General features: G+C 40.4%; 2 protein-coding genes and 3 long non-coding RNA genes across 17 annotated transcripts in view; 3 read left to right on the top strand and 2 right to left on the bottom strand.

The window, feature by feature from the left end:
• LOC123504073 (sodium channel protein 60E-like) overlaps positions 1 to 9,325 on the top strand; it is a 503,673-nt gene extending 494,348 nt beyond the window's left edge. For 11 of the 12 annotated variants that reach the window (XM_045254356.1, XM_045254344.1, XM_045254346.1 and 8 more), the window contains 2 exons: positions 6,831 to 7,002; positions 7,240 to 9,325. In XM_045254356.1, the coding sequence (XP_045110291.1) occupies positions 6,831 to 7,002; positions 7,240 to 7,485 (418 nt within the window). In that variant the 3' untranslated portion in view covers positions 7,486 to 9,325. Of the gene's footprint in view, positions 1 to 1,505; positions 1,611 to 6,830; positions 7,003 to 7,239 lie in introns of those variants that run through there. The other variant, XM_045254355.1, reaches the window with a different exon arrangement.
• A 6,089-nt stretch (positions 9,326 to 15,414) lies between these two features.
• Positions 15,415 to 20,476, top strand: LOC123504303 (potassium channel subfamily K member 15-like). Its single transcript, XM_045254722.1, has 8 exons — positions 15,415 to 15,602; positions 15,763 to 15,835; positions 16,181 to 16,290; positions 16,655 to 16,931; positions 17,079 to 17,235; positions 17,516 to 17,685; positions 19,409 to 19,611; positions 20,149 to 20,476. The coding sequence occupies exons 2-8, from the start codon at positions 15,805 to 15,807 to the stop codon at positions 20,332 to 20,334; spliced, it is 1,134 nt and encodes a 377-aa protein (XP_045110657.1). The 5' UTR covers positions 15,415 to 15,602; positions 15,763 to 15,804; the 3' UTR covers positions 20,335 to 20,476.
• Positions 20,477 to 21,299: 823 nt separating this feature from the next.
• Positions 21,300 to 26,662, top strand: LOC123504143. Its single transcript, XR_006674721.1, has 3 exons — positions 21,300 to 21,390; positions 24,194 to 24,324; positions 24,518 to 26,662. It is a non-coding gene; the product is annotated as an uncharacterized LOC123504143 (long non-coding RNA).
• Positions 26,663 to 27,659: 997 nt separating this feature from the next.
• LOC123504287 lies at positions 27,660 to 30,108 on the bottom strand. 2 transcript variants are annotated; one of them, XR_006674787.1, is made up of 2 exons: positions 29,997 to 30,108; positions 27,660 to 28,631 (listed from the first exon to the last, which is right to left on the bottom strand). It is a non-coding gene; the product is annotated as an uncharacterized LOC123504287 (long non-coding RNA). The 2 variants fall into 2 exon arrangements; XR_006674788.1 differs by having other exon boundaries at positions 27,660 to 28,628; positions 29,997 to 30,098.
• Positions 30,109 to 40,999: 10,891 nt separating this feature from the next.
• On the bottom strand, positions 41,000 to 56,297 carry LOC123504215. The gene is made up of 3 exons (XR_006674755.1): positions 56,078 to 56,297; positions 49,134 to 49,175; positions 41,000 to 41,244 (listed from the first exon to the last, which is right to left on the bottom strand). It is a non-coding gene; the product is annotated as an uncharacterized LOC123504215 (long non-coding RNA).
• Between the last annotated feature and the right edge of the window lie 7,172 nt (positions 56,298 to 63,469).

The raw sequence follows: 63,469 nt of genomic DNA on the forward strand, positions 1-63,469 counted from the left end.
ATTTTAATAAAATTTTCCTTCATTGAATGGCTTACCTTATGAAGTCATACAAAACTCAGTATAGTAATCCCTCAATAAACTGAAGTGATTGAAGGGAACAGTGGTCAGTTTAACCAGCAGCTTGGGCTGTTTAAGGTGTCATATATCCACTGCCTATGCTAAGTTATTAACTAATAATAATAACTCATATGGATGTCCACTGCCTTAAGACTTTGATCCTGTACTGTATTGCATATTATACTTTGTTTACCTAATGTAATATACTATATTACTTTACTGTACAAACTATAAAAATTTACTTTGAGAAAACTTTATGCATAGAGACAGCCAGGCACAAATTGAAGGGGTTGGCAGGATTTTAGGCAATTACTTTTTCTCTTGCACTAAAACAACCACCACATTCACCAAGTTTGTTTTTGTAAATACTATCTATTCAGCCACCCCTGCCTCTGCCTCTCACTACTGACCAGTTCACCTTTTAAGTCAAGAGTAGTTTAGATTAGAAATTCAGAATATTGAGGTTCCTTTTATCAAGGGATTACTGTATTTTTGTATTTGACTTTTGCTAAGCTCCACATATTGAAGGCATGAGACCACAGGAAGCAGAATAGCACAAATTCACAGCTGCATGATGTCATACTAAATAACATCAATGCCAAGCAAAGAACTGGTGCATGATATATATTCTCTCTCTCTCTCTCTCTCTCTCTCTCTCTCTCTCTCTCTCTCTCTCTCTCTCTCTCTCTCTCTCTCTCTCTCTCTCTCTCTCTCTCTCTCTCTCTCTCTCTCTGAGTACCAGATTGCCTGTTAAATCTGTCAGATATTCAACACACTCATCTTGCCTTCTAGAGCAGACATTTAATGTACATAAAAAGATGTTCACAGTACATATCTTTGCATTGGATGCTTTCTCTTCAGCAACAGCAGCAGCAGATAGTTGGCAGTCCTTTCTGTGTGTGTGTGTGTGTGTGTGTGTGTGTGTGTGTGTGTATGTACATGTGTGTGTGTCTATAACAGCATTTCAATTTGATGGGCAGTCCTTGTAACACAAAATATTGCTCAGAACTGTGTTGCACCTGCGTTGATGGTTGTACAGAAAGATTATTCTCTCCTTGTGTAGATTTTGGACCTAACTGATGGAACACTTATAGTCCAGGGCAAAAGTAAGACCTGAATAGAGTGCTGTGCACAGTTATCTCAGTTTTGGCCAGGGTGGTGCGAGTGGCCTTTCTAATGTGAGACATCTCATAAAAAACAAACTGAATATCCATTTCTACAATTGTTAGGAGTTTATATTCACATGTTCACCTGCAATTCTCAATCAACTCCAGAACAGTACTCCTTATGTATTGATTTACAAATATGAATTTGCTATACATGAAATGTGTTCTGTTCATCTGTTCTCTGTTATTGAAATCACTAATATTATTGAGGTGTATATTATTGAATTTTGTTTTTATATTTGAAGTGACAGACCAGACTATTACTATGATGGTAAATTACAGAAGGATGACAAGAAATGAGGATACAATACGCTCTTCTGGAGACACGCACGATGAGGCTGGCTTGCAGCTCCAGTACCTAGATTAATACCTGCCATCCTCCTCAGTGTAAAAGATTTTTTTTTCACATTTTACATTGATGTGGTGTTGCTGCTGTGTTACAAAATGTCCTTCACAGTAAAAAAATTAACACCTAATGTAGATATAAGTAGAAGTTGAAGCAATGCAACATTCAACTCAATGTTATTTGCTTTATATTCTAAATCACTAATGGACACAAGCTCAACTAAAACAGTGTACAGGAGTGATAGAAGAAGGATGCTGAAAATATCTAAGCCATCAAAATTGGCTTGCATGATAAAATTTATTCATATCTCTCTCTCTCTCTCTCTCTCTCTCTCTCTCTCTCTCTCTCTCTCTCTCTCTCTCTCTCTCTCTCTCTCTCTCTCTCTCTCTCTCTCTCTCTCTCTCTCTCTCTCTCTCTCTCTCAAAAACAAATAATAAACTTGGCATAAATCAGTATCCCTCCATTTGTAATTTTTAGTAAAGTATTATGCAATTTCAAGGTTATCTTAAATCATATGCTAAATGTGACACACACACACACACACACACACACACACACACACACACACACACACACACACACACACACACACACCATGGGCAGTTTGAGGCTCATATTGATAAGATGTTTGGAGAAACGTATAATTTGATAAAAAATATTGGATTAGCCTTCCATTATATGGATAAAGATATGATGAAGAAATTAATTAGTACGGTAATTAGACCAAGATTGGAATATGCTGGAGTGGTTTGGTCCCCTTATAAAAAGAAGCATATAAGGAAGTTGGAGAGATTGCAGAGAATGGCAACAAAAATGGTTCCGGAATTGGCAGAAATGACCTATGAGGAGAGATTAAAAGAAATGAATTTGCTTACCTTGGAACAAAGAAGAGAAAGAGGAGATTTAATACAGGTTTATAAACTGTTGAACGGACTGGATGAAGTGGATAATGAGCAAATGATGTTGAGAGAGGAAAACTTAAATAGAACTACGAGATCGCATAGTAAAAAGATAGCCAAGGGAATATGCTTGAAGGATGTGAAGAAATATAGTTTCCCACAAAGATGTGTGGAGGTGTGGAATGGTTTGAGTGAGGAGGTGGTGTCAGCGAGGAGTGTGCATAGTTTTAAAGGAAAGTTGGATGTGTGTAGATATGGAGACGGGGCCACACGAGTATGATACCCAGGCCCTGTAAAATTACAACTAGGTGAATACAACTAGGTGAATACACACACACACACACACATATGAAAGAGATTAAAGTAACCAAGCTTAAAATAAAAAAGTTGATGACGGAACTAGATGAGGAAAAGGCAATGGGACCAAATGAAGTCTCAGGCAGAATACTGAAAGAATGTAGGGAAGAACTAGCAAATGCTATATACAACATCATAAAATGCTCAATAGAAAATGGAACAGTGCCAGTGGAGTGGAAAAGAGCTGAGGTGGTTCCCATATATAAGAGCAGAAGGAAGGAAGAACCTTTAAATTACAGACCGGTATCACTAACTAGTGTAATATGCAAGATGTGTGAAAAAGTAATAAAGAAGCAATGGATTGAGCTTCTTGAAGACAATTTGGTTTTAGAAAAGGTCGGTCATGTGTAACAAATTTATTGAGTTTCTACTCTAGAATAGTTGATAAAGTACAAGAGAGAGAGGGATGGATTGACTGTATTTATTTAGATTTAAAAAAGGCGTTTGATAAAGTGCCACATGAAAGATTACTATGGAAGTTAGAGGAGAAGGGTGGCTTAAAAGGAAGCACATTGAGATGGATGAAAAATTACTTGAGGGGGAGAGAAATAAGGACAATAGTTAAAGATATGAAGTCCAAGTGGAGAACAGTAGACAGCGGAGTGCCACAGGGGTCAGTATTGGCACCAATACTTTTTCTCGTATATATAAACGACATGCCAGAGGGAGTGAACAGCTACATAAATCTGTTTGCGGACGATGCGAAACTGTGCAGAGTCATTAAACAAAAAGAGGATTGTGAAATACTACAGGAAGACTTAAACAAGATCTGGAAATGGAGTAAAAAATGGGAGATGGAATTCAATGTGGACAAAAGCCATGTCATGGAAATGGGAAAAAGTGAAAGACGACCAGTGGGAATCTATAAGATGGGAGATGGAGTAGAACTAGAAAAAGTAAAAAGGAAAAGGACTTGGGAGTGACAATGGAAGAAAACAATCAACCGGTAAGCCATATTGATAGAATTTTCAGAGAGACGTATAATTTGCTAAGGAATATTGGATTAGCATTTCACTATATGGACAAAGAAATGATGAAGAAATTGATAAGTACTAAAATAAGACCTAGATTGGAATATGCAGGAGTTGTGTGGACCCCCATAAAAGAAACACACAAGGAAATTGGAGAGACTACAAAAAATGGCTACAAGAATGGTTCCAGAATTTAAAGGGATGACATATGAGGAGAGACTAAAAGCTATGGATCTACCAACCCTGGAACAGAGAAGAGAGAGAGGGGATCTGATACAAATTTATAAATTGATTAACAGAATGGATCAAGTGGATAATGAGAAACTAATCCTTAGAGAAGAATATGACATTAGAAGCACAAGATCGCATAGTAAGAAACTGAGGAAGGGAAGATATCTGAGAGATGTTAAAAAATATAGTTTTCTGCAAAGATGTGTTGAGACTTGGAACAGTTTGAGTGAGGAAGTGGTGTCAGCAAAGAGTGTGCATTTTAAAGAAAAATTGGATAAGTGTAGATATAGAGACGGGGCCACACGAGCATAAAGCCCAGGTCCTGTAAAACTACAACTAGGTAAATACACACACACACACACACACACATAGCCAAGACTTTCTTCAAAGGGAGGTTGCCCAGACAAAACACTATATGTATATTGTTTAAGTCTTGAGACATGACTCAATGAAATTGCTTAATTTCTTGCGTTGGAGGATACTGAAAAGCCAGCTTTGGGAAATGTACGTATAAGAAACTTAAAACCTTGCCAGAAAATTTACATTAAAGTGGAATGAAACACATCCTTCCAAGAGAATATTTACTGAGCAACACACTTTGTGAATAATACCAAGCACCACCACTTTGATATTTACATTGTGAATACTCACTACCATGTACTTCCTATAAGTTGAGCCAGACTTTTTATACAACATAGTATGAGTACTATGTATGCTGTATTTTTACTTTTATCCACAAGAATGATAAGTATTTTCTAGCTTGAGGGATATGTTTCCTGTAAAACAAATATAATATTTAAAATATCTTGGATTCTTTGTTTTAAGGCACGTAACTTTTGTTTAGAAATGTTCGATACACAAGTAACATGATCTTCCTCATTCTATAAAGTGTAAGATGGTAAGTGTACTAAGTGGTCACTTCTTTTCTTATATTTTCTTTTATCCATTCATATTACAGAACTATACATAGAACATAATGGAGACTTGACATGAAACAACAACAAAATGAAAACCATTATCATGGCAAATGCCTATGATCAGTTGTCCTGCAATGCATTATCTAAGGTTTAGAAGAAAAAGTATAATGAACATGACAGCATAGTTTTACAATATACTTTTGCAAATCATTAGATTGTGTCATTTAAGAATTTGCTTATTCTTTCCTTTAATATATCCTAAGACATATCTTTTACTAAACCTACAGAGTAGTACATTAATTAAGTCAGTTTCTAAATATCTTAGCAGGGCTTAATCAATAAGAGTTAAAACTTATTTTTTAGTACAGTGTAAAAGAATAGTATTATTTTGCATATTGAGCTTATAATTATGCAATATGCATACCTATGCATATTAATATTTTTATTTTACTATGTCCTGTCTGCTTGCCACAGAGCAAATGTTATCTTTTCTAAATTTTTACCTAAACAGCACATATCTATCTTCCTCTTTTCATTCTATATCTTTGCTTACCATAGCTATGCAGTCACCATAAACAAAAGATGCTGTGAATGCTAGCTTTTGATTTGACACTTGGATGTATATACTATATACTATATTGCTTTATTATAAACTGACAGGTCACCAAGCTCCACATTATGGACCATGGTCTGTGTTTGAATGTTACACATGTTTTGTACTCACCAGTCAGCAATTGCTGTGACTGAACTTCATTTGTTCCACATATGTTGTCCTTCACTGTGCTTTTAATGTCAGAAGAATACTTCAGCCTCCATCTCACCTCAGTACCATATGGTGACACTTCCTCCCCTCCCCACCATGCACCTACTGTTCTAGCATAAATAGTATTCTTTATCTTGAGCACATTGCATTAAAATCACAGACTGCCTGTTTCCATATTTCTAAGCACAAATATATGCTGGAAAAAAATGTTAAAAAGTATATAAATTTTACTAGCAATCTGTCAGTTTTAGCAACCTAGTGGAAAACAACCTCACTAGTTAAATTATTACAGTTGACAATATACATATGAATATAGTTTGCACCATTTGTTTGATACTGTAGCTTCGAGACATTATTATAACATGTTTTAAAGATAAGAAGACACTTGTGTATACACACACAGACACACACACACACACACAAGACATAGTTGTGTATTCACAACTAGGTAAATACACACACACACACACACACACACACACACACACACACACACACACACACACACACACACACACACACACACACACAAGAAAAGGGTATCAGAACTGTAATTGACAATACTGGAACAAAGAAGGGAAAGAGGAGACTTGATAGTAATTTGCAGAATCCTGAAGACTATAGAGGTGCTCATTAGAGAAAACTTAATAAAGTGAGACATGTGAGATACAAGAGACATGGAAGGAAGATAAAAAGAAAATGATTACAGAAGGAATATGAAAATGAAGTTTTCCCCTTAGCGTATTAGATTATATAGAATGGAGTAGATAAGAAAATAGTGTATGCAGATCAAATGCCTGGATTCAACGCCATGTTAGGCACCATAAGGAACAAAGATGGACAACATTGAGCATAGCTTCCCTCCCACACATTATAAATAGGTGAATACACACACACACACACACACACACACACACACACACACACACACACACACACACACACACACACGAGCATAAAGCCCAGGCCCTGTAAAACTACAACTAGGTAAATACACACACACACACACACACACACACACACACACACACACACACACACACACACACACACACAAACTTGTATCATTTGATTTTATATTGATATTTCTTGAGGCAACTAATGTTTCACAATTATTCCACAGGCACAGGCGAGAGTTGGAAAAGAAGAATTTACTTTTAGAGGAGGCACAAACTCAAACCTCCTCCCCTGGTGGGTCATCAATCAAGTCAGGCTTCAGGAGGGTCTCAAACCTTCTTCAAGTTGTTCCAATGCCAATGAGTGTGCCTCGAAGGAGATCCGTCACAGTTCTCCAGGTGTGCATTCAATATCACAAAAATGTTATATGTTAAGTAGAGATCAGAAAAAAATGTTATTGAGACTTTTTCTCTTCTTTTCTTTTAGTATGGAAACACTAAAATTTTGTAATCCTCCTCCTTGTTTTCAGTAGTTAAGTGGTTAAGTTCACAGTTCTGCCAAGTTTCTCAAATAAAGAAACTGAATACTACAGAAGTCACTCTTGCCTAATATTAAGTGACACATGTTCATTACAGGTGGATGGAGGAGGATCTAGCTCACGCCGTGCTTCCCGTGCTTCAATAAATGAAACTTCAACATCTCCTCGTGGTTCTTTCTTCTTTCCCATCTCACGTCGTGCTTCACGAGCCTCTGCCACTTCTGCTACCTCAGGAGCCTCAAACCCATCTTTAGTGTCTGTACAGATCCACCAAGTAGGTGGTCATGACTCTCCCCATGCATCTCAAGGGTCTACAGAAGCCCTCAACACCGAAGCCAGCTGACGCAAGCCATCCCTGGGCCCTCCGTGATGCCCTGCCTCTGTGTTACATGTGCCCTTCAATACAAGCCACCACCTGTATAAGGACTGATGTTGGCAGCTAAAAATAATTGATAGTCTTCTAGTTGAAAGCTGATGACTATCAGTACAGTCTTTGCTTATACATAGTAATCAGGTTTGATTCCATGATCACTTGGTTACGAATGCCTGACTGGCCTTTACCAGTTTTTACCTATAAGCCTAACAGTGAGGCTTTTTGCGCTACGAGTACCCCAAGGAGAAGAAAAGAGCACTTTGGCTGCTCTGATTGTTACAACTTAGTATTTGCATAAGTTCCTGAAGCCTATTCCATGTTGAATATTGGCACATGTTGAAAGTAGGTAAGAAAGTGGGTTATTACCTTTGTCAGATATATTGGTATTGCTCATTTTATTGAATATGTCTAGTTATAGAAACCTAGTTTTATAAGCCAGTAAAAAGTGATATTACGTTATTTAAACTTCTTGAGACATAAACAAAAAAAATATCAAAGTGAACCATTTTTAGAGTCAAACATTATCAGTATACTACATACTCTGCAAAAAAATATTTCTTTAATAAAGTCATAAAAACTCCCATAAACAGTGTATGTGTCATTTGTCATGTCAATCAAATTTTGGTACTTTGGTAATTACAAAATGGAACTGAAGAAGATAAGTAAAGATGGCATTTCATGAAAAAACAGTAATATCTGTATCTGCTTAAGGTGTTAACTTCTTCCACTGTCAAGGCTTGCAAACTGATCTGAGAAGATTAGATACAGAGGATCATTTTTTAATACAAAGTTGCAATTTTATGATGTGCCATTCATTGTTTGTAGATACAAATTTTTACAAACAGATAATGCCATTGAACTAAGATGTTATTATATGATGTTTGTTTTGTCTTATAGAGTTTTCAATGACTTTTTTTTTTTTTTTTTTATATACTCTAATATGCAGTGATTTTCTTATAGAAAAACTTAGAGGCCCACTCAAATCAGAATCATTGTTTTACTGAAGTAACTTAAATTCCAGCTGGTGTGTTCATCAGTCTGCTTGTTTATCTGTCTTTTGAATAATTTTCTCAATTGTCATGTGCACCTTATTACACATGAATAAGTGCTACACAGATTATTGATTTCATTCCACTCCACACTAACAATTAAGAATGCATAAAATCAAAGTGTTCCTTTCCTGGCCGGGCTGCTTTCTTGATGTGGGGAATCCTTGAATTTTGCATGAATATGACCTAAAAATCACATGAAATTACTCATACAAATAAATTCTAAGTCTTGGAGCTTGTCACGTCAAAATACCATTGCTACAACAGTGAAGTCACATAAAATGTTGAGGAATAATTATGAATCTACTATAACTTCAAGAAAGATCCTATTCATACTCTGAAACTGTCATGTCTCATAATTTATCTCTTACAGTTTATTTTTCAGTGAAAAGTATATAATTTGAACCAAGGGTAGATACATTGCATCTTGTTAAAATGTTCACATTTCTGTGGTCTTGCAAATCAATTTTTGCCTTTATAATAGTTACTGTTAGATATTTGAGGCCTTAAGGGTACTCTGTGTGACCCTAATTGTTATTTTAAGTTGTTAAGATTTGCAGCATAGGATATTGTTTCTGTTTCCCAATCAACTGACTTGTTTTGCACATAACAAATGAACCTTTATTTAATTTTGAAATGAGACTAAACAATAATTTATAATCTACGAAATTGCACACACACACACACACACACACACACACACACACACACACACACACACACACACACACACCGCGTAGTGTAGTGGTTAGCATGCTCGACTCACAATCGAGAGGGCCGGGTTCGAGTCCCAGAAAGCAGCGAGACAAATGGGCAAGCCTCTTAATGTGTGGCCCCTGTTCACCTAGCAGTAAATAGGTACAGGATGTAACTCGAGGTGTTGTGACCTCGCTTTCCTGGTGTGTGGAGTGTGTTGTGGTCTCAGTCCTACCTAAAGATCATTCTATGAGCTCTGAGCTCGCTCCGTAATGGGGAAGACTGGCTGGGTGACCAGCAGGCAACCGAGGTGAATTACACACACACACACACACACACACACACACACACACACACACACACACACACACACACACACACACACACACACACATCAGAAAAACACAGAACAAAATACTACTTCACGAGGAGCTTTTAGGAAGGCAACTTTAAGAGTCATAAGTAGTTGCCTCTGATATGAAAGAGTACCAGTCATTGAAGTGCACAACTATATGACTTGTCTCATAATATTCTTTAGTTGCTGTAACAATTTTCCATTTGATAAGGAATGATAGAAAAATGTGATAAAGTTGGAGTGGATATTAATAGCTGTATTTTTATTTACAAGAACACATTTAATGATTTTTTCATATTTGTTTCACAAGAGCTAAAAGAAATGGTATAATATTTTCAAACAATTTAAGATATATTATACATTTAGGGAATGAAGTAAGTCACATGATGATGTGTACAAGTTATAAACCAATATTTGTTAGTAAATCATAGGTCTATAAGATTACACAATATTGAACAGATTAATCTTGGATGTAACTTAATTTTTTTTACACACTAGAATTCCAGTAAGATTGTGACCTGAGTGGGCTTTTAAAAATGTTAAAGTAAAATGATCTTGAAAAAGAGAGAAAAAATATTACTTAGCAATAAGAATACTGAGGAATGCACATTTCATGTCATTGGCAAAATGCATTACTTTGTCACTTAAATAAAGTAAGAAAAAACACAAAAAAAACTCTTTTTCAAGGTCCTGCAGTCATATACTTATAGGATTTATGGCATTTGCCTCATTATCCCTGCACATTGAGCATGGAACCATCGCGAAACAATATGCAAATAGAGTTATTTGTCAGTTTGTTAGCTTTGTTGTAGGGTGCCAAAAATTTGTTCATGCCATGTTATGAGTCAAGTTTCATGTACATTTAGTCAGTTTTATAACAGTTTTTCTTATATCTGAAGAAAGATGATTTTATCAATCAAGCCATGAAACTTGACACATGTGGTCTTTGTTAGTATGCATTCAGTTTCACATTGTAGTTGAAATGTGCCAAAAATGCACCAGCTTTTGAAAGACCACCTCAGAACTAGGAGTTATTTCTATATTATGTAATATCCTTGTATAATAATGATGTATATATTAACAGTTTTGTCTAATAAGTATAATTTGTTACTCTTGGCAAAGTGTAGCCAATTTGTACAGTGTTAGGAGACTGTCGGTTTTTCAAGGCAGTTCGTCTTTAATGTTCTTGTTATAATTACTTGTTATTTGCCCCTACAAATACCAATAATGTTACCTACTTTCATGGTGCATAATTCAACTAGTTATATTTCAGTTATATGTATGAATTTATATATTACTTGTACATGAAATATATAAAACTCCATTTAGAAATATGTTAGGTTCACTTATTTTCTTAAAGACCCCAGATATGTGCAATGAATAATGTTACATTTATTATTAAGTCATCATTTAAATATTTACTTTTTCTCTTTGTCAAAACTTATCCCACATGGAAAACTGATCATTTAATTACGGAGAATGACCTGCAGCAGAATTTTTAATTCATGCATAAGAACTACTTCAAATAAGATTATGTTATCTCATTAAATTAAGTAAATAATGTTGGCATGCCAGGTTGTTATAATCTTGGGTGATGCATTTCAGAGTTAGAGCAACATCTCAAAGTACTACGTATCAGAATATATATATATATATATATATATATATATATATATATATATATATATATATATATATATATATATATATATATATACTCCTTTTTCTTTTGTCTTTTTTGTCTTGTATGGTTTCAAGTTATTAACCTATACTGTAATGTCCAATACCGTGTTATTGTTCCTATGATAATTTGGACATGATGTTATTAAAAATCAAAGGGATTAGATATTTTGTAGACTTTAGTCTAACACGTTTTAGCCATGTGTGTGTGTGTGTGTGTGTGTGTGTGTGTGTGTGTGTGTGTGTGTGTGTGTGTGTGTGTGTGTGTGTGTGTGTGTGTGTGTGTGTATGCATATATATATATATATATATATATATATATATATATATATATATATATATATATATATATATATATATATATATATATATATATATTGTACTAATAATACTGTGATTTACAATTACGTCTTGTAAAATCATAAGCTCCATGTGACTACCAGGCCATGTTTATTATACAATATCCAACAAGTTTTAGGGTAATGTGGTCAGAAAGGAAACATCACCATTACTGCTTGGGAGCAGACAAGGTGATAGAATGGGGATTAGTGTTTTGTATCAAAACACTTACATTAGTAACAACAGAGATTAAATTTAGCGTAGAAACATTGTACATAATAGTTCATCTCCAGTCTCAGGTCACCATCATCTTATGATCATCATTCATACTCATCTCATATTAGTAAGAGTTTAGAGTATGTAGTGTTTTCTCCAAAGCCAGCTTGATTTATATTTTTTGAATTGCATATTTTTTTAAAGTTTTGTACATTATCAGTCAGTGGCATATGGGCATATGTTTTTGATTTGATGTTTCTAATTCTTGCAGTATTCGACTAAATACAGACATCACATAAGTAATGGCATACAAAAGGTTATTAAAATCTGCAGCATATCAAAAGTCACTATGTGAACATTAGAAAACTTGGGGAAGATGAAAACAGCAATGAAATATGCTTGTCTGTACGAGAGAAGTGTACTTTTTACTGCCTTACTACAGGTGACGTGTTGAAAGAAAATAAAGAAGCTCAATGTTTGATTGCTCCATTCCAACATGTTCACTTTTACTGCCTTCTTATATTTGCAAACCAGGTATTATCACTCTATATGTATGGGGCTAAAAGCTGAAACTTTCATTTCATACTCTTACTTTACAATAAAAATGGTCTCATGGTTTGAAGGTAGGTGCTAGTATGTGATTCATATGTAAGTTCAAAGTCTAATTGATCATTTGGATTTCAGTTATAGCAATGCATATAAACAATTCTTCTAATTTATTCTATATATATATATATATATATATATATATATATATATATATATATATATATATATATATATATATATATATATATATATATAATTTATTTTCACTAATGATCAGAAATTATTGTATATTTTGTTTCCATGGAATGAACATGATATGCTGAACAATATGTATTCCAGATATCAATGGACTATTGAGGCAGCTATAATCATATAATTATGTAGATCATTGTCTCAGTTTAGTATATCATGGTGCTGGATTTTTCTCAATATTAAACTCCTTGTTGTGTAGTAAAATTACAGAAGTCAACATCTTGATTTATTAATCAGTCTAACTATTATGTATAGATACTGGCAAAATGTTCAAATTCAGTTTCATACAAAAGATACATGATTTTATAGGATGTAAGGTACCTATCATGGACCACATTTTGTACAACCTCTTGGCAATAATGCCCTAGACCAGCTACTGTGCACCTTTTAGCAACAACACATGCAATCAAATGGTAGTTGCCGTGACGATAATACCAACAGTGATATCCTTTTCTGGTGACTCAGTAATTTCTGGTAAACTGATCTTTTCTTTCATAAATTTCCTAGCAAACTTGTTTAAACCAACTGTGTTACTTGTGCAGTGAATAAAACTATGATATAATTAAAGATAAATTTTCCAGATCATAGAATTGGTACTTGTGAGACATGATTTTAAAGAATACATATGTAAAACCTGACCTTTGCATGTGATAGATAGCCACATATCGCCTAGTGTACATGTAGAAGGAATAATACAGTGTTGGTGTTATGTGATACCTTGATAGTAATGCAGCAGTTTTAAAAACAATGTCAGATGGAAAATATTGATGGTGACTTCAGAAATGCATTAAATTTTATCAACACCACTGATGAAAAATATATAATGGAAAAAAAACATGAGAAAATAGTTATACAGGGCTGTACATGTGACCCTTTGCTTTTTAGCACAATCATATTTCTGTGATAACCTGTAGGAACCACTCTTATGTGGCTTCTCTCTTTAACTCACCTTGCTAGTTTATGGTGAGATTTCCTGGTTGTTCTTGTTCCATGATAAATTTATTTTTCCTTGAAAAATGTTGCTCCCAGTTAAGATCTGTCATCTCATGGACCCATTCAATCAAACTTCAGAGTGGTATAATATTAGTGTCAGGCTCAGTGATAGTTGTTATCCTTATTGATATCCTTACTGAATTTTGGCTGTTCTACTACTTATTATGAATTAGTTTTATATTATTTATGATTTACAGACTGATGAATTATTGCACAGCTGCTCCACTCTTGATAAGTAGGCATTATGTGAGTAGGCATGCAGTCACTTTTCAAGTATGTCTAATTATACAAGTAAATCACACTATTTAAAAGCAAACAATTACAATTAGTGACACATTTTTATTATTCATGTTTCATAATATTGTGAAATTTTCTGGAACTTTGTGATGAAGTATTCCTGACCAGTAACACAAAAATATCTCTATACATCTTTGAATCTCATCAATTCACTCATTTATATATCACACTGCCAGTAGTAGCTTGGCCATGTTGTATTTATTTTTTTATTTATTTATTTTTAATGCAAGAATATTTTGTTTAAAGCCCATTATAGATTTATATAAAAAGGAAAAAAAAAAAAAACAAGGAAGCAGCTGTGTTATTGGTTTTCATTATATCTTGTAATCAGCTTTGATAGGCATATGCATATAGTTAAGGAGTCTAAATATGTTGATTAATTACTGATATCTTGTATAATTTCCTATCCTCATGAATAAACCACCACTCTGCCTTAAACTTCACACATCAGACCACTTAATTATCATGCTCTTCACTTCACCAGCCTCCTCCTTGCCTTTTTACTGGTGACGTGAACTTGTCACCTCTTTAACCTTCCATATAGTGCTCTCATGTCTAGGTAGCATATAACAACTGTTTGTAAAGTAATATTGTTATAAAGAAAAGAATCACAATAAAAGTTATGATGTGTGCTGCATATTATAACTTCCTGGCTGTGTAAAATTACTACATACAATAGCAGAGAAAAACCAGATTACATGGGTGACATCACTGCAAGTAAGGAAGTTCACCCGTAGTATTGGTGGTGGCTGGGGGTAGGGGAGGGGGAGGTGACGCTTCTTACTTCATTTGGTAAATAAACAATGTATGTACAGAACAAAGTAAAACTATTCAGGGAGAGGTTTGTACAAATGAATCTGCCGTCTCTGTCTGTGATGATTCCATATTACGTGTGCTCTCAATTCTAATTTTAGCATAAGGTCATTTTATCAGTAGTTTGCGGTCTCCAAGCCTCCATGGAATTGCTCGCTGAACCTTACTTTGAAACGCTTCTTTGACGTATCTCCGCTACATGAAGACTAATTCAAGTTACACGGGCCGTAAGTCTGTTTTAATTATTCTAGTGACAAATTAACAAAAGCTCCCCACTACTAATAGGAGAAACACTATTAACACGATTGATTATCTCATTTGCCCTTGCCAGTGCAAGTAATAGTACAAGCCCGTGTGTACTGCCTTAACGGTGAACACTGATAAGACTGATTTAGCCACCCTTGTCTATCTGCTCATCCACTATAAGTTGATAAAGTTTCATAAGCCACCCAACACATCTTTTCATTTGCCCATCCAAAGGCAACACTTTCACATTACCAACATACTGACAGAGAATGCTACTGGAGTGTTCAGGCGGGTTTCCATGATTACAGAGATAGGTTAAGATTAGTGGAAAAAGTATGGCGGGATACTGTGGTGGTGATGAATGATACTAAGGACCCTACGCCCTACAACTCTCTGGGCTCCTTCCGTCTTGTATAAACACGCCGCGTCTCCCTTCGTCACTTTTGTAAACACCACATTCACACTCTCTCGTTCGCTCTCTCTCTCTCATTGCGGGCCACCATACTTGCGCGCGCATGTCACCTTGCGATATAGGGCTCAGATTTGTGTAAAAAGTATTTTGGTCTGTGCCAGCGGCTGGGAAGAGAAGAGAAGGTGGAAAGGTGGGATTGATGTATGGTTCTGAGGGAAAGCAACCATTGTAAAAGTAGATAGTGATTGTAGTGAGTGATATGATGGTGAGGATAGGAAAGTGATGGTGGTGATAGCGAAAATAGTGGTGATGGTGAATGTTGATTAACCAAGCTGGATAACTGTTTACAGAAGTGTATTAGAAGAGAGAAGGGAAGAAAGGACAGAAGGAAGATGGACGAAAGCCAGGATAAAAATGAAGCAGGTTTGTAATAAAGCTTTACGTCACTATTTGCAGTGGATATAGACAGGATCCGGGATGGTGTTTATGGCACAGTGAGCATGTGCGTGCGTGTGTGTTTGTGTGTGGTGTTGCTATATCGGTGATGCCCGGTATGGCACTTTTTCTGCTACTCCCCTCACCTCCCTCCCTTTCACCACCACCCTTTATGAAATCTCCCCTGAAATCATAGATAACACTGCGACAATCTTGTAAATATAAGAGAGGCGACGAAATGTTTTGAAGTTCATATGTGTAGCTATAATGGATATATACGGTCGACATGTAGTATACTGTAGCAGCTCAGTGTATCCTGCGTGTGTCGGGCAGGCGTGGTGGGACGGTGGCGACGCTTGGTGACGAGCGAGTGGGTGAACACGGTCAGGAGTCACGTGTCCCTGCTGGCGCTCCTCGTGGTGTACACTCTGCTGGGGAGTAAGGTGAGGGGCTGCTTCGGCCAGGCAAGTAAGGGACAGGATATAACAAGCTGCACGTAAATCACATCTTTGACATCTGCCTTTCTCTTATCTCCACTTCCAAGGGTCTCCCTTCTGTCCTATATCATTCCACTTTAGCATCCACCCCGAACGAAATAAAAGTGTCGGTCCTTAGGAAGAGGTCAAAAGGATCACCCTAAACTGTATGATAAGGAAAAAATTTAACGCAAACTGCAACCAGACAACCTAATGAAGACTTGAGTGTGCTGCAGTGCCTGCATTGCCCTATCCAAGCCGTGTGAGCCCTGACGAAGAAGTCTTGCAAGTGGTAACGAGTTGCTGTAATGTCTTTGTAACCTCGCTTCAGATTTTCCAAGTGCTGGAATCCTCGGCGGAGAAATCCAGACTAGATGAGGCCAAATTGAGACTGTCTGAGGCGCGGCACGGCTTCCTGGATAGCGTGGAGGGCATGGATGCGGTGCTGGGGAACGGGGAAAGAGAGAGGATATCTGGGTTGCTGAGGAAGTACGAGGAGGCAGCGGAGGATGCTCAGATGGGCGGAGCGTCACTTACCACGGACGCAAACCCCCGCTGGAATTTCCCTCAAGCTGTTTTCTTCAGCGCCACCGTTCTGACTACGATCGGTGAGTGGGTAGGTTCGCTTTACCTTGGGTGAGGTGACGTTAAGTTAGGTTTGGTTTCGTTACGGTAGCTGAGATGCTTCTACACCTTCTATGTATAACTAACTTCTTTCTTTCACTTATTTGTTACTTCTTTTTCTCCTCCTCCAGGTTATGGCAACATCGCCCCTGAGACAGCCTGGGGTAGGGTGTTCTGCATCGTGTTCGCTCTGGTGGGGATCCCTCTCACCCTGACAGTTCTCGCCAGTTTGGGCCGCCCCCTTGTCTCCCTCCTACCCGTTGCCTCCATCGAAAGACTCCTGCCCAAGTGAGTCTCTGTATTTTCCTTGAACACTCCTTGAGTTACAGTAGCAGCAGCATACCTTTAATATCTTTAAGTGCATTGAGTATATTTGAGTGTTGTTATTGTTGCTGTTGTTATGCTTATTTCTTTATTTCATTCGCGGTTGCGGAGTAGTGGCAGATTAACGAGATTTCTAGCGAGAGGTCCATAAGCATCCGGTTAATCGTCTGTGGACCTGGAAAAGAATTGTGGTGAAGAGAGAAACGTTTTGGAATGCGAGTCTTTTAATGTGCCTTTTCCACAGGGGTCGCATGAAGACAGCCGTGACGATACTAGCAACTCTGAGCCTGCTGGTGTCCTTCCTTGCCCTGGGCGGCCTGCTCTTTATGTGGCTGGACTCCCGCACCTTCATGGAGGCCTTTTACTTCTGCTTCATCACTACCACCACGATTGGCTTCGGGGACATCGTGCCTGGTAAGAGAGAGTGGAAAGACGCTCTACGTAAATGTAAAGAACCGTACTCTGAAGTACTTTACTTTTTTCCAAAGCCATTAGTCTAATTGAAGTTATATACGTGTTTTAAATGTTGTTTTTACTATTCTAGTGACAGATTAGAAAAATTTCTACATTATTAACACGAGCAAAACTCTTTTGAACCTGGCTAATCATCAGCAGACAGCAAAGCGATTCCGAATACTTGTCATACTAAGTGCTGAGTGTACAGAGAAGCGGTGGACATCTAACTACGACTATTTTCCAAGACCACAGAGATGATTAGCCGAGTTCTCAAAAGTGTTTCTTCTCTTCATTATGCCTATAGAACCATAAAAATACACCTACTATACATTTCAGCGGTGGACAAACGGTGTTTTTTGCAGATATCTCCTAAACGAATCGTTGGATGAGTATGATATTTCAACACACTACCTTGAACATCCGTTCGTAATTTATGGTTAACATACCACAGTGCTATATGTGTTATGTGAGGAGTTTACTGAGTGATATTACGCCTAATCCAGTCATCATATCAAAGGTGTTATACAGAATCGGACGAGTGTGGGGTACTCGTCTAACCCCTCCACCACCACCACCACCCTGAAGAACCCCCAGACCACTCCTTCTCTACCCCAGTATCGCATGACCCTCTTCCCGCTTCCTCTTCACCCTCTATTCACACCATCAGCCTTCCACCTTTGATTTTTTTCCCTATTGTAATTACATACGTATAGGTATAATAGTTACATACGTCAGTATGTACATACATATCCATTAATAATATTATTTAATACAATTGCTGGTATATGTGGACATGAAAACCAGAGTGGGTCAAACGACCGTGAAAGCAATAGCTAATTCCGCTGTTAATGGCCGTATAGCTGGATAATAAGCAACGTATCTAACAACAAAATAATAATATATATAAACTGGACCACTTTTTATGATCAATAGGTAGACAGTACGCAATAAGAGTATCAACTTTTCCTAACAGTAGAAGGTCCAGGTCACAGGTAATTCCAGCACATCATGTTCACATGGTTGACCATAACGACTGCAAACATGGCTCTTCTATATACTACACGTAAACGTGCTGTTGTACAGTAATTATCAACGTGAACCACTTCTTGCCTTCATGAAATTGTACCATACTCGTTAATAATCATATCTATACATACACACTTACAGAACATTATAATGTATAAATACAGTGGTGGGAGACGTAGGGAGGGACACAGGAGTGAGGGAGGCGAGGAGCTAGGGAGAGGAGAGGAGGGATAAAGAGGGCGAGAACTTCCGAGACGGGGAGACGTAGTAGTGGTTAGGAATGGTTTGGGTGGGTGTGTGGGGGACCACACTTTCATTCGAATGCGTCAACATGACTCGTCGGCTTTGTGTTATTTTTCACGAGTAAACTCCTCACATAACACATGTAGCACTGTGTAGTATGTTAACCATTAATTACGAACGGATGTTCAAGGTAGTGTGTTGAAATATCATACTCATCCAACGATTCGTTTAGGAGATATCTGCAAAAAACACCGTTTGTCCACGGCTGAAATGTATAGTAATAACGTTGTGAAATAACATTTTTTATTCCCAAAATAATTGAGACAGCCCTATTTCCGACAGCTTTGAAAAGTCTCATTTATTTCCATGAGCGTTGATTTTTTTTTTTTTTTTTTTTTTTTTTCCCTCACAGAATCGACAGAGACGGCGTTCATCATCTGCTGCTTAGTATACATCCTGGTGGGCCTGGTGCTCACCACCACCGTGATCGAGTTGGTGCAGCGCCAGTACGCTTCCTCCTGGGCTGAGATGAAGCAGCTCACGGCACGCCTGCACGCCCTCTCTGGTCCCCTCGCCTCGGCCATGCGTAAGCTGGCTGAGGGCGGCGCTGGCGAGGTGAATCTGTGGCTTTCTCTCTCTCTCTCTCTCTCTCTCTCTCTCTCTCTCTCTCTCTCTCTCTCTGGGACTGTTTTCCAAGGCCACACAATTCCTTAATCTGGTTCTCAGTATTTTATTTGCTAATATAGAAATTTTTGTCATTACCAAAAAAAAAAAAAAAAAAAGCTGTATAAACCCGTCACTAAGTGGAGCCTTTGACATGAAGTGAAGATAGACTTTAGCCCGTATTCTCAAACACTTCTGTGCTTCACCTCCACTATTTCAAAAGGCTTTATTTAAATTTACTTGAGTTTTAAGATGTTTTTACCGTTCTAGAGACAGAGTGACAAGATTGCTACGTTATTAACTGGAGAAACACTTTTGAAAACCCTCTAATCATTGTGGCCTTGGAAAATAGTCGTGATAAGAAAGCAAAGCATTTCTGAATAAGGACCAGAGATATGACGCAACAGTGTTTTAGGATACGTAATCTAGAGTCGTGTGTGTGTGTGTGAGGCTGAGAGGCGGTTTTTCACAGGTGGAGGTTTGTTACAGGTTGAGATGGACCCGGAGTTGGTGAGGGAGCTTCGGGACCTTAACGTGACTCTGGCGGAGGTGCAGCGGCGGGGATCAGCGTCAGGCACCCCACCCCCAGCCCAGGCAGACCCGTGGAAGGCGCTGCTGCTCACCACGCTCACCAAACGGCGTCTCAAGCTGGTCATGTACGAGAGTAATGTGTGATTATCGTACTTTGATCCGTATTCTCAAACACTTCTGTGCTTCACCTACACTATTTCAAGAAGATTTATTTAAATTTACACTGGTTTTTAAGGTGCTTTTTAGTGTTCTAGAGGTAGAGTGACAAGATTTCTACATTATTAACTGGAGAAACACTCTTGATAACACGGCTCTAAATTTACACAAGTTTTTTTAAGGTATTTTTACGGTTCTAGAGGCGGATTGACTAGATTTCTACATTATTAACTGGTGAAACACTCTTGATAACCGCGCTAATCAGCTCTATAGCCCCTTGAAAAATAATCGTGGTGAGAGAGCAAAGGGTTTCTGAATACTGACCTTCCTAGAGTGAGGAGTTGGCGTTATGTGAGACTCTCCTCCTGTGAGTCTGGCTCTTGCATCCTCCTATCGCATCGTCATCCATCCTTTTCCTCTTCTGCCCTTTCTCAGGGTGGAGGGTTGGTGCCATGTATGTCTCTCTTATTGTTTGTGTTCCTTGTGTCTTTCTCTGTGCCTCTCAACCTTTACAGTGTTGCCACAATTTCTTAGGGGTTCCTAAGTTGAAGATAAATTCCCTGAGCTCGCCGTGTCCAGCATTGCGCAAGTGTATTGACAGTTTGTGAAGGGTGACACGCTTTTTGTGGCATATTGAATAGAGTAGCAACTTAATAAGTTTTATGATGCACTGTCTTTGGTGTTTCAGGCAACAGAAACACAGGAACTATTGTCTTTCTAGTTCTGATACACACGTTTGCTGGCTTCGAACACGCCCGTCACCCTGTGTTGCCTGCTAGTAAAGTCTGAGTTAGCAGCATCACCTGTATCTTAGATGTGAAAAGTAGAATAAGATCAACAAAATACACCAATAAGAAGTTATCATTGTGTCTCAATGCATCCTTCCATAGTGACATTGTTGGCAAAGCTTTGGGAGTTGTTTCATTGGGCGGTGCCAATTGTTTCGATGTCTGGGCGGGGCATCGCTCAGTAGTGTTTGTACCAGTGACGGAGACGGAGAGTGTGACTCCAGTTGACCCCTAGGTTACCTCATCCTGACACAAGGTAAGAGAACATGAGGCACACTTGATCGAATGACAAGGAAGGTACGGTGACTCTGAAACACTTCCGCACCGCACTAATACGACTTTCAAAATACTAGTTGAAGCTATACGGTTTGGTAACGCTGTTTTTACGAGTCTGCAGGTCCTCCCTTGCCTCCCTCCTTATAAATATGACTTACTGAATTAGATCGGAGTTATTTTTTTTAGAATAGCTGCTGATGTAGAGTGACGGAAATGCTGTATTTTATTATCACACGAGAAGAACAGTAAAGGAAATGGACGAGATCTTTGTAGATTATATCAGTTTACCTTTCAAAGAATCATTTTATTATTTCGTGGGTGGCTTACAGAAATTACTATTTTTTATGGTAAACCTTAGTAATTTTATTAGTCTCCCGGGACAATCCATTTTACGGTACATTGTTTGGCAGTATAACTTGTGCAACGCCCTGGAAATTATCTATAGGTTCAAATCAAGAGAGGAGGAGTTGTAATATTTACCATCATTTTAGCCCTTGTAATATTTAGCTTCAGTTCTCTCTCTCTCTCTCTCTCTCTCTCTCTCTCTCTCTCTCTCTCTCTCTCTCTCTCTCTCTCTCTCTCTCTCTCTCTCTCTCTCTCTCTCTCTCTCTCTCTCTCTCTCTGTGTGTGTGTATGTGTGTGACAGTACGACAGTATAGGAAGAGGTATTGCACACACACACACACACACACACACACACACACACACTTCTGCCACCTCTAACCTTTCATGCATCTTTCTGCCTAGAGCCCTAGACCTTAACATGAATCAGTCAGTCGGTCAGTCAGTCAGTCCCCACCACTCTTTATGGTTGGCGCGTTCACTGCAGCGGTCGCCTTTCATTAAAGACGCAGGATAGCAGCAGTCTGTCAGTATGTCTGTCATAATCTCGCCACAGAGGACAGCCCGTGAGGAACTATGCTAATTGGTGTGAATTATTCATATACGCTCTGGAATTCTACCAGGACCAAGGCCGGCACTGATAGATATCCCACTGCTCCCTGCCGTGTCCATCTCCCCGCGAACTACATCACTCTTAATGAATATTCCACACGGCACATGCAATATGACATTGTGCGTATTTTTTACCCCCATCGCTAGCTTCATTGAACGATAATACCGGAATCTGGTTAGGAGAGCAAGTAGCAGCGTTATTGTCCACGAGAGAGGGAGAACAATGTTATTTTGTTACTATCGAAAGCAATGCGAGTATCTGATATTGAGTTACGGTTGCGTACGCTGCGTATGAAGGTAGCGCCAGTCTTGCCATGGCCGCCGCCAGAATGCTCTCCGTGGCCTGAGGGAAGGCGGGAGGGCTGTAGGTCCAGACACTATTACGATTCTGCCTGCGGCCAAGTAGATTACATGCGAATTCGATCCAGTCAGTTTCCAGAATGACTCGGTGATACAGCAGCTCAGACAGAGCCGCGTTCACTCTTGATTCGATTCCTTGAAATGAGCAGGTCCGCGTCCCGGCTTGAAACGTTACGTGGTGGAGCGTCACCGCCAACGTGCGGCACAGGATGGTTAGGGACCTTGTAAATTCTCGGCATTCAGTAGTTTGACTTGCGGTATCGACAGAGTCGGTATCGATATTACCGGTATTCTGAAATGTACCGTTACTTTTCGGTTCGCTATGAGAACATAACATCGGTATCTTTTTTTTTTTTTTTTTCGTTGAAAAAGTTTCCTTTATCTAACATTTTCGGACAGTATGCAAACACAATCACACAAGGTACCTTAGCTTTAGGTGACTTTTAAAGGTGCGTCAGTGAACTCATCCTTGTGGTGACATCAGAGAGAGAGAGAGAGAGAGAGAGAGAGAGAGAGAGAGAGAGACAGACAGACAGACAGACAGACAGACAGACAGACAGACGGTGTGTCAAATATGGGAGGGAGTGAGAAGGGGTAACTGGTGGTGTTGGCAATACTGGTGAGGTGATTAGGTCTTGAAATGTGAACTTGATATTGTATCCTTCTTATTTAATTATTTATTTGTTTGTTTGTTTGTTCATTAATTCACAAGTACCTGTTAATCCAACCGTGTGTGTGTGTGTGTGTGTGTGTGTGTGTGTGTGTGTGTGCAATACCTCCTCCTATACTGCCGTACTGTCACACACACACACACACACACACACACACACACACACACAAGCCAGAGGACCGGGGTTCGATTCCCTGGCCGGGTGGAGATATTTGGGTGTGTCTCATTTCACGTGTAGTCCCTGTTCACCTAGCAGTGAGTAGGTACGGGATGTAAATCGAGGAGTTGTGACCTTGTTGTCCCGGTGTGTGGTGTGTGCCTGGTCTCAGGCCTATCCGAAGATCGGAAATAATGAGCTCTGAGCTTGTTCCGTAGGGTAACGTCTGGCTGTCTCGTTAGAGACTGCAGCAGATCAAACAAACAAACAAACACACACACACACACACACACACACACACACACACACACAGAGAGAGAGAGAGAGAGAGAGAGAGAGATGAAATGATTGAATTGTAAGATGTACAGATTCTCAGTTTTCTCTGAGCTTTGTTTGTCAGAGATGAATGTGATCAATCTGTGTTATTGATTTTTTTTGTGTTTGTGAAGGCATCTCTGTCAGAGGAGGAAGGAGAGATGAGGGGCTGACTTGTATTTATTTGTTAGGTGTTGGTGAGTGCAGTTTGTGTGTTTGTGAGTGATGGTGTTTGTTGTTTGTATGTGTAAGGAGGAATGAATAGCTGAGTTGCACATGTTCCCTGGGTGTTGGTGAGTGGAGTGAGAGTTTGCTTTTCCCCGACAGGACGTGCTGCACCGGTGGCGTGGTGTCAAGGGAAGCGCCTCTTTGCATCCCTGCCCAGCACTTTACTGAACAGATGAAGGTTCTCCAGAGTGTCAAGAAGGGAGTGCCGCACACACTTTGCTGCGCTCCAGGTAAGGCAAGCAAGTTGTCAAGTTGTAGTTATTTTGACATTGTTGCAAATAGTGTAGCTTTGCTTGTCTCGGTTTTTTATATACCTTTCTGTACCACAAAGGTGATTACAAATGAGCAGTTTTGACAATTTCAGATTGATAAGATAACAAGAAGGTAAATGAAATTTTGCTGACTCCTTTCTTTTTGTTGCAGGCTTTTGGAGGTCCAGCAGCACACTGCACACTTCTTTCATAAACGTGTGTGCAAAGGGCAAGACAGAGAGGGGCAAGGATGGAGGATACTTCAACATTCACAGCATCATTGGTTCATGCTTTCTTTTCTGTGGAAAATAGTGCACACAGTTTTAACTGAAGGATTATATGTCATCATTCATATTCATAGATTTCATGACTTGACATTGTGTTGACCTTCGTGCATCAAATCACTTCATTACATGTAAGCATATATTTAACTATAAGGAGTAACGGTTTATGAATTTTGTAATGTATAAAAAGTTACTTATAAGAGATTTTGCATTATGAAGATTTGTTTAAAAGTCTTTGTTCATTAGCATGATCTAGTAGTAAGTTTTAACAGTCCAGATTGTATAGACAGTCCATTGCACTTCCTGCAGATGGAATTTTAGTCAACACTGCAAGGTGTGTGTGTGGGGGGGGGGCAGCTTTGTGGGCAAGTGTGCCAGCCATTCCTTGATGTCAATGTCTTTCATTTAGGGAAAAAAAAAAAGTTGTTTGTAATTAGGTTTATATACATTTTTGAGTGAGAATATTTAGACTGATTAAACAGTAAGTTTCTCAATTTTCTAGAGCTTTGTTGCTACTGTTCTGTGTAAGGTTTCAGGGACCATATTCTACAAACCGTCATACCTAATGAAATGATCGTAGCAAGACAAATTGGTGCATTTTAGACACAAGCCCCTCTATGACAGGCTCTAACCTTGTGTGACTTCATAAGTGCCAAGACAGGGCTCAGCCTGTTGTATCGCTGCCAACCGCCATCTTAAAACTTTTGTTAACATGGTGAGAACTTGGCTGTTTGTACCATAGCATGATCCCCGACAGTTTTTATTATTAATTATTGATAAATATCCGTAGTGATGACTAGATAATGTCCTTCTTTGATGCAGTTACTTACCATTATAGATAACTGCCGAGAGTGGTATGATCAGTTTTCCCAAAACTCAACCAAACCTTGCCCCGCGTGGCCTGCATGTATCGCGCGTAATCTTCTGTTTGTCATGTTTCTTTTATTTGGATACACAGTCTAACTATTCTCAAAGTTGTAATATGATGTCAGAATCATTTAAATTATGTCAAGGAGCTGTTTCTTTGTATACATACATAAAGTTGACAAATATTGAGCCTAAAGACCAATAGTGGAGTGATGGTCAGGCATTCAGTGAGACCTGAGGCTAACTGTGTAGAATGTGGTCCCAGAATGATGGTGTGTGTTTTTTTATATTCATGGTGACAATATAGTGTTGCAAGGGACAACATGTTTTGAGGGCAATGCCATTTTACGGAGTTGATAGTTGCTCCTAGACTTTTGCAATGAAAATGATCTCAAAATACTTTTAGAAATTTTAATTACTAACAAGACGTGTGCATTTAAAAATACTACTCTTATGTTCTTAAAGACATGTGCAATGAAAATGCTCTCAAAATGCTACTCTTCTGTTCTTATATTCACTTTTTTATATTATATTAGACAGTTGTATGGATGGCAATGATAGGTGGAATAAGGTAGACCTGTTCATACAGGGACTGCTGCCATGTATGTGCAGGTGTCATAGTAATGTAGGTGGAATGAGGCAGACATGTATTTTTTTTTTCTTTTTACGTTTAGGCCTATAGAGCCTGTAGGTTCACTGGATGAGTGTGTAGAAGCACTGTTCAGCTTCCTCCCATTAGTGGCGCAGGCAATTTTATCTATAGTGGTACCTTTATTAGGGCTCATATCACCACCAAGCTCATCTTGGGTGTAACAACCTAGAATCTGGGAATGTGCAGGCCTCATGGTACCAATTGCAACTTTCTCTTCATTGTGTTTCTCTAATATTCAGGGAGATAATTTTGTTAGTTGAAAATATTCCCAGAGTAATATAATACTTGAAAAAATTGCATATGTTATTCTAAGTTGGAAATGTAAAAATTGTACAAATCATGCTATTCCATTGTAAAAATGTAAGTCAAAAATTATAGAAAAGAGTATTGTAATTTTTGCATAAGTTATTCTAAGTTGGAAATGTAAAAATTTTACAAATTATGCTATTCCATTGTAAAAATGTAAGCAAAAATTATAGAAACGAATATTGTAATTTTTAAGTTGAAAATTTTGGTAGAGTTTTAGAATATTATTATTACTGGTTTTGAGTTTTTGAAAATTTAATTTTTAAGTTGAAAATTTTGGTAGAGTTTTAGATTATTATTATTTTTACTGGTTTTGTTTGTAATAATTTTTACTGGCTTTGTTTGTAAAGTTTAAGTTGAAAATTTTGGTAGAGTTTTAGAATATTATTTTTACTGGTTTTGAGTTTAAGTTGAAAATTTTGGTAGAGTTTTCAGGGACTTTCAGATTTTGTTGTATTGTTTCAATAAAAACGGAAGGGAGACTGTTTATTGTATTTTTTACCCAAATATGCATCTGCACTTTCTCCGGAGACTCTTCGGAGTATTTATGACTTAGCACAGTTTTTTGGGGCCAATTTGGGGCGATTTTTCTTTTTTTGGGGCGATTTTTCGTTTTTTGGGGCCAATTTGGAGCGATTTTTCATGGTTTTCGCCATTTCTGGTAAATTTGGGGCGAGTTTTCATGGTTTTTTCAGCATTTTTAGCAATTTAACGCGGATTTCCCAGCATTTTTAACAATTTCAGGGATTTTCCAGTTTTTCATTCTTCGGGGCAGTTTCTCGGTTCTCAGTTTTCACAGGCATTTTGATTTTTTTTTTTTTTTTTTTTTTTTTTGGTAGCAAGCACATCCTGAGGTCATTCTTCTATTTGTTTTGTTCGTAATTTTTTTAGATTAAAATTTTTGAAATGCTGGGACTATTTGTAGGTAGGGATGATAGGGTATATAGCCTGACAGTATGGGTTTATTGTATAACCTGACGATATGAGGTTAAAAGGTTTCATCATATTAGGCTAGGTTTATAATCTCCAGAACAAGTTCTTAGAAGGTAAAAAGGAATCACCGAAATAGAATCCCTATCAATTTTCTTCATTGATTTATTAAGTACCAACATCAGTTATGTGGGCAAGTCACAACAAAAGGAATAACACCATTACACTTGTGGGTACATTGACATTAGATGGAAGGAATAATGACATTACAAGAGTGATTGACAACATGTATTGGTTTGGTCAGATGAAGCAAGGTAGTCTGTCATCCCTCCCTAGATGGTACCACGTGTTGTCGGGGTAGGGTCCAATTCCGACAGGGAAGGTGTAGCGAGGCAGTGTCCTCCCTCCCTGGACGGCACCACATGTCAATGCAGAGCTAGGGCGAAGCAGAGTCCAATGCCCCCATGTAAGGTGCAGCGAGACGTGTCCTCCCTCCTTGGATGGCACCACGTGATCAGGATACAGCTGGTGCGAGGCAGGATCCAATTCCTCCATAGAAGGGGCAGCGAGACCGTTCGTCTTCCAGTGCAAGAGCTACTTTTCTGCCGCAGGTTGGGTGTTAGGATACGCTGGTCTGGTTCTCCCTTCAGTAGTGGCAGGGTCTGCAACATAAAATACCTCTTTACACTTCTATCATGAATAAAAGTAGGCTATGTGCGTGTGCGTCCCCCGTTAAATAATTCAATTTACCCGCTCTTTGAAACACTTATTGGTAACGGTTATCTCCAAGCCTCACTTTCAAAACTTACCCGGTATTCCTCATTCTATTCCGGAAACGAACCTTACGAGTTTAGCTTCTATCACCATCGCTACATTACCTTGAACACGAAGACCGAACAATTCCCGATAACCTATGCCTCCAATGTGGAGGACCGCACCCCTCCGTAGTCTGCGTCCTCTTCTGTAGAGGAAAACTAGACTGCTTTCACATGGTCAGAGCAGGAGGAGCAGGATGCCGGAGCTTCAGACGCTTGGGCGAGTACAGGTCGGACTCTATCGCCGCTGTGGCCGAGGAGTTACCTAGGGTGAAACCGGTATGATCCACTAAGTTGATAGTGCGCAGATGTAGGGAGGCCGGTACCAGACTTGTGGCGGGACGCGCTCAATCTCCTGACTGACGATAGACTTGTTTGCCCATGTTGAGGGGTTGGCCGGCATGACCCGACCTTCTCCCTTGTTGTACACTGCTGCAACATAGTTGTCAATCATCAATCGAGAAATAGCCTTCAACTGCCGTGTCATCAAGTCGTTCTTAATGACTAATGCAAGACCTTTACTATGATACTAGGATAAACTGCACAGTATAATCAGTGACTAGCCTCATAGGCAACTGCGTATATAATTACTTACGGACCTAACTACCGTATGGCGAGTACCTAGCATGTGCACCACAACAAAGCGTAATACTCATTGTTCCTACACTTACAGCACCAGATAGTGACAATCGTGGATAATTGAACAGCCCACAAAATAAAGTTACTATGCACAACCAATTTGAAGCTTTTACACAATCTTACTTGCATTCAGAAACATTACTGATTAAACACCGCATGTGGGGTGCCGTGACGTTTCATCACTAACTTGCTTGATGCGTCACACTGGTTCACAGCACATACGAAACTGGCTGAAACGTCACGGCACCCAACAACTCGCACAGCGCAATATTCCACTAACCTAACAAACCTACCGTGCCACCTAACCTGGTGCACCTACCCCCAACAACTTAAGATTTACCCTACTAAGAGTTTCAGAGTTTGAGGGCACGTTTTTCTAGAACTTTAAGGAACACGCATATCATGAAATTTTGCCACACTGTATTTGACACCCTCCCCTAATACCCCAATGTGTCATGAATCGTAAACAGTATATAATAATGGCACTTCCTATAAAAATAGGAGAAAGTCACTTATCCCTCACGAAGAAACGGACAAGTGGAGAGAGAGAGAGAGAGAGAGAGAGAGAGAGAGAGGTAGGGGAATACATAGACGGGGAGGGAAGGGAGGAGAGGAGAGGGAGCGAAATATGGGGAGGGGGGATGGAAGAGGGAGGGTAGGAGCAGGGAGAGGGACTATGTGGGTGGAGCTTGTTACTACGTCACATAGTACTACGTCACCATTTCTCACCACTTGTCCGTTTCTTCGTGAGGGATTAAGTTACTTTCTCCTGTTTTTATAGGGAGAAGTGCCATTATTATATACTGTTCATTATTGACACATTGGTATATTCGGGGACGGTGTCAAGTACACTGGCAAAATTTCATAATATGCATGTTCCTCACAAAGTTACTCTAGAAAAACGTGCCCTCAAACTCTGAAACGCTTAGGAGGGTGTTGCGTTCAACAAACGTTACGAGGCGCTTTCAATTTCATAACTGAATGACAATTTCCAATACAGATTAACTATTATCACGTAGGAGACTTAAGAAGTACACTACAAACAACATGGAACTTTCAAATACTCCTGTTCATGATAAGGCCTTCATTACACACGCAGACGCAGACGCACACCCAAATATCAGCACCACTGAACAATTTCTAACATATCTTCCTCACCTACAACAGCAGCAACGACGCCACGAGAGGAATGACACCAACAACAACGCAGTCGGCAGAAACAGTTCTTGCCGCACACACGTCTTACCTCCACAATGCCCATAGAATAAAGCGTTCCATTTTGCCTCACTGCTTTCCACTTCACCTCCTCCTCATACTCCTTCTCCTCCTATTCCCCCCTCCTCCTACCCCCTCCCTTGTTTGCAGTAAAGACATTTAATAACTAACCACTCTCGGTGAACATCGGTCTATGTAAGCATTGTTACCTTCAGGCTAAGCAGGTGGTTGCCACGTAGGTCTCAAACCTCCTCATTCATGTGACACTCCTTTACATAGCTTTATGTCTATACATCTCTCTCTCTCTCTCTCTCTCTCTCTCTCTCTCTCTCTCAGTGAAAATGCTAATATCCTTCCTTTTATTTTTATCATTATTATTATTAATATTATTATTATTATTATTACTATTATTATTATTATTGTTATTATAATTATTATTATTATTATTATTATTATTATTACTATTAACGCTATAATTATCATCATTAACTTCATTATCGTTACTCTTATTATTATTATTAGTTATTATTATCATTATTATTATTATTATTATTATTATCATTATTATTACCATTATTATTATTATTACTATTATTATTATTATTATTATCATTATTATTACCATTATTATTACCATTATTATTATTATTATTATTATTATTATTATTATTATTATTATTATTATTATTATTATTATTATTATTATTATCATCATCATTATATCTATCATTATTATTACCATTATTATTATTATTATTATTATTATTATTATTATTATTATTATTATCATTATCATTATCATTATCAGTATTATTATCATTATCATCATCATCATTGTGAGGACATGACACGTAGCTACGGTACATAATATTTCCAGTTGTCACATTACTGAAATGTCAAGACATAATCCTTTAACCAACCAAACCAACGTAGCCATATTTTCCTGCACTATTATGAAGCACGTTGGCCTACAGGCATGACGAGTAAATAAAATTGCCAATGCTCATAATACTGAAATAAGGAAGTGATAGTTTGAACAGCTTGTTTCAGTGAGGCGGGGATGCCACCTGCCACCTGCCACCTGAGCCGTGCCACCAGTCTTAAGTAACACAGACACACGCCTAATTATTCCTCAAACAATTTCATGATGTACTTTTAAACAACTGTGGTTTTTGACCAGACAATTTCACCTCCTCGCATAGTGGATAAGGTGGTGCGCGTGGGATCGGGCAGACGTCCACGCGTAGGTTCGAATCCCACCACGTACAGCCTTAAAACACTTTGCCATTTGTCGAGTGGTTTAAAGTTACCTACATGTCACCATGATACCCAGATTCTAGGTGGTTACACTCAAGATGAACTTGGGCGGTGATATGGGCCCTAATATGGGTACCACTATAAATAAAATTGCCTGCGCTACTAATGGGCGGAAGCTGAACAGCGCTTCCCATACACTATTCAAGTGTGCCTACAGGCGCTATAGGCCTTACCGTAAAAAATAAAAAATAAAAAATAAAAAAAATTCACTATTCACCTCATGATCGCTTCATTAAGGGAGCACCTTCCACGTTTGGGAGGCACTAGTGACTGGTGACTGGTGACAAGCTCTTGTCGTCCACTTGTCCAGTGCACAAGTAGTGAGTGACCGTCACATGGAGGCGTTTGTTAGCGCACGGCAGTGCGCCAAGTTAGTGTTACTCTAACGCGGAAGCGATGCCTTTCAACAATGACAACAACAACAATAATGCATGTATGAGTGTATTTTGTGTGTATTGTGCAATTAAGGTCACCTTTAGCACACACACACACACACACACACACACACACACACACACACACACACACACACACACATTAATAGTAATGATAATAGTGCTGCTCTCTAATAATACTAATATGTTATATGGTGAGAGGGTTAAGACAGCAGGAAAAATTAAAGATGAAAAGATGGAAGGATGAAATAAGGGGAAAAATGGAAATTATACTATTAAGCGGGTGAACGTTAACCTCATCAGGGACTCGAAATCCTGGCTCTCACACTGGACGCCGGAACATGAGACGCACCTTAATTCTACATATATTGCTTTCTATTAGTGGTGGGAGCTGGTGGTGTTCCCCGGCGTCCAGTGTGGGGCAGCCAGGGTTCGAGACCCTGCCATGCCATGGGTTACAGGGTGTCGTGTTCCCCGGCGTCCAGTGGATTGCAGCCAAGATTCGAGACCCTGCCATGCCATACTTATATAGTTGGGCGGTGGAAGATGAAGGTAGCATTGTAACATTCACTCGTCTGTTGCTATAATCTATTTTATTTCCTTTATCCTTCCTTCCATCTTCCCATCTCTAATTTCTCCTACTGTCTTAACCTTCAAACTATCTAACGAGAGTAACCATTAGACTATTAGACTCTTTCATAGTTAAGCCTTGAGTTACTGAGGGGCAAACTTAACTATTATCTTCTCTCGTCCAATAACCACACAATTTCTCTCTCTCTCCAATAAGTCATTTTCTATTCTCATATTGTGAAGAGGTAGGAAGCAAAATCATTTGAGAGAGAGAGAGAGAGAGAGAGAGAGAGAGAGAGAGAGAGAGAGAGAGAGAGAGAGAGAGAGGTGAATTCTGCGGTTGGGAGAGGAATGAGAGGAAGAAAGCAGAAAAAGATACATAAAGGTGCTCACACACACACACACACACACACACAAAATAGCAAAGTGGCGGTGGTATAGTGGATAAGGTAGTGAGCGTGGGTTCGAGCAGTTGCCTCTCAGTAGGTTCGAATCCCACTTTTTGCCGCCTTTAAACTTTGTCATTTGTCGCGTTGTTTTAAAGTTACCTACATGTCACCATGATGCCCAAGTTCTAGGTGGTATGTGACCTGCCAGCTGCTCATGCGACACCTAGGGAAAAACGTCGTACGCAACCGTCAGTTCTCTCTCTCTCTCTCTCTCTCTCTCTCTCTCTCTCTCTCTCTCTCTTTTAAATATCCGTTATCTTTGGTGATACCCGTTCTCTTGAGTTGATATAGAAATTAACTAAAAAAAAAAATAAATAAATAAAATAAGCATCTTTCGCTTGTCTCCCCACTCTTTCTCTCGTTCTCTTACTGTGTTTGTTCTCTTTCTCTCTCTTATTCTCTTTTTTCAGTTTAATTATTTTGTCCCTCATATTCCCTCTCTCTTTTGGCAGAAGATAAATTACGGTACAATTTGAATATTTCGTTTGAACAAGAAGCTCTCACAAGCGTAAAAACACTACTTAACATCAAGAGAGCTTGAGTCGTGCGTATGGAAGGGATATCTCCTCTGCTCATGCGCAGTAGTCAGGGGACAAGATCTTGCAGGGGGACACAATCTGCGTCCTACACCGGGAAACGAGGATAGGGAATAAGGGCAGTAAGGGTGTATATCAAGATTAGGACGTTGACCAAAAAATAATAATACCGAAACAAAATATCGACAAAAAATTACTGGTACAGCGGTACATTGAAAACGAAATTACTGGTGAAATGGTATATCAGAATTATTCTGATACCGGTAATACCGAAGCTAACATACCGGTATTTCTGTATACCTAATATCGGTCCGCCACTGATCAGTTGTAAAGGCTCACTCCGTCAGGCATTAAGGACAGTTTTGGCCGGACTGTGATGGGATAATGAGGAGTGGTAGTAAGATAAGGATCCGGGAGGAAGTGGCGAATTACCCGTGGCGCGCCCCAGCGGTTTGACGCAGCGGAGGTGAGTGAACACTGCGGGACTTGCTAAAGACAGGGAGAGGAAAATTTCCTTCGCGATGCACAAAGTAGTCAGTATATTTCCTTGACATATAACGTGACTTTTCATAGAATTCAGCAGTATATTTCATGACTTAGTTACTTTTAGTGAACACTACAATTTCATATACATAAAAATGAGGCGGTGGCGTAGTGGATAAGGTGGAGAGCATAGGATCGGACAGGTTTGAATCCCACCACGGGCCGTCTTGAAATTTTGTCACTTGTCGAGTGGTTTAAAGTTACCTACATGTCACCATGATACCCAGGAGGTGGAGGTGTAATTGCCTTACACCAAAGATGCGCTTGGGTGGTGATATGGGCCCTAATATGGCTACCACTAGAAATAAAATTGCTTGCGCCGCTAATGCTAATGGGTGGAAGCTAGACAGCGCTTCCGATACTCTTCAAGTATACCTACAGGCGCTATAGGCTATAACATAAATAATAATAATAATAATAATAATAATAATAATAATAATGATAAATGAATAGATAAATAGAAAATTATTAAATAAAGGTTTTTTTTTTTTTTTTTTTGCTTAGCTGTTATTGATAAGTTTTCACAGTTCATGTTTTGTTTCTTGATTATATATATTTTTATCATTTACTCATATATGTATGTATGCATCTATGCATACTGTATCAAGGTAAGTTGTTGATACTTTTAGTATTTTTGTTATCATTATTGTTATTACTATTTATATAACTATTGATGCATATTTTTTACCATGATAACCCTCACACTATCCTCCTCCTCCTCCTCCTCTTGCTCTTCTTCGTCCTCGTCCTAGTCCTCGTCCATCCTCCTCCTCCTCTTCCTCCTCCTCCTCCTCCTCCTCCTCCTCCTCCTCCTCTTCCTCCTCCTCCTTCTCCTCCTTCTCCTCCTCTTCCTCCACCTCCTCCTTCTCCTCTTCCTCCTTCTCCTCCTCCTCTTCCTCCTCCTTTTCTACTATGAGAGTGCCTGGCCCGCGGGCAGCTCCAGGTAATAGGTCAACTCCACCACTCTCTTATAAAGGAATTATACCCGAATATGTCCTGTAAATTGCAGCCTGGATAGCTTACACATCCGACGGGGTTCAAGGTTACTCGTTCCCGCGGTGCAGTCTGTGTATCTGTCTGTCTATCTCTCTGTCTGTCTGTCTAGTAAGGACCCCTCTTTCAGGTTAACGCCACATCATTTTCTTGTGGCCAGTTTGCAGCAATTTCCTCAATGGTGAATACTGATGAGGTAATGATTACTGAAGTCTTGGGTAAAGAGGTCATTTGGCTATCAAGCTGTTTCATCCGCAGTCCTCAAAAGACGCTCAATTGTGCCCTTCAATAGACAGTGATGGCGCTAAAAAAAAAAAAAAAAAGATAAGAAGAGATACAACAATGAAGTGTCATACATTCAACACAATTTCTCTCTCTCTCTCTCTCTCTCTCTCTCTCTCTCTCTCTCTCTCTCTCTCTCTCTCTCTCTCTCTCTCTCTCTCACACACACACACACACACACACACAAAATTGCTTTCTTATTCCCATCCGCCTTCAGGGACAACCAAAACGGTCTTGCACAAATCTTTCTCGTGTTTCCTTTCTCCCTCATTTCATCCCTGACTGTAAACCGACGCGTCATTCTTGCTGATTTAACGTGTCGGGCTTGTTTTCCGCTTTAAAAAAAGAAATACAGAGAAAAATATTAAGGTAAGTGCAGGGAGCAGGTGAGAGGCGGCGAGGTGCAGGCGGGGCGTGGCGGAGGCGGTCAGGTGGCGGAGCGAAGGAGGATTAGGTGATGGAGCATGTTGGGCTTAGCTGATGAGGGGTGGCGGGCTGGTTCAGGTGCTGCCGAGTGCTAGGTGGAGGTACGAGTGTGGCAGACTTTTTGGTTAATGGATACTTTCTTTCTTAGGTAGTATCTTTCTTCAGTGTAGACTGATGAAAGATTTTGTGCGTTTGTAATGTCTGAAGAGTGGCGGTGAGTGGGATCTTTGTGGTGAGGTGGAGGTCAAAGGTTTGTGTTTTGGAGTGCAATCCGTGTGGTGTGGCAGGGAGTGGAGGGTTTGTGGTAAGGTGTGGGAGGTTGCAGTGATGGAAGTGGTGTGGACGGTTGAGGTTGCAGAGGTGCGGGAGGAAGTGTGGGGTGGAGAGGCAGCAAAGCATGACAGACAGTCACGAGATTCACATTGTCTGCGGAAAGCACTTACTCTTCTCCCCCAAATAAATGGCGGGCGGATCCTTCTTGTTCCGAAGGGAGCGAAAAAAAATTGCAGTCATTATTGGGGCATTAACAAAGCTGTGGTTGGTTTGGTCTGCGGTTTCAGGAGAGTATGAAGCCAGCAGAAGCAGCCACAACAGTAGTTGCGATAGCGGTAGTCAGCAGGAAGCCATCAATCATCTCTGCTGCTTTGAAGCGCTTCCTTGAAAACTGCTAATTGCCGACGTAAATTTTTTCTGTACAAAGACGCGGAAACCAAGCACAGACAGACTGAGAGACAGACAGGCATGCAGACAGACAAATAGATACACACAGGCTAACAGACTGTCTGTCTGACAGACAGAAAGACAAGCTGTCAAAACACACGCGTTAATATGTAAGCAGACTGACTGATGTAATAAATTCGTCAATGTCAGTTAAACATTTTGCTATACACCTTCAACTGTCAAATTCAATCTCCTACTCCTGCATGTTCTTCACGGGAGCTTCGCCAGACAATATATGTGTGTGTGTGTGTGTGTGTATGTTTCACTGTTTGATCTGCTGCAGTCTCTGACGAGACAGCCAGACGAGCTCAGAGCTCATTATTTCCTATCTTCGGATAGGCCTGAGACCAGGCACACACCACACACCGGGACAACAAGATCACAACTCCTCGATTTACATCCCGTACCTACTCACTGCTAGGTGAACAGGGGCTACACACCCAAATATCTCCACCCGGCCGGGGTATCGAATCCCGGTCCTCTGGCTTGTGAAGCCAGCGCTCTAACCACTGAGCTACCGGGTGTGTGTGTGTGTGTGTGTGTGGGCTCCGCTCCCTCAACCCTTCTAAATGGAGTGGCATTATTCTCAGTTGTTAAATATGTTGAACCTCTTACCGTCCCCACAGCGTTGTCTTCCTTACCTCGCTCCCCTGCTGTGTTCACGGTTACTGCTCCCCTGAACTCGCTGGTTGCTTCTTTCCTTCCTGTGGTGCACTGCGAAAGCCCTCAAACCAAACCTTTGTACTCCCTCATCCAACACACTGATGAAAGAGCTCACTCACCAACACCTTTATTCCGCTGTACAGATAGGCTCTAGTGAAAGTCTTCTTTTTCGCATTTTCCAATGATTCTTTCATGCAACTTTATGAAGACTTCGAGAATAAGATGAGTGTTTCAATGTAGAGAGGCTTTTTGTATTTAGCTGGTCTACTTTTTCGTGAGTTTGCTTTTGTGTTTCTTGATATATTTTTGTGTAATTTATGATAAGGAATAATAGAATTTTTCTTTGAGATTTGGAGTTATTGGTCAGATATCACGTGACTCACTCCAAAGTCGAATGCACACTATCTCTCTCTCTCTCTCTCTCTCTCTCTCTCTCTCTCTCTCTCTCTCTCTCTCTCTCTCTCTCTCTCTCTTTCTTACAACCACAGTTTCAACCTAAGACGCAAAATGCCACCAAAACAACGACGACGAGAGCCACATAGCAGAGGAATTATTTACGGTGTAGCTTCGTCACATCCCGGAGCCTCAGTTAGCCCTCCGTCCCGCCCCACCGAGCAGTGAAGAGCCCAAAGAGTAATGACTGACGAAGTGGCTGGGACTGGCGGGAGGCAAAGGGGTCGCGTCGTTGTGAAGGGGAATAGTTACTCCTCAGAACTCATTAAAACTTGTGAGCAGCTCCCGGAGGGCAAAGAAACCTATCTTCATCACCGGTTAGTCAACATCACGTCGGAATAACTAAACACACCTCACTACACACACTCACCCGCCCGGAATTAATGCCGAGGGAAAATGTTGCTTATTCTTCTCTCTCTCTCTCTCTCTCTCTCTCTCTCTCTCTCTCTCTCTCTCTCTCTCTCTCAGTGAAAATGCTAATATTCTTCCTTTTACGTCATTTCTCCTCTTATTTTCATTTTTCATTTTTTTTTCGCTGCAGTTTTCCTTAATGTATTTCTTCTATTCGTCTTTCATCATTTTTATTTTGTATTGCGGTTGTTAGTATTCCTTTCCCATGCTCTCTCTCTCTCTCTCTCTCTCTCTCTCTCTCAATGGAAATGTTAATATTTTTCCTTTTGCTTTTTTTTTCCTCTTATTTTCGTCTTTTGTTCATTTTTCGCTGCAGTTCCTTCGTGTATTTCTTTTATTCGCCTTTTGTCAGTTTCAGTTTGTATTACTGGTGTTAGTATTCCTTCCTCTCTCTCTCTCTCTCTCTCTCTCTCTCTCTCTCTCTCTCTCTCTCTCTCTCTCTCTTGCATCTTAAAGCTCAGCCTCTCAGTCTTTCCTGCTCTGCATTTAAGATTATACCTCCGACGAAATCATTAAAGTGGGAACGTCAGGGATGAATATTTTACCGAGTGTAGGTTTAACTAGTAGCTTTCCGCTCTTCTTTTTGAACGAATATCCAGGAAAGAGAATTATGATTCATATTTGAAGCTCTGATTGCAGCCTTCCTCTCTCCTTTGTGACACGCTGAATAACTTAATGGCCTAATCCACCTGTGAATCAAACGCTTGTCTCCACACACACATATACACGCACATGTACCCAGGCACACGCACATTTGATACAGGTTTGTGTTAAAGTATTGTGTGTGGTGATGGCTCGCTTGTGGATTAAAGTAATATTTGTAGCAGTGCAGGAATAGTTTCAAATAGTTTAGTAAGTTATGCTAATGATACCTCCGGGCCACATTCTTTTCATGGCTCACCCGTGTTTATTAAAATGTTGCAATGGTTTACTTATCTATTTATTTATTTATTTATTCTTAAGGGAAGCGTTGGGTGGAAGAAGGGATGACTCTTATAGTACGTTTTCCTCAAAAACACATGAGTGGATACGTATATTAGGCGTGTGTGTGTGTGTGTGTGTGTTTGCGTGTGCGTGTGTGTGTGTGTGTGTGCGTTAAGATGTGATTTGGAATATAAAGTCATGGAAAAGCTCGTATTCTCAAACACTTTTATCCCACACCTCCACTATTTCAAAAGCTTTATCTAAATTTACACGAATTTTTTTAAGGTATTTTAACGTTTCTATAAGCAGACTGACAAGATTTCTGCATTATTAACAGCAGGAACACTCTTGAAAACCCCGCTAATCATCTCTGTGGCCATGGAAAATAGTCATGGTGAGAGAACAAAGCATTTCTGAATATGGACTAAAGCGTGTGTGTGTGTGTGTGTGTGTGTGTGTGTGTGTGTGTGTGTGTGTGTGTGTGCGTGTGTTCTATCACCTATCATCTAAACGTAAACACCACAATTATTTCTTTAGTTCACTCCGTATCACCACCACCATCGCCGCCGCTACCACCACCGCTACCGTTTCGCGTGTCGTGTGAATATTGAATCACTCGAACACAGCCAGATTGTATTCAAACAGTTATTGAGTTTTTAAATTTTTACCGTATCTCCCGCAGCCTTCCTCAGATCAATGAATAAAGACGCAATGACCTTTCCCTTTGTTTACATAATTCACTTTTCCAGCCAGTGCAATATTTAGTGGCTCTCTTCGCTCCACCTTTCCAAACTGCATCGTGTTCCAGGCGCTCTTTCGGACTTAGTATATATATATATATATATATATATATATATATATATATATATATATATATATATATATATATATATATATATATATATATATATATATATATATATACGTGTGTCTCTGTCTGTTTGTTTGTCTTTGTCTTTCTGTTTGTCTGTCTTTCTTTCTTCCTATCTTTCTGTTTGTCTTTCTGTCTGTCTGTCTGTCTGTCTGTCTGTCTCTTTCTGTCTGTTTGTCTGTCTTTCTTTCTGTATGTCTTTCTGTTTGTCTTTCTGTTTGTCTTTCTGTCTGTCTGTCTGTCTGTCTTTGTCTGCCTGTCTATCTATCTGCCTGTCTATCTATCTATCTATTTGTCTGTCTGTCTGTCTGTCTGTCTGTAAGTCTCTCTCTCTCTCTCTCTCTCTCTCTCTCTCTCTCTCTCTCTCTCTCTCTCTCTCTCTCTCTCTCTCTCTCTCTCTCTCTCTCTCTCTCTCTCTCTCTCTCTAATCGTCAAAACTAACTTGATTTACGAGCAGTTTCATTATAACAAGTGTTCCTAATCAGCGTCATTGTAAATTTTAACGCACCTTATCGGCAGACTCAGTTCCTATTGATTGGTATATACTGGTCGCCTCATGACTCAACGCGGCTTGCTGTGCTGTTAAATCATGTAATGGTTTAATAGAGAAGTCACCCAGCAGGTCCAGAATCTTCGACTGCCTATTATCGTCAGTTAGTGCCCACCCTGACTATAATTTTCTTGCTTCCCCGGTATCAGAAAATTCCACAGGGGATGTTTTTTTGGGCATCAATACCTATCGTTACCTTAAGTTCTCTTCCACTCTTATTGATAATGTTTATATATTGTAGACAGGATAGCTTTCTTTGGGTGAGTTTGCAGGTATTAAGTTTACTCTGTGTGTGTGTGTGTGTGTGTGTGTGTGTGTGTGTGTGTGTGTGTGTGTGTGTGTGTGTGTGTGTGTGTGTGTACATATATATTGAATTAATCTTTTTGCCTTTCTTCTTTCAATGTGAAGTTAACCTCTTCAGGACTGTAACACATTTCTACCTTCAGTTTTCGGTGTGATTAAACGATTTTATTGGTATTAGGAAGGGTCTATGGAGGTCAGAAGATTGATGGCCAGAATCTTCACTATTTTAAACCCCACATAAGTTTCTGAAGCTGTACAAAATCACCAAATAGTAATCAGAATGAGTATGAAAACGCGTCATTGTACTGAAGGGATTAAAAGAATGTTATTTTTCTCAACATTCTCCCAACCGTGTTATTTACCCACAATGCTGAGCTGTGTTGTTTCAGTGCTGGCGTTTCATCAGCGGCCCGTGGAGTGTTGATACCGTGCCGTGTTGTGTGGATATTTACTCTACTGCAATTAAGGATTAGGATTTACTATTCACAAAACATTATTTCGACATGAATTATTAGAACAGCTTGTCGATATCCTGGCCGCTTAATTTGTTTTGTCCAAAGCAACTGCCATCACGTGTTGAGAACCAGTTGTGTGCAGGATGAGACTCGTGCATGTTATTTGGTAGCCTTTCTGATCATTATAATTTGAGAACATGCTGTGATGAAGGTATCGGTGATGGCGGCGGTGGCAGCTCTAGTGATTATCCAGTGACGGCTACGACAGCGCCAAGAATCTCACTCCGTCTGTTATTTGTAAGATACTTTTGTGTAACTCCACGTAGTGTGCTGTCGGGGAAAGGAAGAAAAAGTTGCAGGAGGATGGAGTCATATCTTACTCAGGAGGTGGTGGTGCCCGTGCGTGCAGGGCGGTACTTGAAGGGCCGAAACGCGCCCTATGTTTGTGTCACGGGACCTCAAGACGCGGGTGCGAGGCGGGTTAAAAGAGCGGAAAATTTGCGACCTGGACATGAATATTATTGTGCTACTTGAACGAGCCCCGGACACGCACGCAGCCAGGCGGGGGAGGTTGTCACGGTGCGGGTTGGGGAGTATGTCATGCACTTCAGCCCGGGGTGGTGATACTCCACCTCACGCCCACCTTCAGGCTACAATCTTTACGCTTACAACTTCCTCACCACATTATTTATATATGTATATATATATATATATATATATATATATATATATATATATATATATATATGTGTGTGTGTGTGTGTGTGTGTGTGTGTGTGTGTGTGTGTGTGTGTGTGTGTGTGTGTGTGTGTGTGTGTGTGTGTGTGTGTGTGTGTGTGTGTGTGTGTGTGTGTGTGTGTGTGTGTGTGTGTGTGTGTGTGTGTGTGTGTGTGTGTGTGTGTGTGTGTGTGAAATGGCGTATGAGTTGTTTAGCAGGTGGTATTTAAAAGAATTAGGGAATGACCCAGATACCAGCATACAAAAATGTCACGGAGTCTCAACACAAATTACTTATGTTAACCTTTGCCTGAACGTTAAGTTGCTTTCTATGCCGAGAAATCAACGCAAGGTCTTTATTTCTATTCTTTCCCACATGATTGTGTCTTCGATCTTTATTTCAAATAAAATGAAGATTAAAGACCAAGAAAATCATTCAGAACTTGAGTTCCACTTCATGAGAAAACAATGTTCGTGTTCGTCAACTGCAACACTGTGAACACAACTGTCTCTGCAGGACACAGGCAAACAAAGGCACCTCAATAACTTCCATAGTGTTACGAGGACAAGTATACATCACCATCAGGATTACAAACAAATGAAATGATAATTAACAACAACAACAACAATAATTAGTATTACTATTACTACTACTTCTACTACTAAAGTGGAACTAATAGCAATGTAACAATGATGATAGTCGTGACATTAAGATAACATTAGGTCTAGCAAAGTTGGCTATCAGAAGACACAAGACTGACACGATCCACTCAGCTATTCACGGCCCCTCTATTATTCCCACAGCTCCAGTATATCTCGTTGGTGTTCGTGGTCCGCTTACAGTAATTTGTTGCTCTCTAAGTGTCATGTCCTTTGTTTAACATCTCTCGATACTTTTACCTCTTTCTTTTCTTTTTTTATTTCTTTAAGTGTGTGTGCATTCCGGTAAATAGTATATATATATATATATATATATATATATATATATATATATATATATATATATATATATATATATATATATATATATATATATATATATATATATATATATATATATATATATATATATATATATATATATATATATATATATATATATATATATATATATATATATATATATATATATATATATATATATATATATATATATATATATATATATATATATATATATATATATATATATATATATATATATATATATATATATATATATATATATATATATATATATATATATATATATATATATATATATATATATATATATATATATATATATATATATCTCTCTCTCTCTCTCTCTCTCTCTCTCTCTCTCTCTCTCTCTCTCTCTCTCTCTCTCTCCGCCTTTTGAACGAAAGTACTAAATATATTATATTATGTAGCTTATTTTGTAACTCTAAGAAGTTTTACTATATTAAATTTCCAAATATCAATAATGTTTTTCTTGGTACAAATAACCTCACAGCTGTACCACACCGACCCGCTCTTGCCCCATGCTCAGGGAACACCTGTGGAAAGGTAAGAGAGAGAGAGAGAGAGAGAGAGAGAGAGAGAGAGAGAGAGAGAGAGAGAGAGAGAGAGAGAGAGAGAGAGAGAGAAAGAAAGAAATATATGTGTGTGTGTGTGTGTGTGTGTGTGTGTGTGTGTGTGTGTGTGTGTGTGTGTGTGTGTGTGTGTGTGTGTGTGTGTGTGTGTGTGTGTGTGTGTGTGTGTGTGCGTGCGTGTGTGCGTGTTACGTTCTCTTCTGTTTTTACTGTGAGTTTTACCGTGCACTTTTCACGACTCGAGCCTTTAATCGTGTGTGTTGAAAACTTTAGTCGAAGCAAATCTGATAAGCAATCCGTGACACCACTCGACAAGCTGCCCTTTGATCTACACTGAGAAATTACGTTAACATTTTTCGCCGCTGACGTGATTACACACTCAAACAATATTCTATTCATTAATTTTCCTGTGAGTGCGTAAGAGCTGATTCCCTATTAATGAACTGATTAATTCATTATGATATCATTACGCTATCTCGACGCTGCCTTTATATCTACGGAGCAGTGAGTGTGTGTATTGAAGGAGAGCCAACACATGTGCGGCTTTTCAACTTTTCTAAATTACATTATATATCTCGGGTACTTTACTTAACATGTGTGGCGAGAACCGTGTGAGTGTGTGTGTGTGTGTGTGTGTGTGTGTGTGTGTGTGTGTGTGTGTGTGTGTGTGTTGAAAGGTGGGAGAAAGAGCAAGTCTCAGTGTGAGAGACAGACGATCATATTCGGAAACGCCTTGGTCTCTTACCACGACAATTTTTCAAGTCCCCATACACGACTAGCCAGGTTTTCAAGACAGTTTCTCCTTATGATCAACTCGAAATCTTGCTAATCCATCACCAGAACCATAAAAAAATACCCTTAAAAACATGAGTATCAACTACAGCCTTTAGAAACAGTCGTCGTGAGAGAGTGTGAGAGAGTTGATGGGTAAGGTGAGGGGAGTGAGCAAGAAGGGCCTGGGTTATGCAAGGGAGTGGCCGTGACACTGACAGGGTGAACCGCTTCCACTAATTTACCAGACGTGTTTTCATCACTCAACCTCACCTCAGCACTTTGTTGTGTGTGTTGGGGAGAGACAGGGAGCTGAAGTCAGTCTGATTTATTTTTACATTCTTTTTCTCTCTCTCTCTCTCTCTCTCTCTCTCTCTCTCTCTCTCTCTCTCTCTCTCTCTCCTGCGGCTACAACTCCAGCGGTCGTCCTTCTCGCTTTGTTGGCAGTCCCTCCCTTGTTTGTTTTCTCTATTTAATCTTTATTTATTTACACCGAGGCATGTTTCCCCCGTTCAGCTCTGTACGTATATAAACATTGCATCTGGAGGCTTAACTTCGTGATGCTGTTGGAAGGTGCACATGTGTCTGTACTAGTATGATTTGCTGAGGTGAAACTCCCTCCTTAATTCCTTCAGTCACCATGACGCGTTTCCATATTCATTCTGGTTACTTTGGGTGGTTTTATGCAGCTTCATAAACTCGTGTGGGAGATTAATTTAGTGAAGATTCTAGTCATTAATTTTTTGACCTCTCTAGACCCTACCTAATGTCAATGAAATGGTCTAATCGTATACAAATCTCGAGGTAAAAATATGTCCCAGTATTGAAGGGGTTAGCGACTTTGACAGCTTAGGTTTCTTTTAACATACTCGTGTAAAGTTTTATCCGTAATTTCTTCAGACATCATCCTTCGAAACATATACCAGGTGACTTTTTTGTTTTATTCCTAGTTCAATCAAGTCTAGGAATTAAAAAGTAACGTACTATCAAAGTTTTAAGTGTAATGAGTAACATGCGGCAACTTATGAACGAGTCGAATCTCTGAAGTGTGTCTCGGTATTACTCATCTATGATTCGAACCAATACTCTATCTCCCTGTTAAGTATCAGTGTATCAGCAGCATTCACGAAGCCAGCGAAACAACACGTAAATTCATATTATTACCTCTTTCAATACTGGGACACATTTTTACCTAGAGATTTGTGTACGATTAGACCATTTTTATTCACATTAGGAAGAGTCTATGGAGGTCACAAGATTAATGGCCACAGTCTTCACTATTTTAATCCCCCACATAAGTTTCTGGAGCTGTATAAAATCACCAAATAGTAAGCTGAATGAATATGGAAACTCGTCATGGTACTGAAGGGGTTCTGGATGTATCTATTTATTTTCATTCTGATGCTGTCTTACTCTTTGATTCTGTGTGTGTGTGTGTGTGTGTGTGTGTGTGTGTGTGTGTGTGTGTGTGTGTGTGTGTGTGTGTGTGTGTGGTGGACGCTTTAATGGAATGTTGATGTGACTGGGTGTTGTCACTCGCTGATAGTTTGTGCAGCGAGGCGTGTGTTGACTGAGTAAGCCGCTTGTAGTTTGTCCTCTTTCATATTTATTTCTTATATTTTTCTGAGGGGGGTGAGTGCATTACTCTCAGCGGTGAAGGGTTTTTGTTTTGAGATTTTGCTTGGTGTCCGTGTATCCTTTTATTTTGTTGATAGCTTCGAAAAAGAAAAAAATAAGACGCTTTGAGGCATTTTACTTCATAGATGTAAGCTTGTTTGTGATGGGACAGGTATTGGTGTGGGTTTAGTATTGACATCTGACATTCGGGTCATATTTGTTGCTGTTCCTGCACCATTTTCCTACTGGCGGCCTCAAACTTGCGCCAGTAACTCGTCACGCCACTGCAGGCATGAATATTTTGTAGGCAGCGAGCGCTCGGTCCCCACATAACACACCTGTTCTCACAGCACCAGGTATATTTTCTTCCTCACAAACATCTGTTCTCCCCACACACCCCAAACACATGTTCTATCCACCCACGCACCAAATACATGTCCTTCCACACCAAACTTTTTTTCTACTACACACAAAACACCTTTTCTCTCCCCTAATACATCTCTTTCATACATCATATAACTATATAATTCTCCCTGAACGCAAAATACTTGTTCCCATTTCCTATGCAGGCTGAGTTTCTCCTTCCTCCCTCCACACATGTAGCTAACACATGCTCTTGTCTCCACTACTCACTAAATTCTTGTCACTTCAGCATACCAACCTTATGCCCTTCTACACACACACACACACACACACACACACACACACACACACACACACACACACACACACACACACACCCGGTAGCTCAGTGGTTAGAGCGCTTGCTTCATAAGCCAGAGGACCGGGGTTCGATTCCCCGGCCGGGTGGAAATATTTGGGTGTGTTTCCTTTCACGTGCAGCCCCTGTTCACCTAGCAGTGAGTAAGTACGGGATGTAAATCGAGGAGTTGTGACCTTGTTGTCCCGGTGTGTGGTGTGTGCCTGGTCTCAGGCCTATCCGAAGATCGGAAATAATGAGCTCCGAGCTCGTTCCGTAGGGTAACGTCTGGCTGTCTCGTCAGAGACTGCAGCAGATCAAACAGTGAAACACACGCACACGCACATGCGCACGCACACACGCGCGCACACACACACACACACACACATAGTCGTTCCCTCCACACTCTAAATATTTGTTCCCCACACACGTAACACTTGCTCCCCATTCACCGAGTATATTTGATCCCCAAACATCTAACACTTGTTCCCACACAGCTAAACATTAGCCTCCCAACACACCCACGCAGCGGGCACCTGTCCCAACCACAACCAACACTTGCTCCTCTACACGTCCAACAACCTGCTCCTAAACGCCCCAACCCAACGAAACGTGCCCCTCCTCCCCACACACTTTCCTTCTTTCTATTGACATTTCCAGTGACGAGGTCGAAGACAGCAACATTAAGGAAGACCATGGTCAGTCTTTGGTTCGTCGGCGAGACACAGGTGTACTGCGGCCGCAAGGATTCACATTACAAGCTGAGGAACAAATTTATGCTGGCCAGGTGCAAGTCCTTAATGCGCTTGTAAAAGTTAGTGACACTCGGGTTGAATACATTCGCGCTAATGCAGCAGTAAACATGTCGCCGCGCCCCGTGTAAAGAGAAAGCTGGTGTGATTGACTGTGACAAAGGCTGACGTTTACACGAGCCTGGCGTCCTCTGTGGAACGTGTAAACCAGCACCCCTGGGCGGAGGTATGTAGAGGTGGGCAGGTTGTAAATCACCTCGCTTCGCTCCGCCTCACCTGTCACTCATCGAGGCTCCTCCTGACACTAATCACTGTCACCCTCAGGAATTATGCACTTTTCACATATGGGTGGCGGGACGCTTGGAAAGAACTATTGTGCAGGTTTGCTTGGTCCACGTAAAAGGAAAACAATAAAAACTAAGCTGCGGCGTTAAGTGTCCCGAGTTTGTTCACCATCAGTAAAACTCGTCCTCACTGCCTTGATTATATTTTATGCGTCGAAGGTCTGAATTCAGGCTCGTATCAAATTACTGGGAGTGAGAGGCAAATCAGGACTTGTGAACGGGTTCTTCTTCTTCCTCCTCCTCCTCCTCCTCCTCCTCCTCCTCCTCCTCCAGGACGGCCTCGCGGCAAGGCTGGCAGAGTGGCTGAGCGGCCTGGCCTGCCTGTCACCGTTAGTACACCTGAGACCTGCCGGCGACACGTACACCTGTCCCCGGCCCGCCCTAGCTATGTAATACCTGTCCACCTCCAGTCAGGGGCGAGGCGCAGAGACACTCCCTCGAGCCAAGAATGTGTATGCATGCATGTTCCTACAAGTGAATGGCAAAGGACGTCAGTTTGCTGAAGGGATATTAGGGTGAACTAAATATATATTGTTACTGCATCCACCCCCCCCCCCTCTCTCTCTCTCTCTCTCTCTCTCTCTCTCTCTCTCTCTCTCTCTCTCTCTCTGATAGAACCGCATGTACCCGTGGTGTCGCTCCTCCCACCTCAGCGAATCCCCTTCCATTCAGCTTTATACCGTTTGCCAATTATTTTTCCTGTGTCGTGGCGGATCGAGATAAATGAAGCAAGTCCCGTTGAGAGACGCGCCCTGTCACACAACGTCACACGCCAAGCCCCGCCGTCCCCGCCTCATACATATCACTGGGAGAATGTTTAGCCGATCCTCTTGACTGGCTGACGATAAGAAAAAGGAAGAAAAAAAGGCGAGCACCGTTGTAGTGACTAGCAAAAAGTTTATATTTGCAACTCTGGTAACAAAGAGCGTAAATCGATACATGGGAAATATCACCTTGGTGGGACCCCGTGGACTTATGTTGCTTTGTCCCCCAAGAGCGAAGCAAGACGGTGGAGATTAAGAGACATGGGAAGTGAACAGAATAATAGTAATGATAAATGGCAAAAAAAGGGGACACAGGTGACGTGGAGGAAGGTTACATAGCAGGTACAGGTGTATAACAAGGACGTAGAGGTTAGGTTTATGATAGCTTGATTTTTTTTATATATCTACGAGCTTTGTTTCTCTTGGGTATTGTCAATCTATGATGGTTTAATTAATATCCAACTTTATGTAGAAAGATTCTAATCCCTTCAGTTCCAAGACGAGTTTCCATATTTATTCTTCTTACTATTTGGTGACTGATACAGTTTCAGAGACTCATGTGGGGGATTAAAATAGTGAAGACTCTGGCCATTAATCTTCTGACCTTCATAAACCCTTCTTATGTCAATAAAATCGTCTAGTCACACCCAAAATTCAAGGTAAAAATGCGTTCTAGTACGAATGTGTTAATGATAGAGAGAATACAGATAAAAAAAAGAAGAGAAAGAACATGAGTGGTGCAAAGTAAAGCCATATATTAGACACTAGAATATTAAAAGAAAAAGAAGAAGCATCTGAGTTGAGAGGACAAATATACAAAAGCTACGGAAATACAAAAAAAGAACCCTCAAATTAAAAAACAAAAATTGGAAAGAAAAAAAGAACATACGAGTGACTTGAAACAGTTACGTTGCTAATAAAGACGCAACAAAAATGAATAGAAAGAAGGAAGATCGGTACATGATTGGTATAAAAAGGCAAACTAAGTAAATAAGTACCTGTCGGTGCGTCCTGGACTGGTTTGGCGCGCAGCAGGTGAACTGAATGTAAAAGAAAAGAGAAACTGATAATAAAGACACGTTCAGAAACACAGCAGGAAACGCCTTCAGAACTAGTTAGTCGTGCTGTAATTTCCCTCACAAAAGAAATTGGACACTTAACATGTTTGTGTGTGTGTGTGTGTGTGTGTGTGTGTGTGTGTGTGTGTGAGAGAGAGAGAGAGAGAGAGAGAGAGAGAGAGAGAGAGAGAGAGAGAGAGAGTGTGTGTGAGAGAGAAAGAGAGTGTGTGTGTGTGAGAGTGTGTGTGTGTGTGTGTGTGTGTGTGTGTGTGTGTGTGTGTGTGTGTGTGTGTGTGAGAGAGAGAAAGAGTGTGTGTGTGTGTGAGAGAGAGAGAGTGTGTGTGTGTGTGAGAGAGTGTGTGTGTGTGTGTGTGTGTGTGTGTGTGTGTGTGTGTGTGTGTGTGTGTGTGTGTGTGTGTGTGTGTGTGTGTGTGTGTGTGTGTGTGTGTGTGTGTGTGTGTGTGTGTGTGTGTGTGTGTGTGTGTGTGTGTGTGTGTGTGTGTGTGTGTGGTTGCAACTGTTTATATACCATTAGAATAAGATGTATGAATATAAGATAAATGTATATTTGTGGATAATCATATATTTGCTATGAAGTATTGCTGCTAATGTTGGGAATATCAGTGAAATAGTTGCATATTTTTCTATCATTGTTTATAAAATGTAATGCACTGTGGACAATAAACTATCTGAATGTCTATCTATCTATTTATCTACGCGTGCGTGTGTGTTATCTTTGTCTCCATCTCCTTATTTACTACTCAATCACTCTCTCATTCCATCACAAACAAGAGCAGCCTCGGAAACTTGAACAGACGTCTAGAACCAGAATAGAAAGGCAGCGAATGGAGGGGAGCAGAGTGAACCATTTATCATCACGCTGTTATCAGGTGAGGCCAGGTATTTCGTGGTGCCCATCCATATATTCTCTACAGATCACAAGGGACGAATGTAACGGTTATCCCCGACATATATTCCCTGACCCCGGCGGCAGCGCGTGGAATCTGATGGAAATGTTGAGTAATGGGGTTAATGTCCGTATTGAGAGAGGGACAAAGGAAAAATGTGACTTTCATATTGTGACTGGAATTGCAGCGACATGAATTTGGGCTCAGTTCGGCGGGATAAGGCTTCATAGTTGATTAAAATGCGAAATTGGATTGTGGGCGGAACGTTAAAAAGGGAGAAATAATCTTTCATGACATTCCTCCTCATCCCGTCTGGACACAGGTAGGAGTGTTTCATCTGCCTCTCATCGGGAACCAGGCTACTCATCACAGCGAATACCGTGAATGGAATGAATATGGAAATAAAGAGAGGAAATCAATGTTATCTGATTCAAAAACTCATCTTCTTCATGTCCATAATCCATTTTTTACCCCATTCAATACAGGGACAAATTTTTACCTTTACTTTTTATGTGATTACACAATTTTATTGGCATTAGGAAGGGTCTATTGAGGAGAGAAAATTAATGTCCACAGTCGGTACTATTCTGTAGCTGCATAAAATCACCAAATAGTAAGCACAATGAGTATGAAAACGCGGCATGGTACTGAAAGGGTTAAGATCACATTTAGTACACCAAGATGTTCGTTTATACAAGCAGGGAGAAAGGGAATCCCGCGCACACCACACACAAAAGGGATGAGAGAGAGAGAGAGAGAGAGAGAGAGAGAGAGATGCTTCACCTGTTGCTTAACCATGCATTCCCTATTCCCTTTGTGATCTTACTCCCCAACACAAGAACCCTGCTAGATGTTCCTGACGATTGTACATCCTCGTGGCCACACCTCCGCATCTTTACCCGCGTCCTTTCAACAATTCACTTATCATACCAGTCTTTACTCGACACACAATCAATACACAATTAGTTTTATCATCCAGCCCTCCCTGCGAGATTATTCCAAGAACGCCAAGCTCGCCCGGTTCCTCTTCCCCTCTCCTCCTGTCTCGGATGTTCACTCAGCTATTCCTGGAATGTGCTGCATCTCACTTGATCTGTCTCTCTCCCCGCTGCTCCTCCCCACAACATTTTCCGCCGCAGTCCCTCTTGTGTTTACAGGTACAGGGGAGTTGCAAGGGAGGTCCAGGCTTATCACAGAGGAATGTGTTGTCTTGATCTGTGTACACGACGGCTGGTTGTGTCTTGCCTGTTAGACTCTTCGTAATCTGAATGAAAATCGTTCTTTTACTATATATTTTTTTGTCAGATTCTTGTTTTCTTTTTATTTTGTGTTGTTTTTCTCGACACGGTATCTTTTTCTTACTTTTTTTCTTTTTTTTTATGTGTTGTGTGTCGGTTGTTGAATTCTTCGTGATCTGAATGGAAACCGTCCTCTTACTTGATTTTTTTTTTTTTTTCGTCAGGTTCTTGTTATTCTTTTGTTTTGTGTGATTTGTTTGTTTTACTCGACTCAAACATACCTTTTCCTTCTTTTTTTCTCTATTTTTTTCTATCTTGGTTGTGTCTCGGCTGTTGGACTCTTCGTAATATTTGCTTTTTGTTTTGTGTGGTTTGTTTGTTTTCCTCGACACAGCGTCATTTCCTTACCTTCTTTTATGCGCCATATTCAGAAACATTTCCTCTCTCACTGCAACCATTTTTTAAGACCACAGAGACGACTAGCCGAGTTCTAAAGAGTATTTGTCCTGTTGATAATGCAGAAAACTTGTTAACATGTCACTAGAATTACGAAAACATCCTTAGAAATTCATGACACTTCAACTAAAGCCATTTGAAAATAGTGAAGGTGTGGAGTGGAAGTGCTTCAGAATATGGGCCTTTTTCTCTCTTCTTTTCTTTTTATCTGAATTGAAATGGTTTATCTATTCAATTTATTTATCTGCGGCTATATTCACCTCCCCTCTCCCTTTATTCTTTCTCTTTATCCCTCTCTTTGGTCATATTCCTTTATCCTCGACCCCTTCATGATATACAAGTATTTATTTACATATATTAGTTATTTAATTATCTCCTTCCCTTTGCTTCATTTCTTTCCTTCTTTCACTTTGTCTTTCCTGATTATTCTCTTTTGTATTTCTTTTTCTTCCTTTGTTTGAGTTTATTATCCATTTGTCTATTAGCGTGTATCATCTATTCACTTCCCTGTCTTTCTTTCTTTCTTTTTTTCTCTCTTTCTTTCTACACAAGTGATTATTAATACTCAAGCTCTTCTCCGTTTTACGTTCATACTCGTTTATCGTGTATTTGTTTCTTATATATATTTTCAATTTGCTGCCGTGTTACAATATTTATCTATCAGTATCATCTATTCACTTCCGTCTTTTTTTTCCTTTTATTTTCTTACTCTCTCTCTCTCTCTCTCTCTCTCTCTCTCTCTCTCTCTCTCTCTCTTTCGTCGTATTCAAGCGCTACTACTATTCTTTTTTTTATTTATGCTAGTTTGTTATCTATATTTACTACCAATTTCCCTCCCTGTTACATTGTTTCCTTCTTTTTTCTTACCCCCCTGCCCTCGTTGATCATGTTTAATGCCTGAGCGGCAGTTGTTCCTCCTCGTCCTCACTCTTGTTTTTCCTCACCGTGGTCTGCCATTAAGGTTATTACCGTGCCTGTTTTCCTTTACGCTCCCTGTGTTCTTTTCCCGCGTTCATGCGTTGGCAGTGCTCATTAGCGTCAGCATTATTAGTGTGGCGAGCGGCGGCGAGCTTGTGTGGCAATCTAGGAGTCGACTCAACACCCAACACACATTCCACGGTGTTCGAAACTTGACCCCTTGAGCATCATGACGTGTTTCCATATTCATTCTGCTTACTGTTTGGTGATTTTATACAGCTTCAGAAGCTCATGAGAAGTTTTAAATTAGTGAAGACTGTGGTTATTAATCTTCTGACCTCCGTAGACCTTTCCTAATGTCAAGAAAATGTTCTAGTCATACACAAATGGCGTCTTTCCATATTCATTCTGTTTATTATTTGGTGATTTTATACAGCTTCAGAAACTTATGAGGGGGATTTAGGTAATGAAGACTGTGGTAATTAATCATCTGACCTCCATAGACCTTTCTTAATGTCAATAAAATGGTCTAATCATACACAAAAATGACGCGTTTCCAGATTCATTCTGCTTACTGTTTGGTGATTTTATACAAATTCAGAAACTCATGAGGAGGATTAAAATAATGAAGACTGGCTATTAATCTTCTGACCTCCATAGACCCTTCCTAATGTCAACAAAATGGTCTAATCGTACACAAATCTCAAAGTAAAAATGTGTCCCAGCACTGAAGGGGTTATTAACCTATCTGATACTGTGTGTGTTTGTGTTTCCCTTACTCCTCTCCACACACACACGTTCACACACACACGTACACGATAAAGTACAACACTGAACAAGACAAAAATTCATAATTCCACTGTTGTGCAAAGTAAATATACGAATCTGCAGCATTAAATTTGTCACAGGTATGAGTGTACGTAGGTAAGTGAGCTCAGGGGGTTGGAGGGGAGGAGGAGGAGGAGGAGGAGGAGGAGGAGGGAAAGGTGAGGCACAAATGTGGTGGTAAGAGCAAGATACGGACATGGTGGCGTGCATACAAAATAACCTGCCATCTGGTGTCTTTCTCCGTCTCTCTCTCTCTCTCTCTCTCTCTCTCTCTCTCTCTCTCTCTCTCTCTCTCTCTCTCTCTCTCTCTCTCCTATCTACTTTTCTCTTTTTTAGTTTGTCTCTCTTCTTTTTCTCTCTCTATTTTCATTTTGTTATTGTTATTCTCTCTCTCTCTCTCTCTCTCTCTCTCTCTCTCTCTCTCTCTCTCTCTCTCTCTCTCTCTCTCTCCTGAAAATAAGCAAACAAAAGCGTATCTGCCTCAAAACGAGAAATTAAATAAAAATCACGAAAGAAAAAGAATACGTAAATAAAGGAAATAAAACAACAAATACGAGGATCAAGCTAAGATTTACATGCGTCTCTGTTTACACGTCATCCGGGAAATGGAGGCGAGTAAAAATGGCATGGAAATTGGCGGCAAATTGTGAAGATAAACGGAATCTCCCCCCCACTGACCTGCCATTAAATATTTGTCGTGTTAGCGTGTATAAAGATCAGCCGGTCATACTTGTCGCTTTCAACACGGAATTATATCTGGAACTCAGAGCATAAAGCGGATAAACATGTGAAGACTTGACAGGCTCGAGTGGTATTGGTGACTGACGGAGAGAGAGAGAGAGAGAGAGAGAGAGAGAGAGAGAGAGAGAGAGAGAGAGTGAATGAATGAATGAATGACTGGCAGACACTGATTGGCAGACAGTAAGGTACTGACAAATACACAAAACAAAAGCAAGAGAGAGAGAGAGAAAAAGAGAGAGGAGAGGGGGGGTGGAAGACAGGCATACAGATATACAGACAGACAGAACGACAAAGACATGGACAAGGGCAAGAGATAGAGATAAAAGACAGATAGAACAAGAGAGAGAGAGAGAGAGAGAGAGAGAGAGAGAGAGAATGGTCCCGTTGCGGCGTCCCCCTTCGCGACAAGAAAGGTCAACAGTTGCCGTGGATTCTCCGGAGGCAAGGAAAGGAAAAATCAAAAGGCCGGTAGGGAGGTAATCCATCGTTAATGCAGCGGAAATATAAATTGATTAACGTTGTCGTGTATCTGAATTACCACCTGTCGCGGTGATTAAAAGAAAGAGAAATTTTAATCACGTCACGGAGCAATGTAAGCGCAGATATTCAAGTCATTGGATGAAATAGACTTTTGGAATCAGTAATTAGAGTAAAAAATCATTGACTCTTCAAACACAAGCAGATTAGCGCTTTGTTGTAGTGGGATTAAACTCATCACGCCGCTTTCTTCCGGCTGGGTGATTCTGCTGCTTTCTATTTCCAACATGCTCGTTGTTAAAGTGGATTACCTGCTCGGCTGAGGGGGACACACTCCAAGCTTTTATTTCGTTCCGCGAAACTTTTCTATGTTTTTCTGGCTGCTTTTTCTTTCATACTCCTTTTGCTTCATTGAAAGAAAAAGAAGTTTGAAAAAAAGGATGTGGTGTGAGATTGAGACTGGACAAGGCGCGACAAGGTTTTATTTTGTCTCGTTACGGTGAATGTTTCTAGTTATTTCTACTTGTCCGCACTCCCAAAAGTGGATTTATCGCCTCACTACTTCGCTTGATATTTATTGAAGGTGGTGGTGTCAGGTGGCGAGTTTATTTACATGGATTACTTATACGACTGAAGGGACGGACATTATTATCCTCTCAGTGCGATAAGTATTCGTATGTGTCTTCTTTACCAAATATGTATCTCCCTTTTTTATGCCTTGTTCTTGCCTCTGATAGGAATATATATGAAAACATTTATGAGAGTCTAAAAGTTAAAATCAACCCCTTCAGTATTGGGATGCATTTTTACCTTGAGTTTGTGTATGATTAGACGATTTTATTGACATGAAGGGTTTATGGAGGTCAGAAGATTAATAGCCACAGTCTTTACAATTCTAATCCCCACATAAGTTTCTAAAGTTGTATAAGATCGCAAAATAGTAAGCAGAATGAATATGGAAACGCGTCATAGCACTGAAGAGGTTAAGTACTTGTGCTATTGATGGGAATAGAAAGTGTTCTTTTCTTTCGTTGCATTGCAGTGAATATAATCAGACTGCAAGAGTAAACATCATTTTGAGAGAACGTTGTGCATTCCGATACATCCTGGCCACTCACTCTGTGTCAACGCACCTCATCACATCACTCATTACACTCGCCTTCGACTCATTCCTTCCCCCACCGCCTCCAAAACCTGCTACCTCTTCCCTGAGCACTGGCCACCCACTAGGAACTTCGGACCTAGAGCTCAGATTTCCCGGTCATGGGCAGTGCTTCATGGAACCCAGTAATTATATGACGTCGATGATAAGACTCACCCGTCATTGGAGCCCATCGTTCTCTGCAACTCTCGTAAAGACTAATTAAGGAAAAAAATGCGAAGAACCTTGAAACTCCGTGGTGAGTGTGGCGGGCCCAGCACAGACCCTCCAGCACCAGACAGCTGCTGCTTGTGTCCCGTGTGGCGTGAAGCACAACCCGAGGCGCACCGAGACGATTCGATACAGGTAGAGAACAGAAGGCCCTCCAATTAGCTCATTGATGCGGCCCTGCGATTGAACACAACAAACAAAAAAATAATCCACATCACTCGGCTTTTACGAAGTTGTTTGTGATTAGCTACGCACAGAACAAGACAAATGTGTGGTACAATAAAGAGGAAGGCTTCTCCCCTCCACTGATCCCTTCAGGCACAGACTACCAGCGCGGAGGTATTTGAATAACATACTTTATAGGAGCGAGATAAGAACTAACACTGATGAAACAACTGATCATACAAAATAACCATTGCCAGAGAGAGAGAGAGAGAGAGAGAAAGCACAATGAACAGCGCCTGTCATGGCCACGGGGAACACCAGTGTAAAATGGTGTCTTAAATATTCATGAACTTGAGTGTGGGGTGTGGAAGGGATGGGGGACGACCACGAAACACGCGAACACTCCTCCCCCTCCTCTTCCCCTCCTCTTTCCCCTTCCCTTCCTCCCTCCCTCGCTCCTTTCTTTATTATGGTGGTGGAAGCAGGTGAAAGTAGGAGGAGGTGAAGGAAGTATGAGGAGGAGGGTGAAGAAGAGGACAAGGAGCAAACTAGTAAGGTTGGCGAGGCAAGTGAATAAAGAAAGAGGAGGAGGGAAGCGAATAAGAGGAAGAGTGAATGTGCAAGAAGGGGAAGCAGGTGAAATAAGAACGAGTAAGGGAAGAAGGGGAATGAATAAGAGAGAGAGAGAGAGAGAGAGAGAGAGAGAGAGAGAGAGAGAGAGAGAGAGAGAGAGAGAGAGAGAGAGAGAGAGAGAGGATTAAAGAGTGATTCAGTGGGGTTTTTATCTCTCTCTCTCTCTCTCTCTCTCTCTCTCTCTCTCTCTCTCTCTCTCTCTCTCGTAAATCAAACAACAACGACATACCAGGAGTTCTCACACGTTTCTGTTCGTCTTTCCTTTGTGTTTCCGTGTGATTCCTCCCCACAGCCACCTCGGGACAGGAAAAAGACTTGAAGACACACACACTCCCACACCTGCACTCGGCCAGGTTGGGGCTGCAATTACCACGTGGATAATGACATGCAGGCAGAGCAAACAAACATACATAGGCAGGTACAACAACACACTAGCGCCTTCATGCAAAAAGGCAACAAACGTGTACATATATATCAACACGTCTGAACACACACGTACTCACACACACACGCATACAAGGAGGGAAGCGTGAAGGAGCGAGAAAGAGACCAAGAAGGATGAAAATAGCGCAAGAAACAAAGACAAAACTAAACTTAAAAGAAAGAAAAGGAAAAAGGATACAACGGAAGCGGAACAAAGACCAGATAACGAAATGCAAAGGAAAGAAAAGACGAGATTCAGCGAAGTGTGAAGAGAACAACGTGTGATTAGGAGTGGTGATAATGATGGTGGTGGTAGTGGTGGTGGTGGTGGTGATGAGGTGTTGATTTACGAATGGTGATGATTTTGATAGTAGTGGTAGTAATAATAATAATAATAATAATAATAATAATAATAATAATAATAATAATAATAATGATAATGTCAAGAGCGACCTTTATAATATGAGATTAATTGGGTGTTTTTCGTTCACAAATAAATCAACAGTCGACAAATTAATTAATTATTCAACGCATGAGACATGAAAATATTTATCAACTCTCCAATTCTCTCTCTCTCTCTCTCTCTCTCTCTCTCTCTCTCTCTCTCTCTCTGTAGCAAGTAACATGACTCCATTCGCGAGGAAATATGATTTAGTCGCGGGAAACATGTTTATCAAGTGTACCTGCGCGGCCCTTCACCTGCCCCGCCCACCTGCACGACCCACCCTTATAGGAAATCGACACCGGCCACTGTCCACTCACCAAACACAACCAAGCGCTGCCTTCACATGACACAGCTGACGAGAAGCTCACTGACACATGACGCTCCTGGAATGGATTTAGCGGAGAAAACGGTAGCGGTTGTATATTCTTTTTCTCCTTCTTGTTACCTTGGAGGAGGAGGAGGAGAAGGAGGAGGAGGAAAGGGAAGAGGTGAAGAGGCGAGGAGAGCCAAATGGGATGCGCTTTTCTTTACTAGTTGGCAACCAGCTCAAGTAGAAAATTGGCGGAGCTGATCAATTTTATGATAATCTGGCAACTCGTGTGTCACCTCTGTCATGTGTGCTGATTTGATGATGGATTGCTGTGTGTGTGTGTGTGTGTGTGTGTGTGTGTGTGTGTGTGTTGCCGTCATACTCTTAAACACAAACGCAGTTCCGTACGGCGTGGCTTGGCACTGTGTTGTTCTATGCTACCTTATGGTTTCGAAAAACAAAGGGAACTGGAGCGCTCTCTGTGATTCATGAGTGAAGTGCTTGATCGCTGAGCCGTGAGCAGCACTTCAGGGCGAGAACTGTGTGTGCCACGTCCCTTTGTCCACCTCTGAAACCCACATAGTCGCTGATTGTACCTTATGTGTGTGTGTGTGTGTGTGTGTGTGTGTGTGTGTGTGTGTGTGTGTGTGTGTTTGCGCTGCCCCTTGTGTGTTTTGTACTCCAATCGTTTCTTTTTATCTCAGTTTTACGACCTCGATGATAATCTTGTGTGATTACATTTTGCATTATTGTCATTTCTTCAACAGGAGCAACTTTGTCTTGTTAATATCCCCGTCAGTATTGCTACCTGCGTTGTGCGAATGAATGTAATTTTCAACAGCGCCGCTAACTGTGCAAAATTCATAGGTTTATTCGGTAAAACTGCAAGTAGCGCTTTCCTCGGCAGTAATTTGAGAAAACTGTGCTGCCCTTTTCCATGCTCCGGTGATCTAGTGGCTGTGCGATTGCTGTGTTTTCATCCCCGCATTATCTTTTCCCTTTACTTACATGTTGCGCTGCGCTAAGGGACGGTTCGATTTGTCGCTCAGGATGTTTTTCTCCTCACACTATAATTGCATCACTGGCGGCGGTCGACAGGCGTGCAGGAAGGCGGACGCTGTTCCTGTCAGCTGTCGCGCTATTTTTCGGAGACGCGAAGTCAGGGAATACTACAGCCACCAACCAGGGAGAGATTGATGGCTGGTGGTGGTGGTGGTGCTGCTGTTGCTCTGTGAAGACACCTCGGAGGGAGAAGATGGCGTCGTATCAGGTTACTGACGAGGGTGATGAGTGGTTTTCCATGCTTTCTCTTGCTGATTTTTTTTTTTTTTTTTTTTTTTTACACTTAGTAGACTTAGGTGTTTTATAAAGTGGGTGTCTCTCATTCAAAGTCAAAGGAAAGTCGTCTTCATGGACCTTGCTCTCACCAAACCCTGCAAGACGTGCGAACTTGAGACAGCAAAGGGAGGCGACAGGGTGAGAGAATGACCTCTTGGTATCGCTGAGTTACCTTCAACGAAAAAAAGGCTCGTTTCTCCAGTGTGGTTCAAATGACAGCCTGCCGCTCTGGTATGAATACTGAAGTGCTACGTCCGTCACTTTGTCATGTAACGAAATGAAAAGTTATTGAATTAGTCATGTTAGTGTCTCTTCAGGATCATGTCAGGTTGTCTCATGTCAGTCTGAACGTGGATGCTTGCTGTAATTCAGTCCGTCTTTAGAATAGCACACAGCCTACCATTAATCAATTGCGTTTGCCACTGATCTCTCACGTCTCCTGTTACGTTGTGCGCTAACTAAAACCAGTAAAGTTGTGCCGTTTTATAAATTACCAAAATGTTGAAAAACATATTATGAAAGCATGATTTTAACTCCCGCAGACTTTTAAACATCACAGACTGCAGTGAGTGGTGTCCTGACCAGGGAGAGACCAGACAGATGACACGAGCAGCAAGTTACTGGGGCAGGGAATGTGCTGCTGCCGTGTGCTCATGCAATATATTTTCGTGTGAAGTCAGTGAGTGGCTTATTTTCAGCAGCTGACAAAAAAGTAATTGGAACTTATTAGGGTGTCATTTTTTGTGTTATCCCCATGTTTGCTGTGCGTCGGTGCTCGCTTAATGAATCACATCGCGCTGTTGTGAATGAGATAATGAAAATATTTCCTGGGCATTTAAAGTTTTGAAGTGAATAGAAAAGTTTTAACGGTAAAGGCGTATGAATTTAATAACAACTGCGAAGGGAATTTAAAACACGTAGTGATATCAAGTGTCTTATACTTTATTTATTTTTTTCATGTTTTACCCAACAGACTTCTTTCCTTATGTCTTTTTTTTTTTTTTTTTTTTCTCTTTTTCCTTGTCTCTTTGTACGGGACATATTCTCCTTCACCTCTTTTTCATCTTTTCTTTTTGTGTGCATTTTTTTACGTATATTTTCTTACTATTCCTTTTCCCTGCGTATTTTTCTCGTGTTTTTTCATGTATTTTTTCCTGTACCTTGTTTTATTCAATACTCCTTTTTTCCCCATCACATTTTTCCTTCACTCACTGACTTCCACTCCGGATTACAACAGATACACCGGCGGGTTTGTGCAGACACTCATTTATTGATTAAACCTGTGTGTGTGTGTGTGTGTGTGTGTGTGTGGGAGGGTAGCTAGGTGAATGCATGTGTTGGTAGGAAGGTATAGGCAGATGAGTGACTTTTTTTTTTTTTTTTTTTTTGTGTGTGTGTGTGTGTGTGTGTGTGTGTGTGTGTGTGAGGGTGTGTGAGGGTGGGTAGGTGGACGGATAAGTGTGTGTGGGATGTGGATGTGTGTGTAGTGAATCCGTATGCATGTGTCGGCCGCTCGTATTATTTTGTATTCGTATCCTGAAGGTCTAAAAGGGACGTGCATGTTAAGAGACGGCGTTCACATTCACTCCACGCCACGATGCCAGTGAGATAATAAGACTGAAGGAAAGAGAAGAACTGTGACGGCCTCGCTGAGCCTCACTCACGTCTTAACAATTCAAAACACTTAAGATTTCTATCCCGCTTGTCTGAATCGGATGAGAATTTACGCTCGACTCTGCAGAAATTCGGAAAATTAAAAAAGCTATCATTGTTATTCTTTTTCCCTTTTATTGGCATACCCAGTGAATATTTATTACTAATTGTGCGCAGCCATTTTGTATCGCTCGTTCATGTGTTCAAATGTCACACAGAAGCTCCAGTAATTTTTCCAGTCTCAAAGGGAAAACATTCATTGGTAGGTATTCCCTTTGTACTGAGAAGAATTGTTATTGCTGTTTATTATGCTGAGAGAGATGTGTGTGGCTTTTTACAGGCTTATTTTTCCACTGCCCACACTTGTCAGGCAGGCGGGCAATAAGTGGGTGGCTATGTTCCTGGCGCGGGGATAGATTACGTCGCTGCCTCTCTATTTGAATTAAGTCGGCGTGCGGATGTTACAGATATGCAAGGCTGTGTAATAATTATTGTTATATCTTGTTGTGCTTGATGTGTAATTGAGTTCCGCTTAGGTCTTTTTTTAAATCCCTACCCCATGTAATCTTTGCTCATAAACCGGATCGGACAGAATCAGGAATCCGGCTGTGGTTTTCCTCCGTGCTTGCTTCACCGGACAACTTTTTTTCCTCTCTCCCTCTCTTTCTCTCTCTCGCTCCCTCATCTAGTCTGGCGAGATGGAGCGAGAGACTGTCACTAAGGAGATGATAGATAGGACATGATGACCTTTCGCGAAAATGCAACTCACCTGTTTTCCTCATTGGTAAAATTAATGTTGCCTATTTCGTTCCTGGTTCTCGGTTCTAAAGATTTCTTGTTACCAAACAGAGAATAAGGTTTCACTGTAAACTGGATTTCCTAGAATTTATATGACTCGGAATTTCAGTGATCCAAGAACTCGAGAAGATTGCACATTTGTAAATTTGTACATCTGTAAATTTGAGGCAAAATTTGAAACACTGCAAGACGAGTTTACTATTAACATTGATTTCGTGCTGCGCTAAACCTCAGAAAAAGTTAACCCTTTCTCTCTCTCTCTCTCTCTCTCTCTCTCTCTCTCTCTCTCTCTCTCTCTCTGATAACTATTTTTTTCACTGTATAATCCTTTTTCATACACGCTCCGCTGATTCGCCTCTCGGGAAACCAGTGAGAATAATCTGACTGTCTTTTCGAATCACTTAGCAATCTGTATGCATCTGCCATTAGAATACCGCCTATTTCTGAAACCCTCCCTAGTTATGACAGCCCCTTACGAATTTTTACCCTTGTGTCTCTGTGCTGCTGTAGTGAGTGTTCCGCTGCGAGTGTCCGTGACAGTGAGAGGAACAATGGGAGCACAGCCACCCATCCATCCACCAGTGCAACCTCACCCATGCACCGCTGCTTGATAAAGGAGAACGTGCCTGGCAAAGCTTGTGGGAGGAAAGTAAACTGTCTTATCGTGAATACTATGCTGTTAATGGTTCCAAATGTTAATAGGTAATGATAACAATGATGATAATGATAACAACGACTGCTTGGTAAATAAAAACGCACCTGGCAAAGCTTGTGGGGGGAAGTAGACTGTCTTATCGTGAATACTATAATGTTAATGGTTCCAAATGTCAATAAGTAATGATAACAATGATGATAAAGATAATAACAACTGTTTGATAAATGAGAAAGTGCCTGGCGAACTTTTGGAGTAAAGGATGAAATGTCTAGGAAATGCCATAAAAGGAAACCTGTCCTTGGTGGGAAAATGTTCAGAAGAAAAATAACTACCAGGGAAAATGTCCAATGGAATAAATGCCCAAGAGAAATGTCTGAATAGTAAAACATTCATGGAGGAAAATTTGTCCTTGAGGGAAAGTGAAGTATCCCACGCTCCATGAACGCACCTGAGCAGCGGCGGTGTGTCATTATGTGTTTTGTAGTGGACGTGGCACGTATTCCCCTCTGCTGATGTCTATGTTGGAGGTTGCCTTGGAGTTTTTATGGGCCGTGTTTCCCGCTCCCATCCCGCCTAATGGAGGCCAATTTGTGCCGCAATTCGTGTTGTACATTGCAGTTGTACATGCTAACCAGTGTTATTGAGGCGGCTTTATCATGTGTTTTATCTCAGCCAGATTTATTATTTTTTCCATTTACGGTGGCATGTTATATCATTACTTGTTTATATCATCATCTGCCATGACACGACGCGCCGTTTAGCGCACACTTATCAACAGCTTATCGTGAGGCATCTGATAGGAGCAAGGCCTTTAAAGTGGGATTCACGTGTTGTAATCAGATAACCTTTGTGCAAAACTCGCGCTACGTGCTGTTACATGAATTAATAAGTGAGCCACGAGTAATAATGGACGTGAGT

This window comes from Portunus trituberculatus, chromosome 15 (genome assembly GCF_017591435.1).
Source record: "Portunus trituberculatus isolate SZX2019 chromosome 15, ASM1759143v1, whole genome shotgun sequence".
NCBI classification, from domain to species: domain Eukaryota; kingdom Metazoa; phylum Arthropoda; class Malacostraca; order Decapoda; family Portunidae; genus Portunus; species Portunus trituberculatus.

Coding starts and splice junctions, on each gene's coding strand:
- LOC123504303 (XM_045254722.1), top strand. CDS start 15,805: ATGGACGAAAGCCAGGATAAAAATGAAGCAG. Junction 15,836..16,180: donor CCAGGATAAAAATGAAGCAG/GTTTGTAATAAA, acceptor TGTGTCGGGCAG/GCGTGGTGGGACGGTGGCGA. Junction 16,291..16,654: donor ACACTCTGCTGGGGAGTAAG/GTGAGGGGCTGC, acceptor ACCTCGCTTCAG/ATTTTCCAAGTGCTGGAATC.